The sequence below is a fragment of the Phoca vitulina genome, unplaced genomic scaffold (assembly GCF_004348235.1).
Source record: "Phoca vitulina isolate PV1807 unplaced genomic scaffold, GSC_HSeal_1.0 scaffold40, whole genome shotgun sequence".
In the NCBI taxonomy this organism is placed as follows: domain Eukaryota; kingdom Metazoa; phylum Chordata; class Mammalia; order Carnivora; family Phocidae; genus Phoca; species Phoca vitulina.
The window spans coordinates 20,986,988-21,054,268 of record NW_022589743.1 but is presented as its reverse complement, the minus strand read 5'-3'; the positions used below and the strand labels follow the sequence as shown (position 1 = coordinate 21,054,268).

Here is a 67,281-nt window from a genome sequence, read left to right as displayed (position 1 = left end):
GGTTTTCTGAGACCAGGAATGATGGGGAGTGTGACTCCTCCCTCAGTAATTCTGAACCAGGTGTTGTTATTTTCAACCTTGAAAAATATCAGTGCAGTTTGCATCTTGTAGCCCTCCTGTTCCTAGGATGTTGGCTGCACCGCTTCCCCAAGGGTTCTAATTATAGCTGCCACGCCCCACATACCAGGCTACCAGGTACGGCCACCCTGTGCCCACCACAGGGAGCACCCACTCTGTTTGCTAGCCCTCCAAATGTACTGATGATTGATCTTAAACGGAAAATTAATGACTTGCTGAGTAAGCAGACCCTAACTTGCTCTCCCCAACTTAAATTGCTTCATTCATGCATTTTTGACAGTTGTATCACTACCACTGTCCACAAGGTTATGTTTAATTTTTTAAAATGGTAAGGGGAAAAAAAAGAAAGAAAATGGTAAGGAAAGCACCCTTAACCCATGCCCATCACACTTGTGAGAGCTGCATGAATTGAAAGTGACCCTTCCCAAACCCTTCTAAATCTGAGGGGCCTGAGAATTCAGCATGTGACTACTGAGTGACAGTTTGGTCTGCTCTGGCATCAGAGGGGAGAGGAAGTGAGTGCAAGGGTCCTCATATTCCAGGGGAGATCCCAAGAGGCAGGCAAGAGAGGGGCAGCCAGACCCCAACTGGACCCCCCTACTGTATCTTGGCCCTCTGTGGGGAAGGGACAGAGAACACATACTCTGGCCTCTGCCTAGCTCCTCACCTGTGTCCTCTTCTCTCACCCATTCATCCCACTAGAAAACCTTCTGTGCCCCATTAGCAGCCGCAGAATGAGATCATGTCTGGCCTGTTACGAGGGCCAAAATGAAGAAGGAGGAAGCAGGAGGTGGATTGGGGGTGGCATAAAGGGGGCAAGTAACCCTCAGATCAGTACTCACTTCCATAATCATTGCCCCTCCTCCTACCCCGTTTCCTGAGCATTGTGTTTTCTTCCTTTCTCAGTGGCACAGAAGGAAGCCTAGAAGGGCACCCGGGCCTGTAGGGAGGAGGTCTGTGGGTTTAGGGGGCATTGGCAGCAGGATCCCAGCTCCATCCTCGGAACCAGGGACAAATTCCTGTCCTACCACTCCGTTCTTCCTGTCCCTGTCTCATTCATCACCCCAACAGTCCTGGGAGTGAATCCCGGCTGCACCATCAGTTCACACTGTGTTGTGACTCCGGGCAAGGCATGAAACTTTCCCAAGCCTCATTTTCCTCATTTGTAAAATAGACACGCTGATCCCCAGCAGGGGTGTAGTACAGGGATGCGGTGAGGTGAGGCGGGAAAAGTCGCACCAGAGACCCGGGCCGTGGACCGCCCTTGCTGCCCCACAGCACCCCGCGCTCTCCCCTCAGCCCGTGAGCACCCTCACCGGTTCTCAGCCACCAGGATCTGCTCCAGCAGGCGGGCGGCCTGCACGCGCGTCTCCAGCTCCCGCGCCTGCAGCAGTCGCAGCAGCAGGTCGAGGCCGCCGTCCAGGCGGATGGCGTCGCACAGACCCTGGGCTACCTCTCGGCCCACGGCCGGAAGCAGCCAGGCCTCCTCCACCAGCTGGAAGACCTCGGCCAGGCCGGCGCCCACGGCCCGCGCCCCCCCCGCCTGCTTCAGCGCCGACAGCGCCTGCTGCAGCTCGGGCAGAGCGCGCTCCAGGGCACCCTGCACCTCGGAGCCCGCCCCGGGCGACACCTCGCGGGGCCCGCGGCCGCCCGCGGTCCACCATGGGCCCGCGCCGCCGCCCCCGTCCGGCCCCGGCACCGCTAGCCGCTCACCGCCTGGCCGTGGGCCCGACATGGTGAAGAAGCGGCACAGCTTGTAGGCAGAGAGAAGCAGCGTCAGGACCATGGGCGCGGGACTGCGGGGGACATCCCCGGTCCGGAGGGGCGGAGCGACCCGGCACTTGGGGAAAGGGGGACAGGAGAGGGATCCAGGGAAAAGAAGGTGCAGGAGGGAGGGATGGATAGAAGGCTACCTACCAGGCAAGGGCGCTGGCCAGAAATCTGGGGGAGGGGCGAGGGCAGGATCTGGGACGGAGCTTTTGGGTGAAGGGATCCGGGCCCAGATGCAGGGCGTGGGCGGGAGGAGCGAGAGGGGAGCGAGGGATGGACCCTGACGCCGGCGGGTCTAGGAGGCAGCAAGAACAAAGCGCGGCTCCAGCTAGGAGATGCTCTGCAGCAGCCCCGCCCCTGAGAAGCCGCAGCCCGGGAGCTGACACCCCGCCTCTCGGTCACGTGGGACTCTTCCCCGGCCTCCTGAGTAGCCTCACCCCCAGGCTTAACCCAGCCACAGCCACGCCCACGCCCTGCGGTGGGGTGGGGGTGGCGACTAGGGGGAGAGGGTGCAGAGCGGGAGGACTGCCTCGGTTTCCCCGCAAACCCTGTGACACTGCAACGTGACGGCAACACCGTGGAGCGTGCCCCCTCCCCTAACAGCGGTTCAAGCAATCATGGTACCGATTCGATACAACTCTCGAGACCCTTTATGCCTGTTTCTCAATGAAGCCTTGCGACAGGCCTAAGGGGTAGGGATTAGCGTTCCCATTTAACAGCCAAACTGACTGAAGCTCACAGAAAAGAGACTGCCCAAAGTCACACACCCCTTTCTGATTATGGAACTGAAAAAGTCAGTTGGAAACTCTGACAATCATTTTTTTCCAGGTGGTGGCAGGATTTCAGGAGGCCCAATGGACCCCTGACAGTGGGCACAAAATCAGGCCTTCTGTGCCAGGGGTATTTTCTGGAAAGAGGGATGCTACTTAGACTAAAAGTGTGAGGAATGATGCTATTCTTTACCCATAGGAAGTCTGAAGGTGGAGACGGAGCAGTGCCTACCAAGGAGCAGTGAAATATGGGGAGACTAAGGAATCAAATCCAGTCCAAACGGTTAATATTCACCCAATTTTGCTGTGCTGTGAAGCCCAGCTTGGGGAAATCAATGCACCCAAGAGTTGAACCTAAACACGAAAATCTGTTTTTTTATGATAAAAAAAAAATTCCCCCAGGATGCTTACCAGCATTCCTCCAACCCCCCCCCCCTTTCACTGCCCTAAATACACAGTGGGTGGGTGAGACAGTCAGAGATGTGCCTGATCAAACAGATCACAGATAAATAACCATTTATGGAGAATGAAGCTGGCGCTACTCCAGGCACTCGGCATTGCGTCTGCTTTAGCTTGTGTAACCCCCAACACAACAGGAGGCAAGCATTATTAATCTCACTTAACCAAAAAGAAAGCCAGGGCAGGTAAAACCATTTGCCCAAGGTCACACAGCCTGTGAGTGGCACAGTGGGCCTTCTTTACGTCCTCCAGATCCACTGTGCTGTTTCCCTTCTGTTATGACATGGAGCTTGGCAAGGATCCTATTCACAGTTCTCCCAGGCCCGGAGTTCCAGGAATGTGACCCTTTGCTGCAGCAGCCTCTGGGGCCCAGGGCACTGGGGGCTGGGCCAGAGATTGAGCAAACAGCAGAAAAGGCACAGCTCTTTTTCTCTGGCTCCTGCCTTCCCAGTCCCCACCTCGCCCTCCCTTCCTCAAGCATCGAAGTGGAGACCTCCCTCCAGGAGCACAGAGCCCAGCTCACCTGGCTAGAAGCTAGGGGCCTGCCATGGCCTCCCCAAGGCCCCTGCTGCTGCTAGCCCTGCTGGCCTGCGTTGTTCTGGCTGACCAAGGTGCAAGAGGGGATTGGCGGCTGTTCAGGCCAATGGAGGGTGGGCAAGGGTGGTCCGGGCTTGGCCATGCCAACTAACACCTCCTCCCCACAGAGTCCTGCATGGGCCGCTGTACAGAGGGCTTCAACGCCGACAGGAAGTGTCAGTGTGACGAGCTCTGCTCTTACTACCAGAGCTGCTGCGAGGACTATGTGACCGAGTGCAAGCCCCAAGGTGCGTCCAGAGGGGCTGGCTGGGCCAGGGGTCCCCTCTGCAGCTGGACACTCACCACCACCCACTCTGCCCGCAGTGACTCGTGGGGATGTATTCACTCTGCCAGAAGATGAGTACGGGGCCACTGACTACCCCGAGGGGTCGAGAGGGAGTGTCCTCACACAGCAGGAGAGCACCATGCTGACCCCTGGCCTGCAGACCCAGCGTGAGGAGTCTCCTGCCCAGGTACCTATTCTGGTCACTGAAGAAGAGGCTCCAGGAACTGGGCAGGAGCCCTCAGGGCCGGAGACCCATGCTGAAGACATCCCTGAGTCCCCAGCAAAGGAGGAGCTATGCAGTGGGAAGCCCTTTGACGCCTTCACTGACCTCAAGAATGGCTCCCTCTTTGCCTTCCGAGGTGACTCCAGGGGCACGTCTTGGGGGTAGGGGTCTGCCCCTGGAACATCCCCTCCCTCACACAGCCTCCCGCACTCTAGGGCAGTACTGTTATGAGCTGGATGAAGAGGGAGTGAGGCCTGGGTACCCCAAGCTTATCCAAGATGTCTGGGGCATTGAGGGCCCCATTGATGCTGCCTTCACTCGCATCAACTGTCAGGGGAAGACCTACCTCTTCAAGGTACCGGGCCCAGGGGCTGTGGGTCAGGGTCAAGGGTGTCTAGGCAGGGGTGGAGGGCTGCTGTGCCCAGGACTAGGGTGGGCAGGAAGGCTGGATCCCAGCCTGTGGTCCCTGACTGGGGCTCTTGAGGACAGGGAAGCCCAGGGCTCCAGGTCCCGGGCGACAAGCCTAGAATTGGGACTCCTGCCTTGGGTGGGGGACTCTGCCTGTGCCCAGCCAGCTTCCTCCTCACTCCCTCCTCCTTCTCTACCCCTTAGGGTAATCAGTACTGGCGCTTTGAGGATGGTGTCCTGGACCCAGATTTCCCCCGCAACATCTCTGAAGGCTTCAAGGGCATTCCGGACAACGTGGATGCAGCCTTGGCTCTCCCTGCTCATAGCTACAGTGGCCGGGAGCGGGTCTACTTCTTTAAGGGTACTAAGGGAGTGGGTGCGAGAAAGAGCAGGCAGTGGGGTGGTCTCGGTTTGCCTCCACACTCCTCTAGGGGCAGGGTCAAACTAGGCTTGCCCCCTGCCAGGAGCTCCTATCTTCAGCAGCCTTGGGGCTGGCTTTCCAGCCTTGCTCACACGTTCCCCCCCCCCCCCCCCCCCCCCACCGGCTTCCCCGCTCAGGGAGACAGTACTGGGAGTACGAGTTCCAGCAGCAACCCAGTCAGGAGGAGTGTGAAGGCAGCTCCCTGTCTGCCGTGTTTGAACACTTTGCCCTGCTGCAGAGGGACAGCTGGGAGACCCTCTTCGAGCTTCTCTTCCGGAGCAGACCCTCTGGTATGGAGGGAGGGCAAGTCTCGCTTTCTCCTCCTGGGACCCTCTGGGGAGGGGCAGGGCACAGCAGGCCAGAGGGGGCTGTGATTGCAGAGCTATGGATCAAAAGCTGTTTGCTCAGGCCAGACTTTGTTTCTGTTGACCTTTGGGGGGAGGTCCACCTGGACCCCACACGTTGGACTTTGCCTAGCACAGCCAAGGGCATAGCCAGCAGGAGGAGTGGCCGTGGCTGAGGCAAGTGGGGAGGGCTGTAGTGGAGGCAGGCCAGGAGAAAGAGCACTGAACAGGGAGTCAGAGGGCCCGGGTGCTGTGCTCTGCCATGAGCTTGCGGTGTCCTTGGGCAAGGCACACAGCCCACTGTTGGGCACCAGATGAACTCTACAGGCCCTTAGGGTTCTCATTAACCCATCCCCTGCCACAGGTGGTGCTGGACAGCCCCGGTTCATCAGCCAGGACTGGCTTGGTGTGCCCACGCAGGTGGATGCGGCCATGGCCGGCCGCATCTACATCTCGGGCTCAGCTCCCCGATCCTGGGCCAAGAAGCCCAAGTCTAAGTGGCGTAGCCGTAAGCGCTACCGTTCACGCCGTAACCGTCACCGTCACCGTGGCCGAGGCCGCAGCCAGAACCCCCAGCGGCAATCCCGTTCAACCTGGCTGTCCTGGTTCTCCAGTGAGGAGAGCGGCCTGGGCACCTACAACTATGATGACTACGACATGGACTGGCTTGTGCCTGCCGCCTGCGAGCCCATCCAAAGTGTTTACTTCTTCTCACGAGGTGGGAGCCTCTGCCATCCTTGGAGCTTGTCTAGCTGGGTCTTCCCTGCTGTCCCTGGTCCCCCATGGGCTGAACATGGCCCTTGGGTGCTGACTCCAGAAAGCCAGGGTGGGAGTCCTTAGCTGCATTTTGGATGTTCACTTACCCTTCCAGGAGAGACCCATGTCTTCTTTCTCAGGGCAGGACTGGGCAGGGCCAGGCTGGGTCTCACACACCCTCTCCCGACCTCTCTTCCAGACAAGTACTACCGAGTCAACCTTCGTACACGGCGAGTGGACACTGTGAGCCCTCCTTACCCACGCTCCATCGCCCAGTACTGGCTGGGCTGCTCAGCCCCTGGCCACCAGTAGGAATCTGAGCCCACACAGCTGGGCCCTCCACTGCTCCTTCCTCAACCTCTTCCTCCCAGCCCAATAAAGATCCCTTGACCCTGAGTTTAAGACTACTGTCCTGACTGGGGTGGACAGGCAGGAGACAGGGATCTGCTTGGGGAAAGGAAGGGAGGCTGGGCCGTCACAATGTCTTGGGGGAGGAGAGCCACCTTGTGTCCAGTCCACATTGAGTTCAGGCCCTCTCTGTGAACCCAAAAAGCTCTGGGCTGAGGAGGGCCTCATGAGTGCTAGCCTTCCTCCTGAGCTAAGCAGCCCCTACCAACCTACCAACATTAGCAGGAGCTTGAACCCCACTGATGATGACAGGAGCTACCAAGTGCCCCTCCTAGCCCTGGGCTTGCTTTGCCTCTTGGAGTTGACTAGGGTCTTGGAGGAGAGAGAAGGGGCAGAGGGAGGTAGGCTTCTGGCTTAGCTTTCCTGCCCATCCTGAGCCTGCAATGTGGTTAGCCTAGGGAACTGGTGTGCTCCCCCCAAACCCACCCCTAGGATGAGCCTTTCTTTGAGGCCTCTGTCTCGGGTCTGGGGTGTGCGGTACTGAAAGTTAGAGGAGATGGAAGGGCAAGAACGCAAAAGAAATTCAAACGCACCCACTTCTCTTAGAAAAGTGGCTCCAAAGACTTACAAGGATGAATACTCTGCAAATACAAACATCTTTCTTAGAATGCCTTGATTGTACCTGTGGAACCTCCTCCGGTTCTAGGTTCCTGGACTCCAAGAAGCCCATTTGGGCTTTCAAAGGGTTGGATGCAGACGAGTCTCTAAAGCAGACCTGAGGGCAAGCTGGTAGTGACATCTGCTCCCCAGCCCTGCTGAGGGCGGGGTGGCTGCAGTTCACCTGCTATCCCTGTCATCCTCATCCTGCCCAGCCTTCGGTTGTGGCATAGGACTCCACCCACTCTCCCTTAAAGGTAGCCAGCGCCAGGGCACTGAGGGCTCCAGAAGGGGCAGGTGAAGCACTGGGAGCACTAGAGAGAGGGATTTTTTCGGCTTCCTGGAAGGAGTCCTAGGAAGATTTTCACAAAGTACAGGATTTCAGACACAGACTGCTGGAGTCCGCGGTGCGAGGAGCAGGGCTCGGACCGGCTTCCTTTATGAAGCCCCGGAGGAGCAGGGGCCACAGAAGTTTTGCTCCACCCATACCCACACAAGCCCCAACACTGCCCCTGGCCTCCCCTCCTTCCTCTGGGACGGCTCTGCTCCCCTCAAGCTGGACATGAAACCTCTCCCCTCCTGGAGGCGGGGCCAACCCTCTGAGCAGGATAAAATGCCAGGAGGAGGGGTGCGGTGCGGGCACAACCTTGGCATGGCCCTCTGGCTCCTCATTCTCCGCCAGCTCCATGGCCAGCCCTGTGGATGCATCCTCACCAGGTGATCTGGTGGGGAAAGGGTGGGCAGGGGGAGAATGTGGGGAAGGTGGAAGCGAGGGAGCAGAGAGTCAGCTGGGAGTTTTGAGGCTGGGATGGAGGCTCTCGCAGGGAGTCCTGGCTTGACTCCTACTCTGGCCCGCAGGCCATGCCAGTGGGTTGGGTTCCCCCCGGAGAAAGCGGACCACCTTCAGCAGGGGGCAGCTGTTGGAGCTGGAGCGGGCGTTTGCAGCACGGCCCTACCCCGACATCGGCACCCGTGAGCACCTGGCTCGGGTCACCTGCCTTCCTGAGGCCAAGATACAGGTGAGCAGTGACCCCCTCTCAGGGTGGGGGTACTCTCGCACAGTCCCTTTTTTCTGGGTATCCCGCCTCCAGGTTTTGCTTTCCCTGTAGCTGGGGAAGGGGGAGCTGGAGCCAGAAGAGATTCCTTTTTTCCTTATCAGGTGTGGTTCCAGAACCGCCGGGCCAAGAGAATCAAGAACAGGAAGGCAGGAGGCCTAAGCCCCAGGCCCGAGCACACCCAGAGAGCCCGATCTCTTCCAGACACCCTCCAGCAGGCCCGGGAGCCCCGAACACTAGGCCAGCTTCCGCCCTCCAACAGCACACCTCAGTGTGCCTCAATGAGTCGACATGCCTCCTGCCCAGCTCCCGGCTTGAGTCCAGGGCAGGGCTGGGCAGGGGCTAAAGCTGTAGCCCCATGGGGACCAGCTGGGGCTTCAGGGGTCCACCTTTCTTCAGAGCAAGCCACTCCCCAGACCTCATTGGGCAGCTTATCTGACCTCATCTATGCCTCCGCCATCGTCACCAACCTGGACCACTCCTAATCGAAGCCTAGAACTTGGGAGACCACTCCTCTGGCTCTGCGGCCCACCCTGCCCCTTAGGACTAAACACATCAGAAGTGGATCCCCCACCCCACCTGTTACACAAGGGAGTTCTCTTATCAGAAGGAAGGTTAGCTGAGGCATCCCTCCCTCCCACTGTCCTCCAGGCCGGCCCTGAGTCCCCAGGGCCTGGCTCCTGCTACGCAGCGCCCTGCCCCTCCTGGAGCCTACGCCCATCACCATGGCAGGAGGTACCTTCAGAGAGATGGGGTAAGGGCCGGGTTGTCCACCTCTCTGGAGCCAGGCCTGGCCCCCAATTCTTCTCACCCCAGCTGACAACACCTCCTCCCTCCAAAGAACAGGCAGCCGCCCCTCACTTTCAGGCCATTAGCTAGCTGCTAGGTGAGTTCGGTGAGGAGAGCACGGAAACGAATTCCAGCCTGCTGGGAACCAGGGCCCCCTCTTCTGACCTGCCACCACCTGGACAAATGAATTGGAACCATGGATCTGAAGAGGAAGTGATATTAAAGTAATAAAGTAGAAAGAGGAGCCCAGGGCTTATGTTCATTTAATTTTCACAAAGATCAGATTGGCTGCCCTCTGACCTGAGGCTGTGGAGACAACCTGACAGATTTAGCGGGGGGTGGGGGCGTGCGCGCTGGCAACCTTGGGTTTTCGTATCACCATCATCTGTAATACCAACTAATCTCCAAATAAAACCCAAACTCTATACACTTAATCTGGATTGTTGTGTGCTGCAAATGAATGGGGACAAGCGCCGTTTGCTTTTGAGATGTATCTCCATCACCTAATCCCTAAATAGGGCCAGGTTTCACACAGATCCTGGGTGGGAGGCATTACCCAGGCTTCTACTGGGATTAGAGGGACAGGTAATTGAAGGGCTTAGGGCTCTGGCTGGGAGATGGGAGCCTCTGCCGGCACGTTCTGCTCCTGCTCCCACGGCTTCCAGGCCGCTCCAGCTGCTACCATTTCTGGAGCTGCTCTGCTCCAGGAAAGCATGGAGTTTGCAATCAGTCCGGGCTGGATTCAAATCCTGGCTCTGCTATGTAACCTTACAACTCTCTGAAAGTCTATGAGCCTGCAAAAAATGGGGGGTGATAATACTTGTCTTCTCTCCATTTGGGGAATGAGAAGCAATAATGTTAAGTGAAGGGCTTCATGTGGTGTGATGCGTTATAAAAGCTCTCAATTCACCCGAGGTGCCTTCCATCTCCATACAGCAGGCTAGGAGAAACCGGGAGGACACCAAACTTCTTGATCCTCTGGCCTCCTGCCAAGAACTCCCCTTTTGCCCTGGGAAGCCCTGGGCCCAGACTGCGCTGGAGAAAAGTATGGGGTGGTGAGAGATGGAGGAAGTGGCTGAGAGCAGAGAGAGTGCTCTTCTCTGTGACGAGAACCAGAGGACAGGCCACCTTATTGCTATCTCCAACTCTGCCCCTGCACGCGGAAAAACACTTTGCACGGTGAAGAATCCCTTGGCAGAAACTAGGTCTTCTACCTCTTGATCTCCAGCAGCTAGCACAGTACTTGGCTCATAAAGCAGTTCTCAGTAAGTGTTCAAGGCCACAGAAGCCTGCTGACTTGTGAGGAGGGGCCTGGGATCAAGGTAAGGACCCCATTCTAGTGAAACGGGTGTGTGTGTGGAATGACCCCAATCTCAGTGTGAGAAGACACCCTGTGGCAGAAGCTGTTTGAGGGGGCCTGCTCTTTATCTAATATTTACAAGCCTTCCAACCTTCCAATCCAGGTATCTGGGGGGTGTGAACGCTGAAGGCTATGTGGTCCCACACGCTACCTGGCCCACAGAGTTTAGCAAAGTACGATAGCCACGAATCTCCACAAACATTCAGTGTAGCTTTTAAACTCAGTCTTAAATGGTCTGGGTTGCTAGAAACATTATAAAATGCCATCTTAACTTTTTTCTCACAGTTGACATTTCTTTCAACCAACAACAGAACTTCTAAGATTTCTCAACAAAGTCATCTATGGTGGAACAGAAGGAATGAAACCTTCCCTCTCTCATGTACTGTCTGGGGAAGCTCAGACTGGCTATGTACCAAGTAGAAACTAGCAAGCACTGTGGAACAAATGTCTACTGAACCCATGAGCGTGTAATTTCTTTCCTCCTTTTTAAAAAGATTTATTTGAGAGAGAGAGAGAGAGAGAGTAGGGGGAGGGGCAGAGGGAGAAAGGGAGGGAGACTCAAGCAGACTTCCCACTGAGCTCAGAGCTGATGCAGGGCTCAATCTCATAACCCATGAAATCATGACCTGAACCGAAATCACGAGTCAGACGCTTAACCAACTGAGCCACCCAGGTGCCCCCTGAGTGTGTAATTTCTAAGAACAGAAGAGTACCCTGGGGAAAAAAAAACACCATAGGAATTCATAGTGTGAACAAATGGAAAGGAATATAGGAACCATTAGGAACAGACCCTGAACACATATCAAAACTAAGGAATCTTTGAGCTTGTGTGTTGTCACAAGATTTGAAATAAGAATGCAGTGGATACAATAAATATTTATTGGATAAAAAACTGACAATTTTTAAGTACCTTTACACAGATTCTATCAGTATACCGCTAATCTAAGTTCTTTGAAGTTTAACATTACATGGGGACTTCAGAACAACCTAGCAGTCTTTGGCTCCATTTAACAGAGGAAAGACCACAGCTGGTCATCTGATTTCTCTCAGCCTCAGTTTTGTCTTCGGGAAAAGGGGCCTAAAGTTATTTCCTCTTCCAACCTCCAGGATTGTTATGAAGACCAAAAATAATCACGTAAAACAATTACTCAACTGTGCATGTTTATAAACTATTTTCCGCACTCACCCAAACCTAGATTTTTTTTAAGATCTTATTTATTTGACAGAGAGAGAAAGAGAGAGACGAACACAAGCAGAGGGAGTGGGAGAGGGAGAATCAGGCTTCCTGCTGAGCAGGGAACCCGATGTGGGGCTCGATCCCAGGACCCTGGGATCAAACCCGAGCCGAAGGCAGACGCTTAACGACTGAGCCACCCAGCGCCCCCCCAAACCCAGATATTTTAAGAACCTACATAAAATATCTTCCGTTAGGCTTATGTATGATGATATGTATACGTATTCATAATATATTACGTGTACGTATTCATGCGTATGCTTATTCATATTCACATATACACTTAAATCTGGAAACAGTCCCTATCTACAAAGAACGTCTCCCTTTATTAGCTGAGACAATCCACAGTAGGCATACTCTTCCCACCAACACACACAAAGCACAAGAGATTTTTCAATTAAAAGCAGACATACTGTTTTGCCATCTAAACTGGTTTCATTTTTGGAGGCAAGCAAAGGGTGATGGAAAGGTGGGAAGTTTAAGGAGGGCTGGTGAGTGGTAGAGACAGGTAGAAGCATATAGAAAATCTGAAAATGGCGAGCAGAGGATGAAGACCGAAACTAAGATTCCGGAAAGGCAGCTGCCTAGCTCCCAACTTCACCATCTGTACCAACCTTTCTCTTATTTGATGTCCTGTGATCAGTTCCTCTTCTGACACAAACTGGAGAGAAGGAATCCTTTCTGCTTTTTTGGAGGTTACTGATCTAAATTACAGGTCTGCATCAGGGATGTGTGGAGCAAGGGTGACCATCGATTTATGCACTTGGGGAAGTTCAAGGCAATATGGTCTACTTCTGGGAAGACCTGGATTCTATTTACTCCTGAAGGAGGAAAACCCAGCCTGGGCAGTGCCCAGATGGACTAGAGAAGGCAGATGGGCACTGGGTTCAGGAGAAGGAACTGAAAGACCAGTTCTTTTCAGTTGTTGTCTGACTCTCCTTTACTGCCCCTCTGAAAATTGACAGAGTACGGGGCTTTGGCAGGAAGAGCAGGTGGCCTTGGCTTGGCCCTCTGACTAACCAGAGCTGTGGACAAAGGGCCTGACAGGTTGACTGAGAGTCAGTGATTGGCAACTGGGAGCCTGGAGTCTCCCGAAACCTGCTCCAGACTTTGATGATGACCCATCAGTTAAAGCTCTCCCAACTCGCCTTCCATCGCCCGCACCATGACATACAGCTCGGCCAGGCCCACCACAGAGGCCACGATCAAGGCAGCCAGTACCCGCTGGGGAGAGAGAGAACCAGGCTTAGGGGATGCAGGCCAGCATCCAGCTCTGCAGCCTCTGGCACCTCTAGTAAATATGGGGGGGGGGGGCGTGAGGGGACCCATAAGTTGGGGGGAAAGGAAGAAAATAGGATCTGGATTCTCTTGAGGTTATTATATACTCCCATGACTGCTGGACAGCTCAAATGCTCCTCTTGTTTACTACATAAATTTACTACTTGCTTAACACCTAACTTGTTCAAGGCACCTTCACATACGTCCTCTCTCTCCCACCAACACTCCCACCCGGAGCACCCTGCCCTGCCCAGTGCCTACTTACTGAGGCCATTTCCGTGAAGACGTATTGGCTTCCAAGGTAAGTGCAGACGAAGGCAGCTGCCACCGTGACAATAAAGTTGAAGATGGTGATGACCAGAGCTTTCACTGACCTCACTTTGGGGAAGAACCCAGGGAAGAAACCTTGAAGTCAGCATCCTCCACAAGGCCCTCTTATCTCAGGGCTGCCTCCCCCATCAACTGGGTTTCCTTCAAACAGCAAGCCTGAATAGCTCAGGCTTAAACCCAGAGCACTGGGGTGGGAAGAAGTGCCATGACCAACCCCTCCCAGGGAGAGGCTTTAGCAATGTGATTTCCCAGTACCTCACCTTGCTTTCCTAGGTCACTAAGAGTCCCACCATGCCTTGAATCCTGGGAAAAAGAAAATACAAATGACTCCAAAAGGAAGCAGCTCAGAGGCAGCCCAGAGAGTATCCATTTGTCAGTCTGGGCTCTGCTCTCTTTATTTCCCAACACATTAACTCTGCCTTCTCCATGGATTCTGTTGTCGGGGACCAGCTGGATTTTTTTCTGAACCACAGATCCAGCATTTCAGAGAAAGGACATAGGTTCCCAGTACCTATCTACTCCTCTCTTGCTCCAGGGTGGGAGCATGTTACAGAACAATAGGGAGCCCTGTCAGAAGAAAGGCTCCAAGGCTTATCTCCATCTCTATGACTTTTAAGAATTCAGTCACCATCTGAGCCCAGAGTCTCAGTAAAGGAGTTGGGAATTATATTAGGTTTGTATGCAGCACAGAGCTTCTATGGTCCCTGACTCGTATAAAAACCAAGCTTCCACGATGTTTTTTCCCTCTGTACCTCTTCCCAGCACAGGGCTCTGCTTTCAGGAGTTACTCAGGCCTTGTACTGAAGAGCAGGCCCTTACCTTACAGGTGACATTGTATGTGATCCGTTTATATTCCTCATTGGCCAGCTGTATCTTAATCTTCTCCAAACGGGCCACTAGCTCTGGGTTCTGAGGCAGAAAAATCAAATGAGAAGGGTATTCCCGGCTTGCTAGGAAGCCATGTCACAATCATTGGTTCATTGGTTTCAGGGGACAAAGCACTGCTAAAGGGTGCCAAGAGACCCATGCATTCATTAGTTCTGCCTCCACCGCTTTGGAAACTTTTTTGGAGGGATCTGTTTTCCAAGCTGTCAAGCAGGGAGGACAGTATCTGGCTCCCCCACTCCAGCTCTCAAGGATTTAAAAGACAAATTTTTGAGCCCAAAGGTTGATTCATAAATCTGAATGTATCATGAGTAAGTCCAATTCAGCCAACACCCACTCTCAGAAATATATCCCTTACATACCCGGGGAGGCTTCACAACCTCTGGGAGATAGATTTCACTGCCTTCTAGGAGCTCATGAAGGTATAGTGTGGAACCTGGGAAAAAAAGATTTTTACAAACATAATGATGCATAGGACTAAGGTTGAAGGATTAAGATCAGAAAAGGGTCTGACCCTTCTCTTTTTTCTACCAAAATAAAACATGGCCATCCCTATTTCAATTCATCTCCAAGATCATTTTCAAGTGAGAAGAATTGAGGACAATTCCACAAAAATATCTCCTAGTGCACCCAGCTGACTAAGTGTCAGCTCTCAATTATCTTGCCAATGTCACAGCTAACAAGTAAGCCACTTACATTTGCGTTTAGATTAAGTCACACTGTGGCCACAACAGAAATGCCCTAAATAGGTTTAAGTCACAGTGATGCTAAATACTCAGAGAACAGTGTACTAGATGATCTGTAAGATACTTTTTACTTCCAATAGTTCTGTAGTTGTGCAGTCTACAAAGGGCACCCTACTTCTGGGTAGGCTATGTTCATTCTGACAAAAGACCTTACAAACCAGTTTGTCCTAGTCCTTTCCTTTACAGTTAAGGGAACTGAGACCCAAGGATGAGAAACGACTTCTCCAAGGGGAGTTTGTGGCAGAGCTATGACTAGAACTCAGATGCTACTCCCAGTTCAGGTCTTTCAACACACCCTTCCATCATCCTATGTGAAAAAAAAAAGAAACTATCAGATTTGACTTCCTTTTTTTTTTTTTTTAAGTTTTTTTTAAAAAAGATTTTATTTATTTATTTTTGACAGAGAGATAGAGAGCACAAGTAGGCAGAGAGGGAGGCAGAGGGAGAGGGAGAAGCAGGCTCCCTGCTCAGCCCCACCCTGACGTGGGGCTCGATCCCAGGACCCTGGGATCATGACCTGAGAGGAAGGCAGCCACTTAACCGACTGAGCCACCCAGGCGCCCCAGATTTGACTTGCTTTTGAGATGCAAAGAAATCCAGATTCCCAAACAGGACAAGCTCACTATCCTAAGTTGTTTTCTAATGTGGCTTAAAAGGAAGAAACTGAACTTGTGCGGCATTACTGGGTTAGAACTGGACTTCCTCAAAGGTCAGGCGGCCCTAAGGCGGCCTGGTAGTGAAGAGGAGACTCTCAAGAGAGCAGAAACTGCACAGGTAAATTTTGTCACCCACGAGAAATCCCCATGGAAGCTGTTGGAGTGGGTTGTCCTACGGTTTATGAGGTGACTCTTGGGTTGGCTAGATGACCGTTCCGCGGGTGGAGGAGAGTGATGGATTTTTTTTTCCCCCTCACAACGATGCTAGAGGTGGGAAAAGACTAAAGAGGGAAAAGACTCTGGAAAAAGAGAGGCGAGTCCGGGCTGGAGACTACGGCTCACCCCTCTCTCTCAGGTACTGATGCAGCTCTCGGATCAGGCGGAAGGACACGAGGCGCGCGGAGCCACTGGAAAGATCACCGTCCTTGTGCTTCTTCCCCAGCGCGGCTTCAAGTTCTGCCCGCAGCTTCCGGGGAAGCTGCTCTGGCTCCAGCTCCCCACCGGGGCCCAAAGCGCGAACCAGACGCTCGCCCGCCAGCAAACAAGACGCCATGTCTAGCGGACCTACGGTCAGGTGACCGGGGGCCGGAACTTCCGCCCATCGCGCGCCGGAAGGAGCATGGAGCTCACGGGGCGGGATGAGGCGGGGCAGAGGGCCAAGGGGGCGGGGACGCGGCGCGGGGCAGTGTGGGGCGGGAGCAGAACGCCTCGGGGGGCGGGTTGGGCCCAGTGCCAGCAGCCGAGCGGGCGCTCCGGCGGGATATGGCGGGCTGTGTGGCCCGGCGGGCCCTGGCCGTGGGCAGCCGCTGGTGGTCCCGCTCACTAACCGGGGTCCGGGGGCCGAGGCCGCTCTGTGCGTCGGGTGGAGCTGGGGCCTTCCCACCAGAGGCGACCACGACGACGCGGAGGCACCTCTCGTCCCGGTGAGGGACGGAGCGCGGGGCCCGTACGTGGAGCCCAGGGAGTGTGTTCCGGCCAGGGAGGAGGCCGGGCCGGCCGAGGGTGATTGAGTTCGACCCGGGAGAGGGTTCCGGCCGGGAGCCGACCTGCCCTGCCTGGGATGTGTGCCAGGAACAGAAGGGAGCGCGGCCCGGAGCCCTGGGTTACGCAGGACTGGCTCTGAGGGGGAGCTAGTAACCCTCCCGGAGCGAATCCTCCCTCCCCAAATGGGGATCTCGAGCGCTGTTGTTAGTGGGCAGCCTTTTAATTAAGCCCTAGGGCTCTTGACTTGAACCCCCAGCCCCGGATTGGGACAAAGCCACCCTCAGAAAGATGCTCGAAGTGGGAAACTGGACTCTTGAGAATGAGCCCTGCGTGGGTTCCGGGTTTCAGCGTGACCTTGGGGAGATTGGTTCTTTCTGTGTGACTTGGGGAGGGGGCTTGAGGCCATGGGGAATGGTGTAAGCATTGTCTCTAGCGATGGGACCCGCAGGTCAAATTGGGGTTGGAGGATCAAGTGAGAGGAAGGAAGCATAAGGTTCACATCTCCAAAATGCTAAGAATAGCAGACCTTGGAAGGACCCCTAGAAAGAGCAGCCCTGTCCAGAGAGACCACTGAGAGAACTGACCTTTTGGTGACTGAAATTAGACACTGGTATTGGGGAGAGATGATAAGTATTTGCAGTGCAAGATCCCTGTGAAATGTGACGTGAATCTGAACAAAAACTAGATTGAGAGACTACTAGGTGCAATGCAGGGAGTGCACTAGGACGTTTGGAGAGGATTGCTAAGCAGTTCAAGGGCAGGGTGAAGGCTGCAGTTTCCAGGGGTAGACATAGATGGAGTTATACAGAACAAATATTTCACACACAGTGGCTCTGAGGGGGAACACGGCTAATCAGACACAGGCATTGCTCCCAGGGAACCTAAAGTCTCTAGTGGAGATAAGACATGGGCACAAATAACAGAAATGCAAGGTGGGAAGGGCGGTTAAAATGCTGTGGGAAGTCAGGAGGGTGGGTCAGGGAGGAAATAGAGGCAAGGGGTATAAATAAGCAGGGTGCGAGGGCATGATATGAGGAATGCTGAGAGTGAAGAGAGAAGAAAGTGATCGGGGAGCAGTCAGACCTAACACAGAAACTGAGGTAGGGCCTGTGGCTGGACCTCAAAGGGGGAAAGGCAGAATCTGGAGTGGTGGTGTGTGAGGACACTTACCTGTTTCACCTGCCACACTGCTTTGACCCTTCGCTGCTCTCACTGCCTGGCCCCTCAGTCTCCTAGTAGCTTTTTCTGATGGGATAGGTACCATTACCTTCTCAGCTTTTCAGCTGCTTGTTCTTTTCCTTCCTAATCAGAAACCGACCAGAGGGCAAAGTTTTGGAGACAGTTGGTGTATTTGAGGTGCCAAAACAGAACGGAAAATATGAGACCGGGCAGGTGAGTGCTGGGCTGGGTCATCTGTCATTTTCTTTTCTTTCTTTCTTTTTTAAAGATTTTATCCATTTATTTGACAGAGAGAGATAGTGAGAGCAGGAACACAAGCAGGGGGAGTGGGAGAGGGAGAAGCAGGCTTCCTGCCGAGAAGGGAGCCAGATGCAGGGCTCGATCCCAGGACCCTGGGATCATGACCTGAGCCGAAGGCAGACGCTTAGCAACTGAGCCACCCAGGTGCCCCTCATCTGTCATTTTCAGGGTGCGCCCTGCTTCTGAAAGGGTCAGTTTTGGTCATAGGGCTGAATGTTACGGTTTTCTGCCTTGATGTTTAGTGCCAGACCAGAATCACAAATTTTTTAAGATGGAGTTTCTGTTTTGCTGGATGTGAATCCTTTTCATGTGTCAGTGGGTACCCTTTCCAAGTTAGTGTGGACAGAGATGATTTTTTTTAAAGATTTTGTTTATTTGAGAGAGAGAGAGAGTGAGTGAGCACATGAGCAGGGGGGAGGGGCAGAGGGAGAGGGAGAAGCAGACTCCCTGCTGAGCAGGGAGCCAAATGCGGGACTCCATCCCAGGATCCTGGGATCATGATCCGAGCCAAAGGCAGACGCCTAACCGACTGAGCCACCCAGGCGCCCAGGACAGATAATTTGAACCAAAGTGAGGAGAGGGCCAGGTTGTTGAAGAATCCTGTAATTTAGTGGAAGGTGGGAAGCCAGTGGGGGGAGCTTTCAGAAAAGCACACCTTTGGGGTGCCTGGGTGGCTCAGATGGTTAAGTGTCTGCCTTCGGCTCAGGTCATGATCTCAGGGTCCTGGGATCAAGCCCCGCATCGGGCTCCCTGCTCGGCGGGAAGCTTGCTTCTCCCTCTCCCTCTACTGTTACCCCTGCTTGTGCTCTCTCGCTCTCTCTGTCAAATAAATAAAATAAAATCTTAAAAAAAAAAAAAGAAAAAAGAAAAGCACACCTTTGGGGGTGCCTGGGAGGCTCAGAAGTTTCAGCGGCTGACTCTTGGTTTAGGCTCAGGTCATGATCTCAGGGTCCTGGGATCGAGCCCCGCATCTGGCTCTGTGCTGGGTGTGGAGCCTGCTTAAGATTCTCTTTCTCCCTCTCCCTTTCCTTCTCCCCTTCCTCCCTCTCTAAAGAAAAAAAAAAGAGAGAGAGAAAAAAAAAAGGAAAACAAACCTTTAATACTTTGTCATAGTTGAACTGATTGCAGTGTAACATACTGGGTGTGAGGCTCTTGTTTTTGTATCAACTTTGTGCCAGATCCACTGAGATTTAGGGCCCTTGTAAGTAAGGACTTTTTGTTTATTCAGCTTCCCACTCCCCTTTTCTTGTATGCCTACAGTGGACCGGGTGTTGGGCGTTGGACTTGAACCAGAAAGCAGTGCCTTCGTAGAGTTGGCAGTCTAGAAAGGAATTACGATGGGGTCAGTGGCTATGCACTGTGCTGAGTGGAGGGGAGGTCAGGGAAGTCTTCCTAGCGCTCTAAGCTATGGTCTAAAGGATCAGCAGAAGTCAGCCAGGTGAAGAGGGGGTAAGAGTGTTCCGACGAGATCGGGCGCGCTCAGGGTGGGATGGCTGTGGACGTGTGCTGGTAAGAGTGTTCCGAAGCTGGTGGGGGTGGATCACAGAGTTCAAGAGAAAGATCGGCAGGACCTCCTGCTGGGGTTGCAGCTACCTGTGCTGCTCAGCGGTCTGAGTCCCACCTGGAAGGACTTGCGGACTGCACACTCACTGAGACTCTCTTTCCTCTTAGCTCTTCCTTCATAGTGTTTTTGGCTACCGAGGTGTCGTCCTGTTTCCCTGGCAGGCCAGACTATATGACCGGGATGTGGCTTCTGCAGCTCCAGAAAAGTAAGTACCCCTGTCATTGTGCCTCACAGTACCCTCAGGAGGAGGCCTGACTCATGGCTGACGTAAGTAATTGGGGTCCCAGGGGGGAATTCAACATCCTCCTGGGCCATCGGAACAGTCCCAGAGTACTTTCCGGACACCATGGAGACAAAAGTGCTGAGTGCCAGGGACAGTCTTAAAAGCCAGAGGGTCCCTTTAGGCCTCCCCAGGATGCTTTCCCAAGCTGTTCTCTATTTGCATTATAAGCCCAGAAGGCGTTGAGGGACTAATTTTCTTGATTTTTTGACATTCAGTTAGAATCTTTCTTTCAATTTCTTATCACTAGAGTACATTAAAAAAAAAAGGCCTAGTTCCATTAAGTAATCATAGACCGCCTCAGGGATGTGAGAAGAGTGGGGTACTCGGGGCTTCAGGGATGGAACCAGCAATTTGATTTTCTCAACATGGTCCCCTTCTTCCAAGAAGCAGCCAGAGAGTAAGGCAAATGGAGACTCTGTGCCATGGGTCCTCCATATTTCCTTGTTGGCCTCTGACTGGGGAGGGGCTGGGCCCGGTGTTGCTGAGCAGGTACCCAGGTGATGCCAAAGCCCCTTCAGATCAGGCACTAACTAGTCTGTCTAGGTAAGGAGGTGGTAGGGAGCTAGGGCAGGCACCACTTCTGCTTCTCTTGGGGTGATCTTGGGCTTTTTCTCCTACCCTCTAGAGCAGAGAATCCTGCCGGCCATGGTTCTAAGGAGGTGAAAGGCAAAACTCACACTTACTATCAGGTGCTGATTGATGCCCGAGACTGTCCACATATAGTAAGTAAGCAGGATGGCTGGGCCTGGGGTTTCTTTCCATGGGAAAGGCCTGAACCTGATGGGGACAGAGGGAGGGAGAAGGGTCAAAGAGAGCCCAGCCCTGGGCCCCAAGTTCTCAGGACTGGATAGTGACTAAGAAAATCTCTGACTCACTTCTTGCCTCAGTCTCAGAGATCTCAGACAGAAGCTGTGACTTTCTTGGCTAACCATGATGATAGCCGGGCCCTCTATGCCATCCCAGGTGAGTAGTGAGCATCATCTGGTGTGTCTCAGTGAGAAGATTCTGATGCCTTTCCGATGTCCTTTAATCTGCTAGGAGGGATTGTAGAAGCTGAGAGTGATGGTGCCAGGCTCGTCCCACCTTGAGACAAGGCCAGGCATTGTGTTTCTTCTCAGCCTTGTTCCTCCCTTTTCCTGTGTGAGTTTCACTGTTTCTTTTCCCTCTCTGTGCCAGGCCTGGACTATGTCAGCCATGAAGACATCCTCCCCTACACCTCCACTGACCAGGTTCCCATCCAGCACGAGCTGTTTGAAAGATTTCTTCTGTACGACCAGACAAAAGGTGAGCTCTCTCAAGAAGGGAAGCTGGAATGGGAGAGCCTTTTCTTCAAAGGACAGTATCACAGAAGTAACTTCAAAGCTGTATATCCACAACCTTATTCAACCTCCCATTAGATCTATCAGGCGGATGGCTATTATCTCTTCCTAATAGATACGAAACGTGAGGCTCAGGGATGAGGAAAAGGCTGGTTGCTAGTGAGTGGCAAGGTCAAGGTTACAGTAGGGTCTGAAGACCTGGGCTCCTCACTCCCAGCCCCTTTCTCTTCCCAGGATGTCCCGTAGCTGCTCGGGGCTTATTCTGGGTGGCCTTGTGCCTTCTTCCGGCCTGTGCTTTTGCTTCAGGTCCAGGTGCCTCGTTAACCTGGGTTGGCACTTGGAAGATTTTTCTAGGAGGGGCAGTTGGAGAACACCCGGGACTCTGGCCTGGACTAACTAGTTATCTTTTGCCCCAGCACCCCCTTTTGTGGCCCGGGAGACACTCCGGGCCTGGCAAGAGAAGAATCACCCCTGGCTGGAGCTCTCTGATGTCCACCGGGAAACGACTGAGAACATTCGTGTCACTGTCATCCCCTTCTACATGGGCATGAGGGTATGTACCTGGCCTGGGCACCTTCCCTCGGGATGGGCCCCCAGATTTTCTGTGGTATCCCCAGTGTGACTGGAGTGGGTTCCACATTTAAACCATGTGCCTAGTGGTTCTTCCAAGTGCTGCACGTATTGGGTGGACTCCAAGATCTGGAGCAGCGAGACCCTCAGGTTCTGGGACAGAGTCCTCCAGGCTGACTCTCCCTTCTGTTCTGGTTCAAAGGCTTCCTGTTTATGAAGAATATACACATACTTGTTTAAATCAGTAGAGGCTGATCTTCACACTTTGTATGCATTAGTCAGATGTTTATTGAGCTATTTCTTGCCTGGCTGTGAGCTTCAAATAAACATGAAACCCTGTCCCTGCCTTTCAGGAGCTCATGGTAGTGGGAGAGGTTAGCAGAGAGCACATCAAGTGTTGTCATAGCGTTGGGCTCTGGGAGGGCCGAGGAGGAGGGCGGTGGCCTAAGCCAGGAGTGATTCCGGAGCGGGGCGGGGGGGGGGGGGGGCAGCAGCTGGCTGGAAGACTGGTGAGAAAGGGAAGGGCCCTGTGGCTGACTTCCATTGGCACCCAGCTCCGTTGGTGATCTTGACGGGATGAGGAGGAGGGAGGCTGCCTCCTTTGGGGCTTGTTGGCCGTAGTCCAGTCACCATCCCACAGACACTCGTGACATTGTTCTGTCTCTGCAACCTTCCTGGAATACACCTACTCAGTTGGAGAGCTGTAGATTGGAACAGACTTGGTCCTGCCCTCTGGGACTTAAATTCTTTGTTTTTTCCCCAGGAAGCCCAGAATTCCCATGTCTACTGGGTGAGTGTGTGCCTGGGGGTGGGGGGGGATTTGGAGGGGGGCAGTTTGCCTCTGGCGGGAGGGGCCTGTGCACTGCAGGTGTCCGGCTTTCTTGCCTTTTGCTTTCCTAGAATTCTGGGTGGGCTAGCCCAGGTCTGTTCTTTCTCAGCTGTGAACTCTCTCCACCCCCCACAGTGGCGCTACTGTATCCGCTTAGAGAACCTCGATAGTGACGTGGTGCAGCTCCGGGAGCGACACTGGAGGATATTCAGTTTATCTGGCACCTTGGAGACAGTGCGAGGCCGAGGCGTGGTGGGAAGGGTGAGCATCATCAGGCTAATAATGCCCAGTTTCTGGTCCTTCCCAGCAGGCCTGGGGGCTGAGTGCCTGCTCTCCTCTCCTCTGTGGCTAGGGACAGAGGCTCAGTGTGTGAATGCCTTGGGCTGTTCTGGGTGACACCTCACAACAACCCCGTGAGATAGGTTTCTTACAGCCCGATTCACAGATGAAGAGAGAGGTTGCGAAGTGAGTAACTGGCGCACGGTGCCGTGGCTGACGGTGGCAGGACCTGGATCCGAATCCAAGGGCGTCTGACGTCCGCACTTGTGTAGAGTCCTTGTTGCCAGCGCGGAGCCTTATTAAACATATGAACATGAGTGCCCTTCGGTGGGCTCCTCCCCCGCCCCCGAACCTCTGCTTCTGGTTGTCCTTCCTCTGCCTCTTTTTTTTTTTTAAAAGATTTTATTTATTCATTTGACAGAGAGAGAGCTAGCAAGAGCAGGAACACAAGCAGGGGGAGTGGGAGAGGGAGAAGCAGGCTTCCGGCCGAGCAGGGAGCCCGATGCGGGGCTCGATCCCAGGACCCTGAGATCACGACCTGAGCTGAAGGCAGACGCCCAGCGGCTGAGCCACCCGGGCGCCCCTTCCTCTGCCTCTTTACATACCTGCCGCCTCTGCTGGTCCAGAAGAGATCTGGTTTTGCAAATCCTGCACTACCCCACCCTGTCTCCTGAGAAATAGAGTCACGAGAAATGGCCAGTGGCCACATTTAACGTGTATTTATCCCCATCAGCACGGGCTTGGGAAGCAGGGTGGGATATTGAGTGAGAACAGGCCTTTGGAGTGAGAGAGTCTGGCTTTGAATGCCAGCTACGTGTGGTTTACTCACCACATAACTTTGGGCCAGTTTAATCAAAAACCTCAGTTTCTTCCTGTTAAATGGGAGTCACACCTATTACCCTCATAATTACCAGGAGATTTAAGTCAGCAAAGGTTTGCAGAACACCGCCCTGGTCCTGGCGCTCAGGCACTCCGTGAATGGACTCTGGAAGGGCTATGTACAGAGGAGGTCCTATGCCCGGCATCTTTGCCCAGTGGCCTCGGATGTTGAGTGTGAGGTTCTTTCCCAGAAGCAGAATGCAAGGCCCACGTCAGTGGCTGTGCTCTGGGAGGTGGTACTGGCCCACAGTCACTGTGGGAAGCTGGAGGGGGCACCGTCCTGATGAACTGGCAGCGTGTGGCCCCGGGGTACAGGGAGCTGGCCCGGCCTTACAGATTTTGCCTGAACCCTCCCAGGAACCCGTGTTATCCAAGGAGCAGCCCGCATTCCAGTATAGCAGCCACGTCTCCCTGCAGGCTTCCAGCGGCCACATGTGGTGAGTGGGCTCGCGTGGGACGGGGCGCCTCGACTCCGCACACGCAGCCGCAGCTCAGAAAAGTGAGAGCTCAGAGTTTGCCGTTAATTCTGGGCCAGGTGACATCTAGAGATGGAGCTTTAGCTGCTATTCATTCTTGGGTGGGACTTGTCTGATTTTTTTCTGTTTTCTAGTTCCTGTGATTTCATGGACTGAGGACTTAGGCCCAAGAGGTCTGACGGTTTGGTGCTGCACTGAGTTGCCCATGTAGCTGGTTTTTCCCTGGTGGTTCACTCCTTAACCTGAAAGTATGGTTGGGTAGCTTATGCAGCGTACATCTAAGGGCCAGAATCAGGGCAGCTGTGTTTCTTCTTTTCATGTAGGGCCAGGAAGGGCTCTCAGGTTTCTGGACCAGTGTTATCCTGACATGAGCCAGGCTGGAGAGAGCCCATCCTGCCTCATCCTGCTGTGTTGAGTTCCGGAGCTGAGGGCCTTGGGCTAAGATCCTCAGTAGGGCCTCAGCACTCACTCCCTCTAACCCAGCTTCTCTCTGACGCACAGGGGCACGTTCCGCTTCGAGAGGCCTGATGGTTCCCACTTTGATGTCCGGATCCCTCCCTTCTCCCTAGAAAGCAATAAAGATGAGAAGACACCACCCTCGGGCCTTCACTGGTAGGCCAGCTGAGGCTTGAGTGCCTAGGCTCGGCCCCTGAAGAACAGCTCTCATCCCACAATTGCTGCAGAACTCTCTCTCCACCATGGGCCACAGTGGGTCTCTTTATCGTTTGCGCCATTTGATTGTGGGGTTCTTTTTTGGTGGGTGGGTGTAATCGTTTTCTCCAGAAGACCTGTGTAGGACTCCTCCAAGGCTGGCCTCCCCCGTAAGCCCTGGCTACACTGTGTTCCAGTAAACCTTTCCACCAGGACGTTTGTGTTCAGCTGCCACAGGCCTGGGGTTTCCTGGCCTGTCACACAAGTTGTTTGAAATATGAGGTTTGGTCAATAAACCAGTGCACACCTGGCCCCCCTCGCCATTTCTGCCCCCGGGGTCTCAGGCTCCCTTTTTGACGCAGTGGGGGCCCTTGGTTGCTGTCCTTGCTGCCTTTCCAGCAAACTGCCCCATCTACTAGAGTGTATCTCTTTCTCTCCTGAGGCTGGGGCTTGGCTGGACGTCTCCCAGGGTCACTGTGCCTCTCAGCCAGTGGGGTGGGGACTAGACTGGACTCTTGTTGTCTTCTTTACCCTCTGCCAGATGCTGAGCAGGAGGCCAGCATCAGGCTCGGACTCTCAGCACTGGCCACCATTGACATCGCTGGCCTCCTTGGGCCTGGGAAGGAGTAAGGCAAGCAGTGTGAGTTCCCTGGAATAACAGGCCTGCCAGCCGCGAGCTTCTATTTGTCAGGCCTTTCCAGACCGCAAATGCAGAAACTTAGCCGAGGAGGGGCTGAGCCAAGCTACTTTCTGAGCCGCTCGCAAATCTCCAAGAGCCAGAGATGAAATGTGCTGCATTTTCCCCCGAATCTTAGAGATTCCTGCTTCCCTACTACCATAGTGATTGTTAAAAGAGGTTGTTTTATTCTTGAATATTAAATCTCAGTTCCAGCCCTTATTAGTGTTGTCCTTAATCCTCCACCAGGGGGAGCCTGGGTTGCAGGGCAACTGAGTGCAGTAGGATTTCCGACTCGGGGCGAACACAAGCTGGTGAGCGGGAGGAATACAAGAACTTTGTCCACAGCAGTGAGCTGACCCAGCTCGAATCACCGCAAGTACGGCTCTGCACCACTGCGGTGTAACACAATTTTATTAGAAATTAGTGTCGGTTTCCATCACCCATGCTGAGCAACAAGGGATTGCAGTTAAGGGATAAAGGAGACCTTCTCTCGTGGCAGGACCTGGGCCATCCTTTAGGCAGACGTTGGTCAGATAAGAAATGGAATAAAACCCAGCCCTGGTACCTGTGGTGAACAGCAGGCTTCCAGTTTTCTCAGAAACCGAGAAGGTTTGACCTTCATCCACACTCTTTGCTTGCTTTCCCTTGGGCTGCTTCGAGTTGAAAAATTCACACAGCCAAGAGCTGCTTTCTGAATGGGGCTGAGAAACGCAAAGAAAATTCCCCCAACCCTTATGCCACAAAGTCTGATTAAAGAAGCTGACTTCAGTGATTTCAATGTTAGTATTTTTCTTAAGACCAGGGAGATATTTTTTATCAGTCCAGGATTACTGTGCTTTCTCAGGGAAAAGAATAGTCACCACCGAGAGAGCTGAGGATCTAAATGTCAGAGCAGCAAAGAGGCTGCAGGGCTGGGGAGGTCAAAGGACAGGCATTAAAATACCTCAGTGGGAAGCTGGGGCTTTGAGTATTAGAGGCCTCAGGAGGGCAGCGGAGGAAATAGGCCAGAGGCCTCAGGCAGCATTCCAGTCTCTGTGGGAAAGCCACAAAGCCAAAGGCAGAATCTGACCAAAGAAATGGATTTGTCTTCACCTCTACTCCAGGGAGGGCTGGGTGAGTGTTCCGAGCTGATGACCAGGGTGCCTCACCTGGAAGTCTACATTTTCAAGGCTGTGACAAGCGTCACATGCCTGGTTAGTCACACTTCCCCTGCCCCATCATGTCATTTCAGGTCCTTGTAGGTGTCTACGGACCCGGGCCTGGCATTTGCCCATAGGCTCCATCGCGTCGGCCATAAGCAGGCCACTTAGCTAAGCGACAGTCGTCAGGAGCCAGGAGCCTGATAACTGGCGCTCCTTCCCGAGTGGCTACTGCTCAGCGGCTGTGGGGTTTTCTTAGGCTGGCTGAGCAGCTCCCAGCCTGATGGCATTCCTTTGGAAAAGAATTCGGATAAGCAGCCTCCCAAAGGGCCACGCCAAACAGAAGGTAGTGAAAAAAAGCCCCAAGGAGGAACTTGCATCCTTGCCCAAGAGCTGGGCCTTGGCAGCTCCACGGCCACATCACCCGGCCTTTGAAGGGACTTAGGCTGCTCCCATCACCCTGCGTCCAGACTCAACGCTGGGCAGAACACCACCACCCCCCCCGCCCCAGCCGGGACACAAAACCAACAGTATGGGGCGGGCAGGGGCCATATGGCCAAGCCCATGCCACCTCTGCACAGGGCTGCTGGGAACAGAGCTCGCGTTCACTGTCCTCAGCTGGTGGGCGTCCGAGTGCGGTGCCCACGGGCCCCACAGCCTTCCCGCTGCGGCTCATGCGCCTGGCCCCTGTAACGGCCCTTTGGCTTTCCAGAAAGTAAAACAAAGCATACCTTGGAGCTGAGGGCAAGAGAATCAAAAAGAGCAATCATGTTAGGCCCCAGGACTCCATTACGTGACCTGAAAATGTCCTTTCTCATGGGCATTATTAGGACTACAGTTCCTTCCTGTCCATGCTCTCTGGGCCGGCTGCTTGGCCAGCCCAGCAAAGCCAAAGTTAGTCCGTATTTTGTTTTATTGCTTCTCTAGCCCCTCTCTCAGACGGATTCTGGAGGGAAGAGGGGTTAGGGTCAGAAAAAGTTGATGTGTGTCAGGGCAGAATACAAATCTCCTGAATAAAAGTACAAAGTGCTTTAAAGAAACAGATGTCAAAGGCATCAAGGAAGGCCAAGGGTTCTGCCCTCTACCCAGGGTCTTGGCACCCTAGAGGGGTAGCACAAATACCTATTCCCCTCATTATTAGACTCAAAACTATTCATTTCCTAGATAATTTTTTAAAAACCAAAATCATGAAGCCTGTGCTTAAACACCTAGGGAAAAAGGAGCCCCACCTTCTGTAAGAAACTGGGCCTCCACAGCACCAGAACGAGCTCGTTCCCCATGGACCTCCCCAGAGGCCTAAAGGTAGCCCTTCAGTGGAGCAAAAGGACACTCAGCAAGGGGGCAAGGGGATTGTTCTCGTGGGAGGTGGGCAGGTCAGTCCATTCGCCCCAGGGGCAGACGCAGCTCCTGTCAGGAAGGGTGAGCAAAGGGTCCAGGACCCGGGCATCCGGAAGTGCTCAGGGAGCAGGGCAAACAATGTGGTCCCTCTCCGGCTCAGGCCCTCTGCCTTCCTGTCAGGCCTCTGGGCGCTGGAGCAGAAACCCAGCCAGCAGCAGCGTGGGGCGGCCAGTGGGGCAGGGTTCCACAGGAGGGGAGACAGGGTGGCCTGTGCCCTGACTCCCTGAGGGTCCTGTCAGTCGCGATGGGTGGACTGGTGGCCGAGCTGCCGGTCATCGTAAGTGCTATAGCGTTTGACATGGATACGGCGGACCCGGTCCCGCAGTTCGAAGGTCTCCTCATCTTCACTGGGGGAAGCCTGGCTGCGGCTCCGGCTGGTGGCCTCCAATAAGGAGTTGTCAGGGACTCGGGGAGTCTCATAGAGCAGGACATTCAGGGTCTCCTCATAGATGCGGGCCTCTGGGAATTCCACCTGGGGTCAGGGGGACAAGAGGACTGAATGAGGCTTCATCCAACAGGCAACAACATGGCAGGGCCCTCGCCCCTGTGCTGGCTCTCGAAGTTCCTCCCGAACTCTCTCCCGAGACAGGTGAGCGAGGGGAGGTCTCTCTCTGGAGATGTGGGGAGTTGTACTCTGTGGACATGAGGACGCCAAAGACTAGCATGCTGCCCGTGCCCCACACGGGCCTGGAGCAGCGGGCTGGTGTGTGCGGGGTTAGGGCCTTGGCTTTGTGCTCAGAGCCAGCCTTCAGTACGGGCCCGGCACCTACGGGCCGCGAGGCCTCCGTGTCCGCCCGTGTAAAATCAGGGCTAATACCTACTTCAGAGAGTTGTTGTGAACGTTACGTGGAAGATACAAAGGCACCTGGATTCTAGCCTAACTTGACTTCTGTTCCCTCATCTGTCAAATGGGGAGAATGCTCCAGCCCTGCCTGAGGAGTCCCAAAGTCCACGAAAGAGAAAACGCTCAGGAAGGTGACAGGGGTTGCTGCCACTTCCAAGTGTAAGCAGCCCCCACAGAGACCTGACCCTGAATCCTGACTCTGTTGATACGCGCACACGGGAGTCCGCACCCCCAAAATGCCAGGAGGAAGCAGGGCCACCTCCTGTAAGCTGTCCTTCCCCAACCGTCTGGCAGCCCAGCTGGAGGCAGTTTGGGGGCCTGGAGGCCGAGCAGGTGCCACACAGGCTTGGCTGCTTTGAGCCCCTCACGCACACGACCCTCCGAGTGGGCTACCCTCCTGGCCCAGCAAAGGCCTCTGCTGCCTCTGTTGCACACGCTCCCGGGGGGGCGGGGGGGGAGCTCCTCTCTGGGGAGGACACCAACTGCTCGCAGCCTGGGAGAACGGGGTTTGCCGAGTTCGTGTCAACTGTCACCTGTCAAATCCCTCACACGTACCTAGCGCTGCGTTGCTCCTGAGGAGGCTAAGCTGGTCGGCCGGGAACACCCAACTAGCAGGGCCAGAGTGGAGATCAGACCCTGAACTGCTGCTCCTAGGAACCGCCGCATTTTCCTAACAGTTCCGTTAACTGCATACTATCATGCCCAGGTTTGCAGGTGAGGAAACTGAGGCCCAGCTGGTTTAAATGGCTTGTACAAGGTCAGAAAACTGGTGAGTGGTAGAACCAGAATTCAGACCTGAATTGGGCCAACTCCAAAGACCCGGTCCTTCCCGCCGCACCACGCTGTTCTTGCTGGTCAACAGCCCCCACCGCCCAGGTGACCAGAACGAAGCATTCGCGAGCCAATCCCCGAACTGCCTGAACTGGCTTCGTCCTTGCCCAGCACCATCATGTGGGTCTGGGGGAAACAGAGAGCAAGCTCCCTGTGGTGAAGGGCACAGCGGGGGCTGCGCTGGGGTGTGTCCCGCCCCCACCCACGCAGAGGGAAGCCCCCCACCTTGGTCTGCTTCTTCTCCGTGGCATACACGATGGAGGTGCAGCAGACCTCGGCCAGCTTGCGGCCCTGGCCGTAGAAGGACCAGCAGCAGATCTCATCACCAATGACGTCCTTGATGAAGAGCACGCGGCCGTTGAAGCGCAGGGAGAGCTTGTCGAACAGCTCGATGTTTTTCAGCAGGTGGTCGTCCGAGTTGCTGAAAAACCCATGGAGGCCAGGGGGCCATGAAGGCCACGGGGCCTGGGAATGAGGTGCCAGCACAAGAGACGGTGCTGGCTGGGCGCTTCCCCCCTTCCCCTCCGTGTCACGCAGAACTGAGGAAAAGTCAGGATGCCAGAGGGGACAGCAGGGAAAAGGGTCACAGGGCACCTTCTGGGTTTGGGGGCCTGTGAGGGGAAGGGGGGGAGTTGGTCTGAAGTTGAAGCAGAGAGAACTGAGGGCGGGCGGTCTCCTCTCCTCGGGCCCCAAAGGAAGGAGGCTCGCTGCCCTCGCGGCAGGAGGACCCGTTCCCTTGCCGTAGGGGGGCTGCTGGCAACACGTCCGTCCACGGGGACTCCCCGAGCCTGCGGCCTCGTGCATATACCTAACTGCGGCTGGCCAAGGGGACACTGGGCAAGGGAGAAAGTGGCCCAGCTGTGAAGCAGAGAGGCTGGCTCGGGAGGAGTCCCAGCCACGGCCTTCCCAGGGTCCCTCCTCCACCTCATAAGCTAATGCTGGGAAAACACCTGGCACGGTGCCCGACAGGACACATTAGGGGGGTTCCAGTTCGTTCCCCTCTATATCCCAGCCAGGGCCCTGCGCCGAGTTCCAAACGCCTCTGCCCTCATTCCCCGTCTCTCTCTGTTCTTCCCGCCTGAGATCCAGACCCTTGCCAACCGTGCCACGAGTACAGGGGGCTCCTCTTGGGTCTGCTTCTGCAGCCCTTCCCCGAGCCTTGGCCCCCCAGCCCCCAGCCCCCAGATGCCCACCCTACCTGGTGTAGGAATACTTGTTATTACTTCTGTTGTACAGCAGCTTCACCACGGGCTGGGAGGGAGGAGAGCGTGAGGGCCAGGCTAGGCTCCCGGCCGTCCCTGCCCGCAGCCCTCAGGGTTCCCAGTACCTTGGTGGAGGATTCGATGAGCCTCTCTTCCTCTTTCAGGGAGGTGATGATGGGGATGTTGCACACAGGCTGGTAGGAGTCCTTCTTGTCCTGGGTGGTACACACAGCCGAGAATCTTTTTTGAGATCTCCTGCTTGCGAGGCTAAGCCAGGCGTTCCCCAGGAGCTGTCGGAGCCCCCCTGCCAAGGCCACCTCTGCTTGTTGAGGAGGCATCTGGCTATAGAAACTGCCAGCTGGCAAGCAGAACCCCATTTCCAGAAAACCTAAAATCCAGATAGCAAGGTGTAGAAACTGGAAGCTGGGCTTAGTCCTACTGCCCGAGTCTGTCACCTGACAAACAGACTGGCTGCCAGTGTCCTTGGCCTGGGCAGCACCCGGCATATCTAACAGTGAGGCTCGGACTCACCAACCGTACCGGTCATGCGACCTTCCAGGAACTGGACCTTTATGTCCCTGAAGGGAGGGGCCCACCCCCACCTCCTCGACCTGAGCCCACTTGAGCTCCCTACCTGCAGAGCAGTCTGGCACACGCTCACCAGCCCCTGAATGAGGTAATACTTGGCCTCGGCCATCAGTTCCTTGATTTCTTGCCGGTTCTGTGGGAGGATGATGGTGTCATCGCGGAGGTAATTCAAAATGGTGCCGAAGTGCTTTCCACATCGGTCTATGAGGATCCAGCCTAGGGATTCAGACAGGCCCCCGACAGTTACTCGTTGCCTCCAGGTAGCCCGCAGCACAGGGTAACAGAAGTGGGAACGCCACCTCTAGCTCTTAGGTCTGTGGCTGTTCTTTTCCACCAAGGGTGGCCCAGACTGCGGGGGACAGAGGCCCTCCAGGCTCTGCGGCAGCCCTCAGAGGTCTCAGCTCAGGAGCGCTCAGGCCCACCGCCTGGCGACATGAACACCACCAGGCCCTGCCTGCCTTCTGTGCACTGCCCGGTCAGTACAGCGATGGTTCTCAGGAGAATCTAGTCCTTTTGTTATTTAAAAGGTATGGATCTTGGCCCTGGAAAACCTGTAAGCGCACACCCTTCTACATACAACCTCAAAGAATGCCGGGGCTCTACCACAGACTCCAGGTGAAGGAGTCCTGGACCAGGTAACGGGAAGAGTGAATCTAGAGTCTAGACCTGCCAGGCTCGAGCCCTGCCCCGAAGTCGCTTCTTCAGGAATTCTTTCTTCCCTCCTCAGCTGGCCCAACAAGCCCCAGTGCCTCACCTTCTTTGTCGGTCAGCACCTCCATGCGCCCGCTGAACATGGCCTTGAGCATGGTGTCGTGCCGGGTTAGTGCCCGCACGGTGGTGTAGTACAGGGAGCCCCCCACGTTGAGCTGGACGTATTTGTTGCCCAGGCCTCCTCCCTTGAAGCCGCTCAGCTTGGGCTTGGCCCCCGAGGCTGGGCACAGACAGGTATCCCCGGACATCTCCCGCTGCAGGTAGATCACCACACGGCAGGAGGTCGGCTTGGAAGGCTCCGCCGTGGTGGAAGGATCACGAGCGAGTGGTCAGCGGAGGCCAGAGCCTCATACTCTCAACACTGTGAGCAGGAGATGGGAGAGAAGACGGGAGTTAGCAGAGGAGAGCCCTCAGCTGAGAGGGGACAGGAGGGGACTGTGCAGTCATTCTCTGCTTGACAAGCAAGACTCCCTGGCAGAGGCTAAGGCCCTAGGCAACAGCAAAAGAGGACATTCCTGTTCTTCTTTATGGTAACAGGAACCAGCACAGTCTCCCAGAGCCTGCCCCTCATCTCGCCAGCCCCCCTGAGCCTCGGCTCAGCTCTCAGCAGCAAGGAGGACAAGCAAACCCTGGGAGTTAGTCCGAGTCGGCTTGAGGAGCAGCTGGGGCAGCCGAAGTCTTTACCCTGGGGAACGACAGTCCAATTCCAGTTCTTTGCCTCTCAAGGTTCCCAGGACCCAAGTCTTCCCACCAAACCTACTGGGAATCCTGCCAGCGCAGGAGATTCCCAGGAGCTAGAGGGACAGGATGCACTTCCTTTCTAAAGATTCCAGGCCCAGAAGCAGTCTGCACCAGCGCTGACTTTGAGCACCACCGCGGTCTGGCTTCAGGAAGGAAAGTAAAAGCAGCTTCAGGAGAGCACGGAATGAGCCAGGCTAGAGGGCGCCAGCCAGTGTTCCTGGCAGAGGTTACCCGGGCCGCAGCACAGTTTCCTGACCTTCCTCTTTCTTGGTCCCAGCCCCGTCCCAAGTTCCTGAAATTGTCACCATTTTCCAGGACAGAACAACTACAGGATGGCTATTTTTACTTCTTTTTCCTGAGAGGAGGCCCAGCCTTATCTCTTCCTTTCTTCCCTACCCACAAGACCGGGGAGAAGGGGCTTGAAAAGACCGGATGATAAATCTAAAAACAACTGTGAAGTGATTTGGAAACTAAAACACTGATAGGCATTCATGGGAGGGAGGAGTGAGGGAAGAAAAGGAGAGCAAAGCCAGGTCACCCCCCACGACCTAGATTCTCTATTATATGTCTTGGTTTTCTAAGGAATCACTAAAATCCATTCATTGAAAAAAAAGAGCAAACATTCACTGCACGTTTACTATGTACCAGGTACTAGTCTAGGCAACTTAATATACACATTACTTCATTTAACTCATTCAGCGAGAAAACAAGACTGAGTCCCTACTCCGTTAGGCGGTAGGGACAGAGAGATGGAAAGATACGGACTTTGCCTTCAAGGAGTACCAAGAAGCATCATAACGTTAACAAGAATAAAACTTAGTAAGAGTTAGCGTTTATTGTGCCCTGTTATGTGCTGGGCACTGAGGACACAGAAGGGAACAAGTACGTCAGGGCCTCACGGAGATTACATTCTAGGGGGAGGATACAGACAACAAGCAAGACAATGAATAAATAAGCAAGCAGTTCCAGAGGGTAAGAAATACAATAAATAAGCTAGTGATAAGAGAGTGACTAGGGAGAAGTCCTAAAATGGGTAGGGGCCGGGGAAAGCCTCTTTGGGAAGGTGACATTCCAGCTGAAGTCTGAAAGAGCGTTCCAGATGGATGGAAGAGTAAGTGCAAAGTTTCTCAGCTAGACACAAGTTTTAGGAACAGAAATAAGGCCAAGATGTCTAGTGCATAGAAAGAAGGGGGAAGTTGGCTTGATGTAAAGTCAGGACGCAGGGGCCAGTTCATATTAAAAAGTTTGCATTTTATACTAATTGCGATGGCCATCGATTGGAGGGTTTTAAGTAGGAGAGTGACAGGACCTGAGTTATTCACATTTTGAAAAGATCACTCTGGCTGCCGGGTAGAGAATGGATCGTAAGGGTGCATGAGAACAAGCGGGAAGACCAGAGGAAGCGGCAGTCTAGGCAAGTGGTGAAGGCCTGGACTGCAGTGCTGGCAATGGAGAAAGAAAAAAGGTAAAATCGCCTCATAGTCCTCACAACACGCAAAAGTTTGCGGTTGCACATCACCTCCTATAAGTGAGATCCAGAAGCAGTGCTTACCACAACGCCATGCACATCTGAAAGTATTTAATATGTCAGTTTGTTAGACTGAAACTGTCCCTGAAAAGATTTAGGTAGGCCCCTAAGAAGAATGTCCAAGGAAGGACCAGAGCGGGTGCTTTGTGAAGTACCGAATTTCCTTGGTGGCTTGTCCAGCAGACTCTCATTTGCCCCAAGGATGGAGTATGGATGAGATGAACCCTCACCAGCAGACTGCCCAATCCCTAAGTAACACATGAACAGTATGAAATCACCTCACCCTCCTCCACCCACCCCAAAGGAATAAGTCCATCCCTTAACAGGTTTTAGCAAGTTCCCTACGTACTTTGGGTCTAGCCCCGATTTCCCCAAGGATCAAAGCAAGCACACATGTTCTGCCAAAGTAAAGGAATTCAAAGGCTAGGCGGTGGCCAACAGAGCCTACAAAGCAATTGCTTTGAGCCCCTGGATGACGTCAGCTCAGATGCCGCCCGCTCAGATTCCTCCCAGACCAATGGGCTCCAGGAATCTTGTGGCAGGTGACGCCCCAGAAAGTAATTCCAGTGAGAATGAAGTTTCCACTGATAGCCTCACTGCTGTTCCTTCCGGACTTTGTGTGTGGATATTTGGGGATGCCTGGGGCTGAGGGCGTATCCGAGTCTCCCTCAGCGAGGCTAATGGGAACCGAAGCAGAATAAAGGGCAGGACAACCACCACGGCCATGGAAGAAGGTGGGGTCCTAAAGGAAAAAGGACCCAGAAATCCATCACACTCGGTGGTGGCGGGCTGGTAACCGATCTTGGGTAGAGGAGGAGGATCTAGCAGAAATTCTAGGTGTAAATCTTAAGCTTCGTCCAAAGGGACTGGAAAGATTTAGCGAGACCCAACCTCTCTGTGGTCTGTGGTGAGTCTTCCCCGGCCCGCACCCCTCCTCACCACCGAGAAACTGAGACCGATTCTGACACCCATCCCAGTGGAGGATTTGAGCTCTCCATCTCCCCTACACCGTCCCACGCCTTTTCCCCAGGACTGGGTGGGGCTCTCTGCTCCAGCCCGGGGCCCGTCCATCCTGTCCCCTAGGGCATCCGCACCCTGGCTCTCACCGTCCCCGGGGGGCGCTTCTCTTCTCAGCTGGGTTGCAAGCCGACCCTGTGCCGCCCTGGGCTGTGGCCGCCTGCCCGCCAGCAATCCCGGCTGTGAACTCACATCCTCCGCTCGCGGTCTCCGCCTGGAGCCCCGGCCCAACCCCGCCCGCCCCGCAGCCTGGGACTCTAAAGCGGGCCTTGCCCAGCACCCAATCACGGGGGAGGGAGGGGTCCCTGAGAGAATTCCGCCGTGAGTGCTCAGCTACTTCCGGCAGCCTTTCCGGCGCAAAGGCCTCTGGGTCTTGTAGGCAGCCGTCCCTCCTCTCAGGCCTGTTTCCCAGCAGGCTCTGCGGGTTGGGCGGAGTAAGTACTTCCGCAGTCAGGTAATGACGTTACGGGTAAACAGGTCCTGTAGCCGTGGCAGCGGCTGAGGCCGGCGGGCGAGGCACCGACTGCCGCTGACCCGGGAGAGAAGCGGCCTGCCGGAATCAGCCCGGGCGGCAGCGCGCCGCCGCTACGGGGTTGGCAGGTAGGCAGCGACTCTGGGTCGGGGGACGCGGGCGGACCCGGGGCTAGTGAACCCAACAGGCCGAAAGAAACGTGGGGATTCCGCGCGATTCTTTGCGAGCCGTGTGACACCCAGCTTTGGCCTGGAGCTTTACGCGGTGATGCTCGCAACTGTCTGGTGAGGAAACTGCGGCTCATATAAGTTCAAGGCGTTTACGTAGTGTGCACAGCCAGCTCCACCACCCGGGTCTTTCTAACTGTGTGCGCGGTGCCCCTTCCCCTCATCCCGCGGATGGCGCCTGCTGGCGGGGCCGGGAGTGGATCTGGGAGAGCCAGGGGGTGGACAGAGTGTCGCCGCCGTCATCTTCAGGGAGCTCAGTGCTGTTCTTGTGCCCGGCGCTCCTCAGATGCTCAGACACGCACGTGTGGTGGGAGTTGGGAGGGAATCTGATAGTCGGTTGGGAACCCTCTCCCTGCCCTCTTCTCCGGTCCAATCCATCTCATTCAACTCTGCCCTCCAAACATACAGTTGGCGCTCAGGCCGGGTACATGGGAATCTTGCCTGCCTCTTTCCTTCTCTCATCCCCAAACTCCTACATTCAGTCAGTGCTTTACCAAATGCCATCAACTTAGGTAACATCGCAAATTGGAACACTTTTCTTCAGCTCCAAGCCTTGGTCACTGTAGTAGCCTTCTCTGTTTCCAGTCATTCGTTCCACAAACATTTACTGAGTGCAGGCGCTCAGTGTGTGCAGGCACCCTGCTAGATGCTAGGATTACAGTGATGAACAAGGTAGGTGTAGCCCCACTGTCTCGTTCCCTCCAGTTCATTCTCCATCCTGGGTCAGAGTGATCGTTCTAAAAGGCAGATAAGGCTGTGCTTCTCTGCTGAGAATCTGCTGGCTGCTCACTACCCTTACGATAAAATCCAAGCTCATGACTGCGGCTTTCAGAGCCCTCCCTGAACCAGCTCTGGCCTTCCCATCTAGACTTACCCTGTTCCACACTCCCCCTAGTTCACTGGGTTTTCACCACACTAGCCTTTCAGTTCTTGGAATGCATTACATTTCTTTTAGCTTCAGGATCTTCACACATGCTTTTCTTTCTGCCTGGAATGCCTCCTCCCTGTTTCACTTGGCAAACTTTTGGATATTCTTTAGGTCTCAGCTTGAGTGTCATGTTTTCAGAAGCTTTTGTTGAGGGGCACCTGGGTGGCTCACTCGGTTAAGCATCTGCAGCTGGCTCAGGTCATGATCCCAGGGTCCTGGGATTGAGCCCCATGTCAGGCTCCCTACTCAGTGGGGAGCCCGCTTCTCCCTCTCCCTCTCTCCCTGCTTGTTCTCTCTCTCTCTCTCAAATACATAAATAAAACCTTTAAAAATAATTTTTAAAAAGGAGCTTTTTTTGAGACACCCCCCATATGAATTATGTCCTCTTGCTGCAGCTTCATATAGCACCATGTGCTTTTCCTCATACTGTCCTCACAATATGTGATTATTTGTTTACTGTCCGTCCAGAGATCAGAAATGTTTCTGAATAAATGCATCCTCTCAGGGAAGGGAGTGGAAGTGGAAGCAGATATTTGCTCCCTCAGGTTACTGGAAGCTTCCTAAAGTAGCTGGTCTAACTAATCAGACCAGCTACTGGTAGGTGTTAAATGCTCAGACTCTATGTGTAAATGTAACAGAACAGCAGGAAGACAGATCTTTTTAAAAAGCTCGATTAAAAGGAAGCTCGGGATGATTAAAATGTTTCAAAAGGAAGATGCTAGCTTAGTTCCTTCAGTGGATTCCAGTAGGCCAACGGCTCAGTCCTACACAGACAGCCTATAGACATGCATTAGTTGGCCCACAGTGTTAGATGTAGTTTTTCCTTTAAACTTTTGAATTCAATACTTCCCTTTAAAAATCAGATTTCGGGCACCTGGGTGGCTCAGTTGGTTAAGCGTCTGCCTTTGGCTCAGGTCATGATCCTGGAGTCCCTGGATCGAGTCCCACATCGGGCTCCCTGCTCAGCGGGGAGTCTGCTTCTCCCCCTGACCCTCCCCCCTCTCATGCTCTCTCTCTCTCATTCTCTCTCTCAAATAAATAAATAAAATCTTTAAAAAAAATAAATAAAAATAAAAATCAGATTTCATCTCTAAATCTGGATTTTTGGCTGTCTTGAAAATCAGTTCTGGCAGCCGGGGAACTTAATTCTTTTTTAACCATTGCTCCTCCTATGGTATACCTGCTCTGGGAAGTTACTCCCATAATCACCCCATTTGGGACAGAACTTTTCTAAGGAAGCCGGAAGGGAAACAGCTGGGGGAGGTGGGAGCAGAGGAAAGGGCTGGCGCAGGGCCAGCGGGCGGTAGCCTTTGGAACGCTTGGGGTTTGGGAATTGGTATGGCAGCCAGTGGGTAGCCCTAAGGAGCATTGTGTGTGCTTTTTGTGTGTTCGTGTGTTTGCCAGAACGAGGGTGAGTTTTCAGTGTTTCCTTCCCAGAATTGAGGCATCCTTTGGACCAGGAATGCAGGGTGGCCTGGGAAGGGAAAAGATCTCTCTGCTGGTTCTCTTGCCTACAGAAAGAAACCCAAACTCCTTAGTTGGGCACACAGGGTCTTCCTGATCTGGCCCCAGCCGACCTTTGCAGCTCTTTCCTCGGTCCTTTCATCTTCTAGGTCTTCTGGCCGGTTCAGTGACTTCACACTCTTGTCCGTGCTGTTTTCTCCGCTTGGGAAGCCTTTCCCTAGCCTCCTCACTTGGTATGTTCTTGCTGATGCTTCATTCCTTTTTGTGTTTTCTGCTAGAAAGAGACGGAGTCAACTTTGGTCCTAGTTCAGGCCAACATGCCTGTGACATACATTGTGGGTAATGTCCTTATTGCTGGCTTATTTTTTAACTCTCATTTTTAAGTCATGCAGATTTCCTCTTTTACTTGCTTTTGGTGTTGTGCTAGGACTGTACTGGAAAAGCTTTCTCATGTCCTTTGGGTACATAATCGGGGATAAATATGCTTATGGCTTCTCACAATTTAGTTCAAATGTTACTCCCTCACCCTGTTAACTGCTCTGTTCTCCTGCACCACTTGAGTGATATTTCTGTAAAAGCACTTAACACAGTATACTCTCTCAGTTTCCATGTCTGTCTTCCTCCAGCTAAACTATGTGCTCCTCCAGGGCGGGCACCATGTCGCACTCATCTTTGTACCCCCAGCATCTAGCAGTGTTGGCATGTAGTAGGCACTCAAGAAATGTGTGTTGAATGAACGATGCCCGTGACAAGCAACTGGACTTTATTCTTTCCTGACCCTTGCTCCTATGACACACTTCCTCCCGGCTGCCACTAGCACCCCTTCAGAGCAGAGCTGCTCTTCTCTAGGGAAACCGGAAGGGAAACAGGTGAGGCTCAGAGAGGTGGAGGCAGAGGGAAGGGGAGCCTTTGGAGGAACGTCTGCGGTTTTGGCGCTGGTGTCTGGGGGCAGTAGTGGGGCTGGGCTGGAAGCGGGCATTTCCTTGGGTGGCTGGGAAGTGATCGGGGACTGAGGCTGCTTTCTTCACAGCTATGGCCAAGGACATCCTGGGTGAAGCAGGGCTGCATTTTGATGAGCTGAACAAGCTGCGCGTGTTGGACCCTGAGGTTACCCAGCAGACCATAGAGCTCAAGGAAGAGTGCAAGGATTTTGTGGACAGTGAGTGTCATTTGGGGAGACGTGGTGCCCCGCCTCCACCCCCACCCGCAGCTGTCATCCTGGCCAGAACAGGGCTAGTGGCTCTCTGGATGTTGTGTCTGGGCTTTGTGAATTCCCGCATACCAACCACCTTGTCTCCCTGCTCTCTAATGCTCACGTGTAGTCAGACACAGAGCACCAATCAAGACAAATGGTGAAGTGGAGAGAGGATATCCCATCTTTGATTTTTTTGCTCTCAGAAACCTTGAACTTCATGGGGCAGAACTATGGCTTGAGGGTGGGAAAGAGTTATGTACTCATGATTTGATTTCTTGGAAGTTCAACAGACTCAATGAGGTCATTTTTTAGCTAGCTATCCAGGACGGCTCCTGTCCCAGCAGGTGAGCAAGCCCAGGGGCCGTGAATACAGGGCAGCTCTAGCTAAAGCAGGGATTTCTGAGCCTTCTGCGCACTCCATAGTCTGTAGAAAGCTTGACTGGTGAAGGGCGGCATGGGCTCCACTGCCAGTCTTCTCACCCACCGCCTGTTGTCCTTCCTCCCTGGGTCCTAGTTCACTCCCCAGTAGAATGAGGTCCCACCACACCCAAGGACATTGAAAATAGCAAATGGGAGATTAGGTACTTAAATGCTTTGAGCTCTTTATTAGTTCTGGTCACAGTCGGCAAACCACTGCCCCCCTAACCACCCTTAACTGAAATCCAGTTCCTTATCTGGGGCTAGCCAAGAGGCTCTGTTCAAGTCCTGAGTCAATTCTTTCATGAACATGGCCTTTGTGCTTCCTGTTACTCCTGGGAAAGCAGGACAGAGCCTGCACAGAGGATGGGCCCATCAGGAGCCTCATACCTAAGGTTAATAGTCACTGGCTGGCTCATTTGGGACTCAAGGTCCAAGTATGCCCCAGTCCAGCTCTGGGCACCTGGCCACCCTTCTCTCGGTTTAAACCAAGGGTGGAAGACTTTAGGTCAGCGGGCACCAAATTGTTTTGACACAAATTAGAAGGGGCAGTTAGCCCTGCCCTCTTGCCACAAGGGAACACAGAGGGAGTGGTGATGCCGAGAAAATAAAACCTTTTATTTTCTGTTCTTTCCCTAAAAGAAATTGGCCAGTTTCAGAAAATAGTTGGTGGTTTAATTGAGCTTGTTGACCAACTTGCAAAAGAAGCAGAAAATGAGAAGATGAAGGTAAGATCAGCAGGTCTTCTAAATCTTGGCCTGGGACATGGTTCAGTCGCTCTTTTTCTTGGGGAGGGGGGGTGTGGGATTTTATTTAGAACAGGATTTTGGGGCGCCTGGGTGGCTCAGTCATTAAGCGTCTGCTTTCGGCTCAGGCCACGATCTCAGGGTCCTGGGATCGAGCCCCGCATCGGGCTCCCTGCTCCGCGGGAAGCCTGCTTCTCCCTCTCCCACTCCCCCTGCTTGTGTTCCCTCTCTCGCTGCCAAAAAATAAAATCTTAAAAAACAAAACAAAACAGGATTTTAGTAACAAGTGCAGTTAACCTCTGGTTGAACTCATATGCTAGTACACTTTGTCATTCTTGCCTTTAATCTTCACATCACCGAGATAGGTGGTTTTATGCTCATTTTATAAGTGAAGCAATGCAGGCATGCAGGGTGTCGATGACTTGGCAAAGGACCCAAGGCTAAATGGCACACTAAATGGGCCACTGACCACCTGTGTGCTAGACTCGGGGATACTCGTAGACCTGCCCCTGAGCTCCAGTCCAGGTCTCATTAGGCACTTGGGATCATGCAGTTATTCCTCCCCCTTATTCCTGAGGCTCTCGGGGGCTCGACTCTCTTGCCAGCTGGGCACTGAGACAGCCCCCACGTGGCCCTTCCTTGGCTGAGGACTTAAAGCTGAAGATGGTTTTAATGAAGCCATGACCTTCTTTGGTGATACTATTTTTCTAGGCCATTGGTGCTCGGAACTTGCTCAAATCTATAGCAAAACAGAGAGAAGCCCAACAGCAGCAACTCCAAGCACTAATAGCAGAAAAGAAAATGCAGCTTGAAAGGTAAGAAGATGTAAAGCAAGTTCTTTACTCAACTGCAATTCCATTCTTCCTTCTTGAACGGTCACCTCTTATCCTTCTTCCTCATCATTGTTCTCCCAGGAATAGTGTCTCACTTATCCTGATTTGAAGATTTAAAAAAATAAAATTACATTTGATGAGAAAGAAAATTTCTTAATACAAAACCACCTCTAATATTGAGAGCTTGAAAGCTCAGGTAGCAAGTGTCCAGGCTTGGCTGGTTCTCCTAAAGGAAAACACCTCTCGGGGCTGGAGACTTCTTATGGGTGGCCCTAGGCTGGGCTTTGCCTCTTTGTTCTTTCTTACCCTAACTTCTTCATTGTGAACTCACATCATTTCTTGGCATTATTTAAATCATTTATATTCTTCTCTAGAAGAATTAAATCCATGGTTTATTTCATCCATTCTTAGGGCTTCTAACAATTTTGTTTTTCAGGTATCGGGTTGAATATGAAGCTTTGTGTAAAGTAGAAGCAGAACAAAATGAATTTATTGACCAATTTATTTTTCAGAAATGAACTGAAAATTTCATTTTACAGCAGGAGGGCAAAAAAATAAGACCCAAAAAAAACCTCTGTACTGTTCCTGTGACTTGACTAACGGCCCATGTACGTCCTGAGGGACGGTGTGTAACGAACGCAGCATCTCCAAAGGCGGGAAACAGATCTGGGGAGCTTGCCGCGGATGTCCGTGCGCAGCTGCCGAACACCTGTGGCCACGGTGGTCCGGGCTCTCACCTCTTGGCATTCTTAGCCTGAACTGAGCAGTCTGTAAATGCTGATTGTTTTTTTTTTTTTTGTAAATTCAAAGCTTTGGAAAGGAAGAGCAATAAATTATTGTTTTCAAATGGCTTGATCTATCTCTTTTCCTGGTGCCCTTGAAGTGTACATTTAACATCTTGGGAGAACCCTGGACTCTTGAACCCCTCCCTCGTCCACAAAATAAACCAGGCAGTGGTCAGTAGGGACCTTTATTTGGACCAGACACATGAGTCAGATGATACTCCCAACAATCAGACCAATATGGCTTGTGAGCAAAACAGACCAAAAGAGGGAATCAAACAGGACCAGTTATCATTTTCCATGTGTGTTCACAGGTATGTGTGTGTGTGTGTGTGTGTGTTTGAGTTGACCTCGAGTACAAATTTAGAGAAAGCTAAAGAACCCAGTGAAGAGACCCTGCATTTACACAATGGACAGGTCATGCCCAGCTGCCCTTCCACTTTGAGAACAAGCCAGGATGGATGATAAAACTCTCAGGAAGGGTGAAGTTATCCAACAGGAAGCACACTTCCAGATCAGGTTTGAGACACCAGACCTCAGAGGGAAGGGACTTATGTCAGGTGGTCTGTAAAAGCAGAGAAGACTAAGGTATGGAAAGAATGAATCAGGAGATGATTAAAAAAAAAAAAAGTCTTTTCTGGGATGACCTGTTTAAGACAGAAACAAAACACCTTCCAGCTTAATCCATTTCTGAAAGTCAGGCCAGAGCTGACCCTTGAGTAAAACCAAGTTCAGGCCTCTTGCAGAACCTTTCCCCAACCAAGGGTGGTGGCAAAAAAAAAACCATGATACAGTTTTTAATGAATATTAAAGAGGCATAATTTCAAACTTAAAAATGACCTGAAAAATCCCACTTTTCATTTTGCTGATAAAGGATATGCTGCGGAGAATCAGGAGTCAAGGGTTTAATCACATGGGCACTATGGGTCAGGTGATTCATGAATGTGCCAAGCAGGCCACGTTTCTTGGAAGTTTATCCAGGATCTGGTCTGGTCCTGCTCACAATGGAACTTGGGCACAAGGTGAGGTATTTGGCACCACTTCCCTGTAACCTAGCCCACACCCTTCAGTCCATGCTCAGGTGATTGGTCTGTTTGCGCCAGTGTCCTCAGGAGGGGGCTTCTGATGTGGCTCCTGCCAGAGTCTTGCTCTTTCTGTGTCGCTGGTGTGTTTCACATGCTACTGAAGACATGGGTTCTGGAGCAGTTTTCCTCATACTGGGTCCAACCGGAAAACTGCCCTATGGGCATCTCCCCGCCCCCCCGCCCCGGCCAGTCATTATTTCTCTCATTTTTTCTTTCTCTTCTCCTCATACTTGTAGTAGGGGCTCCGCAACATGAAAAGTAGAAGCATAAGAGGGATGAGAAAGTAGGGGGCATAGACAGATAAGAGGGTAAGTCGTTCGTGGAAAGTCTTAGGTCCTTGTCCTTTGAAACCACTGGCTTTGGAGAAATCATCAAATAGAAACGTGGAGAGAATTGGAATTAGAGTTGTCATGGTGTGAACTGAGTAGATGATTGCAGGGGTGCGGATCCACCTGCGGCCTCCTGAAGGGGGGAAGAGAGAGAGATAAGTGTTTGGTCTGTTCGTGACCCCAGGGGTGCCCACAATCTTCTCCACGCCTGCTCCCTTCAGCTGACTCCGTCTACCCCCCCACTGCAAACGAATGGAGAACTGGAGGTGCTCTAACACTACCTAACGCGTGGAGCTGGGGCTCTAGCACACTGCTGGCCAGAGAACCAAGGCTGGGGGGCGGGATTTAATGGAGAAAAACTCTAGGGCAGTAAAATGGCCATTGCAGTTTACACAAGGCGGGGGGGAGGGGCCCGCCACCAGCATCTGTTAGTAATTATATATAGGTGAGAAGATCAACAGCTTCTGCCAAGACATGGAGTTGGGGGCTGCAGTGGGAAAGAGGCTGTATGAGCTTAGTTACCATGTACATTAGTGTGGGCCCCGTCTTTATAAAAGCGTTAGTCGCAGGGGAACACCGTAAGAAAAAATGAGAAGTGAAGCCCTTCCGGGGTGAGCTGGATGCTACTGCTCAAAAGCCAGTCTGGTGCTATCCAAATCAGAAAAATAAAAGCCAATGATAAAAGGAAAATTCTGCAGGGGTAAAAACAAGAAAAAGGAACAAGTTCAATCTGTAAGCAGCCTCCGGGGTAGGGAGATTTCCAGCTAAGCACAGGCCTGAGCCACATTAACGTCCCTTTACCAGCTCCCTCCTGCCATTCCCACCCCACCCCAGGTCACCCTCGCACAAGCTACGGGGACCGCTCCCCTTCTCTGAGACACTTTCCCAAAAGATTTCTGGGACCTAATTTCAGAGCAAAAGTGGTTGTTACCTCACCAGTTACCTACCTCTTAAGAAGGCGTACGTCGCTATGGGAAAGAAAGGCAGCTGGAACACAAGCTCGCAAAACAGGAAGGACTTAAACCATGTTGGGGGGGCCTGCAGCAGAGGGTCTTTGAACTCCTTAGTATACCACTTCAGCAGGTTTGTCAGCTGAGGAAAGAGAAAGGGCACGACGCATGCAGCCGCCTGGCAGGCCAGGCCAGCAGCTCCGTCCCACGGCAGCCCAGACGGTCACTTCAGAAAAGCTCCCTCGCTCCTCCGACAGGCTTCTCTCAGCTCTTCCAGGCCCTCTGGGCTACCCAGCATCTGTTCCCGACTCCGTGACAACACACAGCCCGTTGTGTTGCCCACTGTCAAGAGCAACGATATCTAGTACTTAGTACGCTCTCAGTTTGAGGAATGAACATACAAAGGCACCAAATCTGCCAGCAATCTCCTTCCTGGTAAAGGACAGCCGTGAAGAGCGTCCTACCATTTGGCTGGAACAAGAGCAGCCGCACACCAGGCTCCGAGGGCCAGACCGCCTCAAATACAGAAATGAACCGAGTTTGTCTTTTGGGGGCGGGGGGGGGGGGGGGGGGATGGAAGGGAGATACATTTAACTTTACTATAAAGATGCAATTTGGGGAGCCTGGGTGGCTCAGTCGGTTAAGCGTCTGCCTTCGGCTCAGGTCATGATCCCAGGGTCCTGGGATCGAGCCCCGCATCGGGCTCCCTGCTCGGCGGGAAGCCTGCTTCTCCCTCTCCCACTCCCCCTACTTGTGTTCCCTCTCTCCTGTCTCTCTCTCTCTCTCTGTCAGATAAATAAATAAAATCTTAAAAAAAAAAAAAAAAAAAAAAGATGCAATTTAATGCCTAAATCTCAAGCTCCTCATCATTCTTAACTACTCTAGTTCTGCAGAGTTTTCTTGCAGGAGACCAGTAGGCTATTTGTAGAACAAACTGCCCAAACCACAAACTACAGAGCTTCTAGGCTATGTCGCGGCCTGAGGGTTAGCAGTCTCGGTTCCAGCTTGGGGCCCACCCTCCTAATTACACTGTTAAATCAAAAGATGCCGATCTGTGAACACGTGGCTGCCGGGGCAGAGGAAGGAAGCAGGAAGGTTTGAGGTTGCCCATTTTGTGCCCTTTGTAAGAACCCGAAGCGCAGGGCTCCCCACACCACATGGACTACCGAGGGTCTGTTGCATCTTACATCCTGTCTTGACACACCTGTCTCCAAAGCCAAATAGGTGTCTTGATATTATGATAAATAAAGGCAACTTCCAGTGTGAGAATTTTGCCTGCAATGGAAAATCCAAAGACCTTTTTCCTGTTAATTTTTAATCAAAAGATTAAGGCTCACTATTGTGAAATTGAGGCCTCACTGCTGAACGTAAGCTTTAAGCAAATATCCAGAAACAAACATTCTGTTAGCATGATCTTAATTGCAGGAAGGCTCTGGCTCGATAAACCAGTTTATTGACCAAGTGATATCAAATTTGTACTTGATTCGAAATCGAAATCCACGGCAATACCCTTAGCTTCCTTCTAGGCACTTTTCAGGGTGGTAATGGGGTAGAAAATACTCATAAAGGTTAAGTCCCTGCACCTCTCCTGGGCTCTGTTTCCTCATCTGTAAAACAAGCAACTTGGGACCAAATGTTTAAGGTCCTTTTTTGCTTTCCAGATTTTCTTAAAAAAAAAAAAAAAAAATACTGGAGGGAATGACCTGCTTTGAAGATTTGCCGTAGAATTTACAAGGCATTCTGGTTTGTTTGAATTTCATTTTCTATTCAATCTGTATTCCAACCTCTCAGATCCACCTATTTCGTAAATCCAGACAGTTCTACACAGCACGGGTCATTTCTGAGGGCTGCAGGATGAGATTAGCAAAACTCAAAATAATCTAATCAGCCAGCTCTTGAAGTAATCAATTAGGATCCAAGCACCTGCCCACAGTCCCATAATAGCCACGTGATGCCAAAACAAGGCCTGGACTAAGGGCAGATGGAAGGCAAATCACAGGTCCCTGGCGAGGGAAGAGCATGGGACGTGGGGGGGCGCAATCCCTGGCTCTGGGCAAAGCGCTTAATCTCACTCAACTTGTTTCCCAATTGTAGTACTTACCTCACTATTGGTGAGATAAAATGACTTAAGGTACATGGTCTTTAGAACAATGGCAAGCACACAGTAAATGTTACCATTACTTAAGTGAATGTAATTAACACATACTCAGAGAAATTCAAGTTCAATCCCATTAAAATCTCACCATGCAACTGGTCGTTAGTAAGAATTATTCTTACTAGGTAAGACCCAAAAAAAGGTTTATACCTGACTCATATTTGACTCAACCTATCACTGCTATCCACTAAACTATTCACCTGGCCTTTGCACAGGGATTTCTAAACGAGGAGTTGCTACTGAATAAACCTGTACTTCCCTACCTTAGAATGAGGGCACAGGGGCGCCTGGGTGGCTCAGTTGGCTAAACGTCCAAATCTTGATTTCTGCTCGGGTCATGATCTCTGGGTCATCAGATCAAGCCTGTGTTGGGCTCCTCGCTGGGAGTGGAGCCTGCTTAAGATTCTCTCTCTCTGCCTTTGCCCCTCTCCAATCAGGCTCGCTCTCTCTTAAAAAAAAGAATGAGAGCACAGACTGATTATCTTTCCTTATTTTTTTTTTAAGATTTTACTTATTTGACAGAGAGAGAGAGAGAGCACAAGCAGGAGGAGCCGCTTCCCGCTAAGGGGCTCGACCTCCAGGACTCTGGGATCATGGGCCGAGCTGAAGGCGGAAGCTTAACCGACTGAGCCACCCAGGTGCTCCCCATCTTTCCTTATTTTAGCAGAAGCAAGGCTACGCAGCTGCAAATGATACTACAAAATGCTTCCCCATCCTCTCCATGTTCTAAGTCAAACTAAATCCTTATGGTCTCATAGTAAGTTTTGCCTAGTGTTGATCGGTTCAAACCAAGGAATATATTTAATTGGCAATTTTTAGCCCAACCATTATGGGAGCTCCGCAAACTTTTTAGTTCTAGGGGAAAATTCCTTCTATTTAGGGAAGAACAACACAACAGATGTTAAGATTCGGCATTTTTTCAAAGAGAATCTGAGAATAACTCAAGGATTTTATTATTATTTCCCCATAAAGAAGCAACAAAACCATCAATCTCTACTCCCTCCAATACTGACCACTGACCAGAGGTGGGGGGTGGGGGCCTTACACACACCCAGGGAAGAACTGTCTTCAAAAGGACCAAAGTGTCTGCCCCATAAGGGTCTGGGGCAAAGAAAACCCCAAGCAAAACGTCGAGTTGACCGGTAAGGAGGGGCCGGGGCACCGGCAGGACCTAAGGACGGCGGGAGGGAAAGGGGGGCAGAACCAGAACCCTGGGCGGGCGGGGGGGGGGGCTCGGGCGGAGGAGGGGAGGTCTCGGGGACGCCAGGGTACAACAACCGCAGGGCGCGCAGGAGCCCCAAACTCGACGACCGGCGGTCACGACCAACCGTCGCCCTCACCTCGACCGGGTAGAATTCGCGCGGCAGCACCACCTGCAGGTCCAGGAGCAGAGTGATGGGGACGTGGGAGAGGAAGTAGAGGCCCAGTAGCCACTCCAGGCCGCGCCGAGCGCCCAGAGCCCCCATCATCCGTTGGTTACGCCGGGCAGGAGCCGAGGCCGCGCTCGCCGGGACCGCCGACGTGGGAAGAGGGCCCGCCGCCGCACAGCGTCCCAGGACTCCGCGCCCCGGCCGCCCGCTCCGCCCCCTCCGCCGCCTAGAGGGCTACGCCGGCCACTCCCATTGGCTGGCTGCGAAGCCGCGGCGGGAACGGCGCTCGCCGCAGAGCGCGCCCATTGGCTCGTCCGTGTATAGCGTGTCGAGGCGGTGCCCCGCAGACCATTTCTATTGGCCGCCGGGGGCGCCGCATGGGACAGGGGCGGGGCTCCTCGCCCGCCGCGTGGGACGGCTGGCGGGCGCGCGACCTGCGGACTGAGCGGGCGTGCGGGGGCCTGGCGCCCGCCGGGCCTCTGGCAGCCGACTCCGTGGCGCGCTCTGGTCCCTTTCGCTCGGTACTCCGTTCATTCACCGCAAACCTAAAGCGCTGACTGAGCGGCTCCTGTGGGCCGGGCCACGGGCGCTTCTGGAGGTGAGCTCGCAGTGCCGCGGAGGTGCCGCAGACCAGGGCCGGCCGCACAGTGCGTTGTGATCCGCTCGGTGGCTCGGCATTCACGGGCCGTGGGCACAGCGGCAAGATCCCTGTCCCGCAGGCATTGAGGGGTCCCGGGGCCTTCCGAACGTTGCCTAGGAGGCAGCCAGCCTCAATTAAGCAAGAAGCACAGGGATATAGTAAGACGATGGACAGGTCTTGGTGATTGGCTGTGAAGAAAGAGGGAGGATTTATTCATTCTGCAAATACTGATCTTTAACTCTCTGCTGGGCCCAGCCATTCACTAAGCAGTGGGACACAGGAGAAGTGAGTTGAAGAGAAAGTAATCTGTTTCTGGCTGCGTTGACAATCAGCGGTCTCTGCAGCCTCTGAGTGGAGAAGTCTAGGAGGCAGTTGGATGAACCTGTCTAGAGATGTAGATTTGTGTGGCAATAGCGTGTGATGGGAGTTGAAGTGTTGAGAGCAGAGGGCCCGTAAGAGGTCTTAGAGGAGCTCCAGCCTCAGGGGTGGTGTGAGGAGCGGGCTGAGACACAGGTGCACAACAGGAGTGTGATGTCACAGAAGCATGGGTGTGTATGTGTGTGTGTGTGTGGGGGGGGGGCTCAGTCCTGTCGGAGCAACCCTGAATGGCCCCCGTGGTGGCCCTGTGAGAGCATCTGTGGTGTGGTGGAGGCAGGGCCAGATGACAGCAGGGCAGGGAGTGTAGACCTCCGGTTAGGAGGAGAGGAGAGAGCCGGGGGAGTAGCTTGAGGGAGATGTGCCCCATACAGGGCTTACTTACTCATTTCTCAGAGGAGAGAGACTAGAACACTTTCTTGTTTAGATGCTTTTTTAAGTTTCTGGGTCGGGGGAGAGGTTGTCCCTATAGGAGGAAGGGAGCAGGAAATGTGGCTCAAGGCCCCCAAGGGCTGGAGAGAATGGAAGGATTAAGGTTAGGTCAGAGGAGCTCTGTGCTCCCCAGGGTCGGCCCCTTGGGACTGGGCCAGAGAAACTGGTGGCAGTGTAGAGGGCCCAGCTGAGGTGGGTGGCCATGGATCTGGAGGCCCGATCTCCTAGGCTGTGTGCTTTTCTCCACGGTGGGGTCTGCTCAGCAAAAAAGGCTGTTGACTTATGCAGGGTTGGGGTTCAGAAAGACTGGTGATTTTGAGGCGTTGGATGAGAGAGCGATTGCAAAGAGGGAGCATGCGCTTCAAGCTGGATAGGGAGGAGGCCGCGTGGGACCAGAGGGGCTGGCAGCCTGGGAGAGCGTGGGAAAGGGAATGGGTGTGAGGCCAAGGAGGCAGGGTCGGCATGGTGGGCGTCACTGGATGAATGGGCCGGAAGGCGGGGAGATTAGGACAAGGGGGCACAATGTCACAAGGTCAGAATTCCTGGTGTCGGAAGAGATTCTGTGCAGGGGAAGGTGTGGCTGAAATGGAGAGGAGGGGGAAGGTGTTTGGAGATGGGGTCAAGGGACAGAGAGCCAGGGCGTGCGATGGATGGACGGTGAAAACCACATAGGATGACGGTGGTGGCAGTTGGGTGGAGAGAAGGCTGTCAGCCTGTTGCCAAGAGGAGTGACCAGGAGAAGGTGGGCACGGGCTGGGGCGTGGCTTAAACCTCAGAGAGTGGAGAGGAAATGGTGAGCTTGTGGCCTTGGGGAGCAGGGAGGCCGGTGACCCCACCTCCTAACCCGCAGGTCAGGTGTGTGAACAAATGAACGGCCTCCACTGGAGAGGGCCGTGGGGAAGCCGAGACCTGGGAGGGCAGGGAGCCAGGTGTCTGTTCCTGCAGCAGGTGAAGGCTGAGGGTGTGGAGGGCTTTGGGCTCTGGAGAGGAGGGGGCTGTTCACTAGGGAGGACGGCGGGACAGAGCCTGTGGCAGGAGAGCATAGCAGGGGAGGGAGGTGAAGCTTCCTTCTGGTGTGGTGTGCAAGGGATGAAGGGCACTCGTGGCTGAACGCGGTCAGAGCACAGAGTTCTGGCAGCCCAGAGCCTGTCGGGGGCAGGTGGAGCCCCCCCACATCCCCTCCATGCACACCCCACTCCGGAGGGGCAGGTGGAGCCCCCCTACACACACACACACACACACACACACACACACACACACACTCCCACACCCACTCCGGAGGGGCCTGGCAGCAGGGTGCTCGGCCCGGGCCCCAGCAGTGGCTTTCAGCTGCACCGCGTGCTGATTAGAACTGCTTGCTGGGGGGCCGGGGAGGGCGTGTGGGGCCCCGAAGCTGGGGTTTGCCCAGGGAATGTGTAAGTGTACGGCTGCTAATGTGACTGATCCTCGGCAAACCTCGCACCCGGCCAAGTTGGTTATCTGTAGATAAAGACTTGCAAGGCCAAGCACTTTCCCTGCAAGGCTTTTCTATCCAAAAAAAAAAAAAAAAAGTGTGCAGCTGCTGCCTTAATGTTTGAAATTCCTTTAGCGGGGGAACTGCAGCTCTTCACTGGAGGTCAGATAAGTGGTAGAAGGCAAATGGCCCTGGGGAGGAGGGAGGAGGGAGGATGGCTCATCAATCCGCAGAGTCCCCCACCCAAAGCAAGGGTGAAGTGAAAGACTGACTTTTAAAAGGGGGGGGGGGGGTTCTCCAAGCAGTTTCCCTGTCTTTCTGAGTGAGATGAGGCAATGTTTAGCACCTTTTGAAAATGATTTGTACTGTGATGAGATGGACGCCGTTAGCCCAGTAGTGCTGGAAGTGGAACCCCAGCTGAGAGGTGCTCAGAGGAGGGACCCGCCGCTTTCCTGTTTGGCAGCAACTGTAGAGTTCTTTCCTCTGCTTTTGTTTCACTTTTCCTCTCCTTAAAATGCACCCACACTTCTCGCAGCTCCCACCCCCCCTTCCCTGCGTATCTGAAGGCCCAAAGGCCTCCTCCCCTGCTGGTCTCTGTTTGGTGGTGTTGCTGCCGTCTCTGAGCCTTGGCGGCATTCTCTGGGACACGTCTGTTCCTCTCACTCTGAGCCACACTGATCTGACTCTGTGTCCCCACACACCTTTCCTGCTGGACTGTGGGTTCCGTATCTGCCATTTCACTAACACAAAGCCAGAGTCATTGTTGAGTGAACTGTGTACGAAAGCCTCCTGGCTCGTGGACACTGCCACCTGCTAATGGAAAATGCTAAGACCCAGGAAGCCACTGTGGCTCTAGGATCTGCGGATGGCTTCACACCTCGAAGCCAAAACCTTACACGTTCATTAACAAAAGCTAAGATTCTGGTGGTGCTGGGGGTGTAGCAAGGGGGCTGTGGGAGGGGAAGATTCAGAATGATCTCTCTTGAGATCTGTGGGTTTTGTGGAGTTTTGAGTGATTACCTCCTTTTCATGTCCAAGACCCCGTGAACGTAGATGGAGGGGCAGAGTGGGTGCAAGTTAGTTCTCAAAGACTTTGTTTAAAATTTGGATATTTTGTTGTTCATGGATCTTTTGCATTAATTTTTATTTTTATATTTTATTTTTTTTTTAAAGATTTTATTTATATATTTGAGAGAGAATGAGAGACAGAGCATGAGAGGGGGGAGGGTCAGAGGGAGAAGCAGACTCCCTGCTGAGCAGGGAGCCCGATGCGGGACTCGATCCTGGAACTCCAGGATCATGACCTGAGCCGAAGGCAGTCGCTTAACCAACTGAGCCACCCAGGCGCCCCAATTTTTATTTTTATATTTTAAAGGATTTATTTGAGAGAGAGCAAAAGCGATCACAGAGGCAGAGGGAGAAGCAGACTCCCCGCTGAGCACAGAGCCAGATGCGGGACTCGATCCCAGGACCCTGCGATCATGACCTGAGCCGAAGGCAGATGCTTAACCGACTGAGCCACCCAGGCGCCCCTTAATTTTGATTTTTTAAAAAAAATACTGCATTAAGATATTATCTATCCTGATTACTGAGTTTTTGGTACCACCTAAGTTTTGTGCCTTGGGGAATATCTCCCTCACCTCACGCTTGTCCCAGCTCTGGTTGTCAGGTAGGAGTGGAGCTAAGTTTGATTTGGGGAGGAAGGGTCAGATTACTGGGTCTGGAAAGCTAAGAGTCCGTTAGGTTTGATGTCAGGGCAGTAGACAGTGGGAGATCTTGAGCAAGGCAGATTGGGATGACAATCATGTTGCAGGAAGATGCGTCTGGCCCTAATGCGCAAGGTGGGCTGACTGATGTGTGGGAGAGGGCTGGAAGCAAGACCCTGGAATTTGTATAACTAGAGCGTGTTTCTAGAAGCTTAACAGTTAAAAAAGGAAAGAGCGGGAGGTATTAGGGTCAGGCTTTTTTTTTCAAGATTAGATGGGTTTCAAATACATCTGGTGGGGGAAGTCAAGGGGCCCATGTAATGGGAGCGTTAACATTGCTCGCTCATCAAGTGCCTACTATATACTGCAGCCGGGGCGGGCCAACTTGTACTGTACTGTAACATGTACTGCAAATGGCCAGGCCATAAATATTTTAGGCTTTGTCGGCCACGCCATTTATTATGTGAAAGCAACTACAGAAAATATGTATATGAGCAAATGTGGCCATGTTCCAATAAAACTTTATTTACAAAAACAGGCACTGGGCCTGATTTGACCCGTGGTGGTTGTAGTTGACTGATTCCTGCTCTAAGGCATTGTTATCTCCATGGTCAAGGCCAGGTGGCCATAGGTTCTAGTTAGTAAGTAGAAAGAAAGCATGGAGGGAGTATATCCATCATACTAAGGCCTAGGCCTGGAAGTGGTACACATCCCTTCCAATGACATTCCAGTGGAGAGAATTTAGATGTGCCCACATGTTGCCACCAGGGGCTTGGGAATGTAGTCTGATCTTGTGCCAGGGAAAGAGAGATTTCAGTGGTCCATGAACAGTGTTTGCCACAGCTTCCTTTAGGGGCAGTTTCAGAACATTCATGGAAAGATCATTGATAGATGGCACTGGATGAGTTTGTTGAGGAATGTGGTCTCAAAGTACCTTTCCAGGGGTGCCTGGGTGGCTCAGTCGTTAAGCATCTGCCTTCGGCTCAGGTCATAATCCCAGGGTCCTGGGATCGAGTCCCGCATGGGGCTCCCTGCTCCGCAGGAAGCCTGCTTCTCCCTCTCGCACTCCCCCTGCTTGTGTTCCCTCTCTGGCTGTCTCTCTCTGTCAAAAAATAAATAAAATCTTAAAAAAAAAAATCAAAGTACCTTTCCATAGATTACTTATTAATTACAAAGGGAAAGGGTACTTTTTTTTTTTTTTAACTATCTTTTTAATTAACATATAGTGTATTATTTGTTTTAGGAGTACAGGTCTGTGATTCATCAGTCTTACACAATTCCCAGCGCTCACCATAGCACATACCCTCCCCAGTGTCCATCACCCAGCCACCCTATCCCTCCCACCCCCCACCACTCCAGCAACCCTCAGTTTGTTTCCTGAGATTAAGAGTCTCTTATGGTTTGTCTCCCTCTCTGGTTTCATCTTGTTTCATTTTTCCCTCCCTTCCCCTGTGACCTCTGTCTTGTTTCTCAAATTCCTCATATCATTGAGATCATATGATACTTGTGCTCTCTGATTGACTTATTTTGCTCAGCATAATACCCTCTAGTTCCATCCACGTCGTTGTAAATGCAAGATTTCATTTTTTTGATGGCTGCATAATATTCCATTGTATAGATATACCACATCTTCTTTATCCATTCATCTGTCCATGTACACCTAGGCTCTTTCCATAGTTTGGCTATTGTGGACATTGCTGCTATAAACATTGGGGTGCATGTGCCCTTTCGAATCACTACATTTGTATCTTTGGGGTAAATACCCCGTAGTGCAATTGCTGGGTTGTAGGGTAGCTCTATTTTCAACTTTTTGAGGAACCTCCCTACTGTTTTCCAGAGTGGCTGCAGCAGCTTGCATTCCCACCAACAGTGTAGGAGGGTTCCCCTTTCTCTGCATCCTCGCCAACATCTGTCATTTCCTAACTTGTTAATTTTAGCCATTCTGACTGGTGTGAGGTGGTATCTCATTGAGGTTTTGATTCGTATTTCCCTGATGCTGAGTGATGTTGAGCACTTTTTCATGTGTCTGTTGGCCATTTGGATGTCTTCTTTGCAGAAATGTCTGTTCCTGTCTTCTGCCCATTTCTTGATTAGATTATTTGTCCTTTGGGTATTGAGTTTGATAAGTTCTTTATAGATTTTGGATACTAGCCCTTTATCTGATATGTCATTTGCAAATATCTTCTCCCATTCTGTCGGTTGTTCTTTGGTTTTGTTGACTGTTTCTTTTGCTGTGCAAAAGCTTTTTATCTTGTTGAAGTCCCAATAGTTCATTTTTGCCCTTGCTTCCCTTGCCTTTGGCAATGTTTCTAGGAAGAAGTTGCTGCGGCTGAGGTCGAAGAGGTTGCTGCCTGTGTTCTTCTCAAGGATTTTGATGGATTCCTGTCTCACATTGAGGTTTTTTATCCATTTGAGTCTGTTTTTGTGTATGGTATAAGGAAATGGTCCGGTTTCATTCTTCTGCATGTGGCTGTCCAATTTTCCCAACACCGTTTGTTGAAGAGATTGTCTTTTTTCCATTGGACATTCTTTCCTGCTTTATCGAAGATTAGTTGACCATAGAGTTGAGGGTCCATTTCTGGGCTCTCTATTCTGTTCCATTGATCTATGTGTCTGTTTTTGTGCCAGTACCATACTGTCTTGATGATGACAGCTTTGTAATAGAGCTTGAAGTCCGGAATTGTGAGGCCACCAGCTTTGCTTTTCTGTTTCAACATTCCTCTGGCTATTCAGGGTCTTTTTTGGTTCCATACAAATTTTAGGATTATTTGTTCCATTTCTTTGAAAAAAGTTGATGGTATTTTGATAGGGATTGCATTAAATGTGTAGATTGCTCTAGGTAGCATTGACATCTTCACAATATTTGTTCTTCCAATCCATGAGCATGGAACGTTTTTCCATTTCTTTGTGTATTCCTCAATTTCTTTCATGAGTATTTTATAGTTTTCTGAGTACAGATTCTTTGCCTCTTTGGTTAGATTTACTCCTAGGTATCTTATGGTTTTGAGTGCAATTATAAATGGGATCGACTCCTTAATTTCTCTTTCTTCTGTCTTGTTGTTGGTGTATAGGAATGCCACTGATGTCTGTGCGTTGATTTTATATCCTGCCACTTTACTAAATTCCTGTATGAGTTCTAGCAGTTTTGGGGTGGAGTCTTTTGGGTTTTCCACATAAAGTATCATATCATCTGCAAAGAGTGAGAGTTTGACTTCTTCTTTGCCGATTTGGATGCCTTTTATTTCTTTTTGTTTTCTGATTGCTGTGGCTAGGACTTCTAGTACTATGTTGAATAGCAGTGGTGATGGTGGACATCCCTGCCGTGTTCCTGACCTTAGGGGAAAAGCTTTCAGTTGGGAAAGGGTACTTTTACAATGGAGAGATCTGGCAACCACAACCTGATCAAAGGATCAAACTTAGTATCACCCAAAATGGGACAAACGTTGTGCCTCCTGATTTGATGGAATGGGAAGTATACTGCATCACCTCTGTAATAATAGTCTTTCCAGGATTCTGTAACCTGAATCTAATCATGAGGAAACAATCAGAAAAATCCAAATCTTTGTAGGACATTCTACAAGACAGTTGGTTTTGCACTTTCATAAATGCCAAATGCCATGAAAAAGAAAAGGCAGAAAGCCTCTCCTATTACAGGATCCTAAAGAGACATGACAACCAAATGCAAGACATGATCCTGGGCTAGATCCTGAATTGGTGGTGGTGGTGGGGGGAACCCAGTTATAAATAAAATTTTGAGGGGAATTAAAGAAATTGGGTATGTCCTGGATATTAGGTAAAATACCAATTGTTAAATTTCTTAGGTCTGATAGAACTACAGTTATTTAGGATAATGTCCTTGCTTTGGGGGGATACATTAGGGGTGAAGTTTCATAGTGTTTCAGCAAAAATTTTAAAAAGTACATATATTTATATACATAAATGAAGACATATTTGTGTATAGACTAATAAAGCAAATGTGGCAAATGTTTCATACTGGTGAATCTAGGTGAAGGGTATTTGGTTTTCATTATACAGTTGACCCTTGAACAATCTGGAGTTAGGGGTGCTGACCCCCCCACCAGGCAGTTGAAAATCTGTATAACTTTTGAATCCCCAAAACTTAATAAGCTGCTGTTGACTGAAAGTCTTACTGATAACATAGTCGATTAACACATATTTTATCTATGTATTATATACTATATTCTTACAATAAAGTAAGCTAGAGAAAAGAAAGTGTTAAGAAAATCCTAAGAGAAAATACGTTAATAATATTGTACTGTAATCTACATATAAATGGACCTCCACAACTCAAACCTATGTTGTTCAAGGGTCAATGGTACTGTTTCTTTCTACTTTTTAATAGGTTTGACATCTTGAAATAAAAAGTTCTTGGCAAGACAGAGATAGCGATGCCTGACTGCTCCCCAAAATGAAAAAAATAAAACAAAAAACAGGGCACTTGGGTGGCTCAGTTGGTTAAGTGTCTGCCTTCAGGTCAGGTCATGATCCCAGGGTGCTGGGATGGAGCCCCGCATCGGGCTCCCTGCTCTGCGGGGAGTCTGCTTCTCCCTCTGCTCCTCACCTCGCTTGTGCTCTGTGTCTCTCTCTCAAATAAATAAATAAAATCTTAAAACAAACAAACAAACAAAAGATTTCCTTGGGGTACGTGGGTGGCTCAGTGTTAGGTGTATGACTCTTGATCTCAGCTCAGGTCTTGATCTCAGGGTCGTGAATTCAAGCCCCGTGCTGGGCTCCATGCTGGGTGTGGAGCCTACTTAAAAAAAAAAAAAAAAGTTTCCTTATTAAATGGCATCATCATTTCTTTTTTTTTTTTAAGATTTTATTTATTTATTTGACAGAGACACAGCGAGAGAAGGAACACAAGCAGGGGGAGTGGGAGAAGGAGAAGCAGGTTTCCCACCAGGGAGCCCGATGCGGGGCTCGATCCCAGCACCCTGGGATCATGACCTGAGCCGAAGGCAGACGCTTAACGACTGAGTCACCCAGGCGCCCCATCATTTTTTTTTTTTTTAAACATAACTGGAAACTTTTCATTATTCTGTTTTACCCTCAGGAAAAAAAAAACAATAGCTTTATATAAAATTTTGGGGATTGCAGTGTTTTCCCAGAGAACATTAAACTTTATTAGAAAATCCTAAGGGGAATACATAAAAAAATTATTAGAACTAATCAATGAGTTCAGCCAGGTTCTGGGATAAGTATCAATATACAGAAATCAATTGTATCTTTATAGATTAGTAATAAATAATCTGAAGATGAAATTAAGAAAATTTCATCAAAAATTAAGAAATTTCTGTCAGAGGGGTGTCTGGGTGGCTCAGCCGTTAAGCGTCTGCCTTCGTCTCAGGTCATGATCCCAGGGTCCTGGGATCGAGCCCCGCATTGGGCTCCCTGCTCTGCGGGAAGCCTGCTTCTCCCTCTCCCACTCCCCCTGCCTGTGTTCCTGCTCTAGCTGTCTCTCTGTCAAATAGATAAATAAAATCTTAAAAAAACAAAAAGAAATTTCCATCAGAAATAAATTTAACAAAGGAAAGGAAGCATAAGACTTGTAAACGTAAAGTTACAAAACCTTGAAAGAACTGAAAGAAAAGCTAAATAAATGGATAGACATCCTATGTTCATGGATTGGAAGATTTAATATGGTTAACATGGCATATTCCCCAAACTGATCTACAGATTCTGTGCAATCCTTATCAAAATCCCAGCTGGCCTCTGCAGAAATTAACAAGCTGGTCCTAAAATTCATATGGAAATGCAAGGGACTCAGAAGAGCCAAAATACTCTTGAAAATGAACACAGTTGGAGGACACACACTTCCTGATTTCAAAACTACCTGTAAAGGTACAAAAATCAAGGCACTGTAGTAATTGGTATAAAGACAGATATGTAGATCTGTAGAATAGAATTGAGAGTCCAGAAGTGAACCCTTAAATTTACAATTAATTTATTTTATATCCTTAAAATGATTTTATTACTTAGAAAAGAGACAAATTAATGATTAAACATCTTTCTATTTCTGGGACAGCACAGCTTTATATATATATATATATATATAGTGTATATTGTAAAACATATACAAAATTTACCATTTTAAACGTTTTAACTGTACAGTTCAATGGCGTTAAGTACTTTCACATTGTTGTGCAGCGAGCACCATTATCCATCTCCAGAACTTTTTCATCATCTCAAACTGAGGTTCCATACCTATGAAACATTAACTCTCCATTCCCCACTCACTCCCTCTCTCCTCCCTCACCCTGGTACCCACTATACTACCTTCTATGAATTTGACTATTCTAGGTACCTCATATAAGTAGAATTATACAGTGTTTTTTCTTTTGTGTCTGGCTTATTTTATATAGCATAATGTGTTCAAGGCTCATCCATGTATCATGTATCAGCATTTCCTTCCCTTTAAAGCCTGAATAATATTCTATGGTGTGTGTGTATATATATATATTGTATATGTATACATATGTGTATACACACACACATACACACACACATACCACATTTTGTTTATCCATTCATCCATGGATGGACATTTGGGCTGTTTGCACTTTTTGGCTATTGTGAATTAGTGCTATGAACATTGGTGTTCATATATCTGTTTAAGTCCCTGCTTTCAATTCTTTTGTGTATATACCCAGAAATGGGATTACTGGATCAAAAAATAATTCTAATTTTAGGAACCACCACCACACTTTTCCATAGCGGCTGCGCCATTTTACACTCCCATCAGCCATGCACAAGGGTTCCAACTTCTCACATTCTTGCCAACATTTGTACAATATTTTTTGATAATTTTTTAATCTTTTGCCTATTTTTGTCAGAACTTGGTAGCTGCAGATTCCAGCTAATTCTAATTATGGAAAAAATGACTACCATATGAACTGATTGGAAAGTCCTTATTGGCAAACCAAGCAGTCAAAATAGATTTAATTTCTGTTAGAAAAAGTCTGGCTTCATTTTATACATGTTTCCATAAAAAACCCTCTCACTTCTGAATTTTAAGACAGAGCTGTGTGGTATGAATTTGTTGCCTGAGTGAAGTAAAATTCTGCCAGTCTCAATATTTCTTACTAATGCTCTCTTTGCTTTACTTTCGAGAAGTTATCTCTCAGGATTGATGTATTATTTGACAGCAGTGAGATGAAAGAGGTGAGGGCTTTTTAAACAAAAACTGTTTCATATTGTCCCTTTTACTTAGCAACCAGGCTTTTTACACAAAGGGTCATTGCACCACAGTAATAATTATGGTGTAAGAAGTATGTCTTTCTTTTGTGAAGCAGGAGAATGGTGATTGTGAAGGGGGAAGTGGAGAACACCCTGTAGAATGATGGCAGGAACATCTTGAAGCTGACTCTTAAAAATAGATGTGCCTTGGGACACCTGGGTGGCTCAGTCGGTTAAGCGTCTGCCTTCGGCTCAGGTCATGATCGCAGGGTCCTGGGATGGAGTCCCCTATCGGGCTCCTTGCTCAGCGGGGAGTCTGCTTCTTTCTCTGCCTGCTGTTCCCCCTGCTTGTGCTCTCTGTCTCTGACAAATAAATAAAATCTTAAAAAAAAAGAGATATGCCTCTGTACATCCCAGAGTTTTCATTTATCTCCACAGGTATGTGTATTCCAGTTTAGAGAATCCCTATCTGATTTTATTCCCCTCCCAACTAGACGTTATTATTATTGCTCTATGCGATCTGCATTTGCTTAGTTTTCCCCACATGTTCACCAATTTCTTTATTCACCATTCTTGGAGATCTGCTTATTCTTTTTCTTCTTCTTTTAGTACATTCTTTGGTAATGATCTATTCATAGTAAACTGAATTTTTGTTCTGAAAATATCTTTAAGTCCTCGCACTAAATGACAGTTTATAATTTTAGGTTAACATTTATTTCTTCTCAAAACTTTGACTATATCATTCTTTTGTCTTCCAGCTTAAGTTGTTGCTGTTGAGAAGTCAAGTTTTCAATGTTATTCATTTTAGGCAATTTTTCTTTGTCACATTTAAGACCGCTTCATCATCCTGCAGTCCCACTAGAACGCGTTGTCTATCCTGCTTATGATTTGTGTGCTTCCTAAATCCAGTGATTCCCTACTATGATGAAATCTAGAACATTTTCAATTATTATTTAGTTTTGCCTCCCTTCTGTTCTTTGGAACTCCCATTTTATACAGATTCAATCTTTTTCACTCTATTCCCCAAGTCTCTTAATGTCTTTTATTATTTCCTGTGCATATTTGTGTGTTTCTGCTGTATACTAGGTAATGTATTCTTGGTAATCTTTCACAAATTTTAGTTTGTTGTCTTTGGCAGTGTTCAATTGATCTGTTTAACTTATCCATTCTATTTTTACTTTCAATGACTTTTTTTTCATTTGATTACATTTATTATTTTTCAAATTTGCCTGGTTATAGTTCAATGACTTTTATTTCTTGTTTGGCTTTTTTTTTTTTTTTTTAAGAGAGGGAGAGAGCGGGGAGGTAGAGGGAGAGGATTTTTTTTTTTTAAAGATTTTATTTATTTATTTGACAGAGAGAGACACAGCAAGAGAGGGAACACAAGCAGGGGGAGTGGGAGAGGGAGAAGCAGGCTTCCCGCCGAGCAGGGAGCCCGATGCGGGGCTCGATCCCAGAACCCTGGGATCATGACCTGAGCCGAAGGCAGACGCTTAACGACTGAGCCACCCAGGCACCCGAAGGAGAGGATCTTAAGCAGGCTCTACACCCAGCGCAGAGTTCGATGTGGGGCTCAATCTCACAACCCTGAGACCATTACCTGAACTGAAATCGAGAGTCGGATGCTTAACTGACTGAGCCACCCAGGCGCCCCTGCCTTTTTTTTTTTTTTTTAAAGTACAACATTATACCTTCATTTCTCTTAATATTTTAAAGCATAATCATTTTGTATTCTGCATCTTGTACTTCCAGTATCTTTACTACTTAGTTTTTAATAGCCACTCATGTATAGTGGCTTACTTCCTTGTTTTGTTACTTTGGGTTGTGAGCTCAAATTTGGGTGGGTTTTATCTACTGGAACCCTTTTGAGGTTTCAGTTAAGTATGCATCCCCAAAAGAGCACCTATGCTTGCTTTTGCCAGGCACGCCAGGGCACTATTAACTGAGAGCCACTTTAATATTCTGATTTGCATTCCCGAGGCTTCCATGGTAGCATAAATCTGAACTCTAAATGATGTGTATGGGTAAACTTGTGGTTTAGTATTCTTGTGGAAGTCTACTTTCCTACCAAGAGCTAAGGTTGTAACAGACACATTTCCTTGTGGCAGGCGGGACTTTGTTTTTTTTCCTTTCACTGAGGGAATAGCTCTTTGAATAGTTCAGCTATATGTGGGAATCTGATTTTTAATTCCATATCTTGCTCAAGGTTGTATCTCCTGTCTCCCATGTAGTTACTAGCCAAGATTCTAATGTGTTTCTTTGAATTTGTTTCTTCCTCTGAAAGAAGGGGCTAATAATAGTACCCACATTATGGGGTTGTTATACAGTTAGTATTTGTATGGTACTTAAAGGAGGGCCTGGCATATTATAATCAGTTGATAAATATTAGCTTTAGTGTTAGCTGCTATATTTTTTACCAGTTGGCAAATGGCCTTAGGGAAGCAGTGGCCCCAGTACTTTGGTTTTGGTCCTTAAAGATTTCCCTCTTTCTGTAAGCTTGCCTATTTACTGTTATATTTCATCAAGAATTCCTAGGTGTTTAATAGAGCTTGTTTTTTAGAATATCAGATCATCTATATTGCTGGAAATAAAAGTATTTTTGCTGTACTTAAACAGACACATGAACACAACTGGTTGCAAAACTCAGCTTCACCTGATTCTTGATAGTTAGCTGAGAATATGGGTATTAAAGATGTGGTCATTCTATTGGCCTTTATTTGCCGTATGCATGATGATGTATGTGAAGACATGTTAATTTTTAAGGCCCTTGTTGGTAAAATAACTGAAGAACTCTTGAATGATACGAGTTTTGGCAAACACGATGGAATGAAAAAAGGTAGAGAAAAAGGAGTAGACAGGGCCAGCATCTGAACTTGTCAAGTTAAGAGTTTATACAACTAAATGCCTCAGTGTGTTTAGTGAGATGGAAAATGGTTAGTTAAGAAAAAAAATGTGGCTTGAATACTTGTCTTTTAAGAAAATCTGTAATAAAATAAAAAATGATTTAAAGGACATGTACTACTATATATATGAGCAATGGCTTACCTGGGGGGAAAATTGGGTTAGTTGGTTCTACCCTGAATTATTTGTCCTCATGGAAAACAATGTCATGACAAAGGATAAAAACATGGACAAGGGGCAATTAATTCAAGTTATTCATTGTTTACCTTCATAATAAAATAGTGGCTCAAATTAAAAGCATTAGCTCTGTGTGTGTTCATGTGGAACAATCTCCACATATATCACATGGAAAAAGGCAAGATGCAAGAGAGTGTGCAGATTATGCTATCATTCCTATAAAAATACATAAGCTTGATTATGCAGAGTACCTCTGGAATGATCCACGGACACTGGAAATGGTGGTTTGACTTTAGGGAGAATGATTCCCTTTTTACTGTCGTTTTGTACGTTGTACCATGTGAATGTAATACTAAGACACACACACAACCAATATCGTTTTTAAAAGGAACCCACAATATTGTCTGTACAAGATTTTTCTTCTCAGGGTGCCTGGGGGGCTCAGTTGTTAAGGGTTCGGCTCAGGTCATGATCCCAGGTCCTGGGATCGAGCCCCGCATCGCGCTCCCTGCTCTGCAGGAAGCCTGCTTCTCCCTCTCCCACTCCCCCTGCTTGTGTTCCCTCTCTCACTGTGTCTCTCTCTGTCAAATAAATAAAATCTTTAAAAAAAAAAAAAAAGATTTTTCTCCTCAAGGATAAGCATTCTCAAAGACTCTAAAGCTGTTCATTCTTTTTTTTAAATTTTATTTTATTATGTTATGTTAATCACCATACATTACATCATTAGTTTTTGATGTAGTGTTCCATGATTCATTGTTTGCGTATAATACCCAGTGCTCCATTCAATACATGCCCTCTTTAAAGCTGTTCATTCTTAAAAACCATGATATAGTTGCTGCAATTAAGACCTGGATGAAGATAAGTTGGCTGTGAGGATGATGAGCTCTAAAAAATCAGTGTTATTATCAAAATAAAATTTAAAATAAATCCATCTTTCTTTAGATTATCTTTGATGAGTATTTCCCCGACACATGAGGAAACTGACCACTGGATCACAGACCTCTGAAGTCTGCTACCTAACATAGATGCTGACCTCATAGCAAGAAGGTCTACTTGTTAAAAGCTCTACCAACAGCAATTTACCACTTTTTTCCAAAATTCTGGGCATTGTTCATTTACTGATAAAGTCACTTAAAAATGTAGGGAGAACAATTATACACCAACAAACCAGACAACCTAAAAAAAAATTTGGATAAATTCCTAGAAACAGGGACACCTGGGTGGCTCAGTTAAGCGTCTGCCTTGGGCTCAGGTCATGATCCCAGGGTCCTGGGATCAAGTCCTGCATCGGGCTCCTTGTTCAGCGGGGAGCCTGCTTCTCCCTCTGCCTGCCACTCCCCCTGCTTGAACTCTCTCTCTGACAAATAAATAAAATCTTAAAAATAAAATTCCTAGAGGGTTGCTGGAGGGGAGGGAGGTGGAGAGATGGGGTAACTGGGTGATGGACATTAAGGAGGGCATGTGATGTAATGTGCACTGGATATTATGTAAGACTGATGAATCACTAACCTCTACCTCTGAAACCAATAATACATTATATGTTAATTAAAATTCCTAGAAACATACAATCTGCCAAGATTGTATCATGAACAAATAGAAAATGTGAATAGATGGATTAATAGTAAGGAGGATGGAGCAGTAACGAAAAATCTCCCAACAAACAAAAGTCCAGGACCAGGCAGCTTCACTGGAGAATTCTGCCACACACTCAAAAATTTAATACTGATCTTTCTCAAAGTCCTCAAAAAAACTGAAGAGGAGGGAAAGATTTTAAACACATGTTACAAGGCCAGCATTACCCTTACACCAAAACCAGACAAGGACACCACAAAAAAAGAAAATTACAGACCAATATCCTTGATGAACATAGATAAAAAAATCTTCAACAAAATATTAGCAATCCAAGTCCAAAAATACATTAAAAGGATCATGTACCATGATCAAGTGGGATGAAAGGATGGTTCAACACCTGCAAATCAATGTGATATCCCACATTAACAAAAGAAAAATCGTATGATCTCAATAGATGCAGAAAAAGCATTTGACAAAATTCAACATCTATTTATCATAAAAACTCTCAACAGAGTGGGTATAGAGGGAATGTACCTCATAAGAAAGTGTTACATATGAGGATCATATAGCTAACATCATATTCAATGGTGAAAACTGGAAACTTTTCCTCTATGATCAAGAACAAGACAAGGATGCCACTTTTATTCAACATAGTATTGGAAGTCCTAGCCATGGCAATTAGGTAAGAAAAAGAAAAAGTTATCCAAATTGGAAAGGAAGAAGTAAAACTGCCACTATCTATAGATGACATGAATATATATACATACATATGTATAGGTATGTATGTATAAAGAGATATATATATGTATGTATAAAGAATCTACCAAAAATACAATTAGAATAACAATTATTTGGTTGTAGGATACAAAATCAATATACAGATAGCTGTGGCATTTTTTTTTTAAAGGTTTTATTTGACAAGAGAGACAGCACAAGCAGGGGAAGTGGGAGAGGGAGAAGCAACCTGAGCCAAAGGCAGATGCTTAACCGACAGCCACCCAGGTGCCCCTATCTGTGGCATTTTTTTTTTTTAAAGTTTTGTTCTCTTCTTTTATTTTTTTTTGTTATGTTAATCACCATACATTCCATCATTCGTTTTGGATGTAGTGTTCCATGATTCATTGTTTGTGCATAACACCCAGTGCTCCATGCAGAACGTGCCCTCTTTAATACCCATCACCAGGCTAACCCATCCTCCCACCCCCCTATCTGTGGCATTTTTATACACCAATAACCAGACGTCAGAAAGAGAAATTAAGAAAACAATACCAGGGTATCTGGCTGGCTCAGTGGGTACAGCATGCAACTCGATCTCGGGGTTGTTAAGTTCGAGCCCTGCACTGGGTGTAGAGATTAGTTAAAAAAATAAAAACTTAAAAAAAGAATGACAATACCATTTACAATTGCATCAAAAAGAATAAATTACCTAGGAATAAATTAAACCAAGGAAGTGAAAGACTTGTATAATGAAAACTGTAAGATGCTGATGAAAGAAACTGAAGAGGACACAAACAGATGGAAAGATACTCTGTGTCCGTAGATGGGAAAAATCAATTTTGTTAAAATGTCCATAATACCCAAAGCAATCTACAGATTCAATGCAATACCTATCAAAATTCCAATGGCATACTTCACAGAACTAAAATAATTCTAAAATGTGTATGGAACCACAAAAGATCCTGAATAGCCAAAGGAATCTTGAGAAAGAACAATAAAGTTGGAGGTATCAGGCTCCCTGATTTAAAACTATACTACAAAGCTATAGTAATCAAAACAGTATGGTATTTGTACAGAAACAGACACTGAGATCAATGGAACATAATCAAGAGCCCAGAAATAAACTCACACATACATGGACAATTAATCTATGATAAAGGAGCCAAGAACATATAATAACAAAAGGATAGTCTCTTCAATACAGTGCTGGGAAAACTGTACCAGCCACATGCAAAAGAATGAAACTAGACTACTATCTTACACCAGATAAAAAAATTAACTCAAAACTGATTAAAGACTTGAATCTAAGACCTGAAACCATAAAATTCCGAGAAGAAAACACAAGTGGTAAACTCTTTGACATTGGTTTTAGCAGCATCTTTGTGCATCAGACACCAAAGGCAAGGGAAACTAAAGCAAAAATAAATTAAAACGCTTCTGCACAGCAACAGGAACCATCATCAAAACAAAAACGCAATCTACTGAATAGAAGATACTTACAAACCAGTTATGTGATAAGGGGTTAACAGCTGAAATATACAAGGACTCATACAACTCAACAGAAAAACAATGCAATTAAAAAATTGGCAGAGGATCTGAAAGGCACATGAAAAGTTGTTCAACGTCAGTAATTATTAGGGAAATGCAAATCAAAACCACAATGAGGTATCATCTCACATCTATTAGAATGGCTATTATTAAAAAAAAAACAAACAACAGAAATAAGTGTTGGAATGGA

General features: G+C 50.1%; 8 protein-coding genes across 10 annotated transcripts in view; 4 read left to right on the top strand and 4 right to left on the bottom strand.

Moving 5' to 3' along the window:
* The window catches only part of SARM1 (sterile alpha and TIR motif containing 1), an 18,067-nt gene extending 15,876 nt beyond the window's left edge, over positions 1–2,191 (bottom strand). The window contains exon 1 of the mRNA XM_032428739.1: positions 1,395–2,191. Within this exon, the coding sequence (XP_032284630.1) occupies positions 1,395–1,864 (470 nt within the window). The 5' untranslated portion in view covers positions 1,865–2,191. The remainder of the gene's footprint in view (positions 1–1,394) is intronic.
* A 1,255-nt stretch (positions 2,192–3,446) lies between these two features.
* On the top strand, positions 3,447–6,487 carry VTN (vitronectin). Its single transcript, XM_032428833.1, has 8 exons — positions 3,447–3,688; positions 3,782–3,901; positions 3,978–4,298; positions 4,378–4,517; positions 4,775–4,931; positions 5,129–5,281; positions 5,700–6,053; positions 6,291–6,487. The coding sequence occupies exons 1-8, from the start codon at positions 3,625–3,627 to the stop codon at positions 6,401–6,403; spliced, it is 1,422 nt and encodes a 473-aa protein (XP_032284724.1). The 5' UTR covers positions 3,447–3,624; the 3' UTR covers positions 6,404–6,487.
* A 1,187-nt stretch (positions 6,488–7,674) lies between these two features.
* Positions 7,675–8,697, top strand: SEBOX (SEBOX homeobox; the record flags this gene model as incomplete). Its single annotated transcript, XM_032429255.1, has 3 exons — positions 7,675–7,813; positions 7,955–8,115; positions 8,256–8,697. Coding segments are annotated over 3 exons (681 nt in total), but the record flags the coding sequence as incomplete, so codon positions are not given.
* Positions 8,698–11,624: 2,927 nt separating this feature from the next.
* Positions 11,625–16,021, bottom strand: TMEM199 (transmembrane protein 199). Its single transcript, XM_032429220.1, has 6 exons — positions 15,772–16,021; positions 14,390–14,463; positions 13,962–14,051; positions 13,403–13,445; positions 13,078–13,190; positions 11,625–12,758 (listed from the first exon to the last, which is right to left on the bottom strand). The coding sequence occupies exons 1-6, from the start codon at positions 15,980–15,982 to the stop codon at positions 12,663–12,665; spliced, it is 627 nt and encodes a 208-aa protein (XP_032285111.1). The 5' UTR covers positions 15,983–16,021; the 3' UTR covers positions 11,625–12,662.
* Positions 16,022–16,119: 98 nt separating this feature from the next.
* Positions 16,120–25,053, top strand: POLDIP2 (DNA polymerase delta interacting protein 2). 2 transcript variants are annotated; one of them, XM_032428668.1, is made up of 11 exons: positions 16,120–16,352; positions 17,724–17,805; positions 19,564–19,661; positions 20,365–20,461; positions 20,627–20,702; positions 20,916–21,023; positions 21,475–21,611; positions 22,392–22,418; positions 22,593–22,718; positions 23,973–24,052; positions 24,593–25,053. In XM_032428668.1, the coding sequence occupies exons 1-11, from the start codon at positions 16,192–16,194 to the stop codon at positions 24,705–24,707; spliced, it is 1,107 nt and encodes a 368-aa protein (XP_032284559.1). In that variant the 5' UTR covers positions 16,120–16,191; the 3' UTR covers positions 24,708–25,053. The 2 variants fall into 2 exon arrangements, with proteins under 2 accessions (XP_032284559.1, XP_032284560.1); XM_032428669.1 differs by lacking the exon at positions 23,973–24,052 and having other exon boundaries at positions 24,593–24,706.
* A 761-nt stretch (positions 25,054–25,814) lies between these two features.
* Positions 25,815–35,724, bottom strand: TNFAIP1 (TNF alpha induced protein 1). 2 transcript variants are annotated; one of them, XM_032428672.1, is made up of 7 exons: positions 35,498–35,724; positions 32,178–32,495; positions 31,470–31,639; positions 30,961–31,050; positions 30,832–30,884; positions 29,859–30,054; positions 25,815–28,430 (listed from the first exon to the last, which is right to left on the bottom strand). In XM_032428672.1, the coding sequence occupies exons 2-7, from the start codon at positions 32,380–32,382 to the stop codon at positions 28,194–28,196; spliced, it is 951 nt and encodes a 316-aa protein (XP_032284563.1). In that variant the 5' UTR covers positions 32,383–32,495; positions 35,498–35,724; the 3' UTR covers positions 25,815–28,193. The 2 variants fall into 2 exon arrangements, with proteins under 2 accessions (XP_032284563.1, XP_032284562.1); XM_032428671.1 differs by having other exon boundaries at positions 35,510–35,724.
* A 109-nt stretch (positions 35,725–35,833) lies between these two features.
* Positions 35,834–42,756, top strand: IFT20 (intraflagellar transport 20). Its single transcript, XM_032428674.1, is given in 8 exon segments — positions 35,834–36,020; positions 38,661–38,744; positions 39,138–39,353; positions 39,356–39,380; positions 39,542–39,670; positions 40,766–40,851; positions 41,581–41,684; positions 42,139–42,756. Coding segments are annotated over 6 exon segments (480 nt in total). The 5' UTR covers positions 35,834–36,020; positions 38,661–38,744; positions 39,138–39,299; the 3' UTR covers positions 42,221–42,756.
* A 511-nt stretch (positions 42,757–43,267) lies between these two features.
* Positions 43,268–48,584, bottom strand: TMEM97 (transmembrane protein 97). Its single transcript, XM_032428673.1, has 3 exons — positions 48,344–48,584; positions 44,846–44,990; positions 43,268–44,031 (listed from the first exon to the last, which is right to left on the bottom strand). Exons 1-3 carry the CDS (start codon positions 48,470–48,472, stop codon positions 43,772–43,774), a joined length of 534 nt encoding a protein of 177 aa, XP_032284564.1. The 5' UTR covers positions 48,473–48,584; the 3' UTR covers positions 43,268–43,771.
* Positions 48,585–67,281: the final 18,697 nt, after the last annotated feature.

Coding starts and splice junctions, on each gene's coding strand:
- VTN (XM_032428833.1), top strand. CDS start 3,625: ATGGCCTCCCCAAGGCCCCTGCTGCTGCTAGCCCTGCTGGCCTGCGTT. Junction 4,299..4,377: donor CTCCCTCTTTGCCTTCCGAG/GTGACTCCAGGG, acceptor CCCGCACTCTAG/GGCAGTACTGTTATGAGCTG. Junction 6,054..6,290: donor TGTTTACTTCTTCTCACGAG/GTGGGAGCCTCT, acceptor CCTCTCTTCCAG/ACAAGTACTACCGAGTCAAC.
- TMEM199 (XM_032429220.1), bottom strand. CDS start 15,982: ATGGCGTCTTGTTTGCTGGCGGGCGAGCGTCTGGTTCGCGCTTTGGGC. Junction 14,052..14,389: donor AGGTTGTGAAGCCTCCCCGG/GTATGTAAGGGA, acceptor TTTCTGCCTCAG/AACCCAGAGCTAGTGGCCCG. Junction 13,191..13,402: donor TAGTGACCTAGGAAAGCAAG/GTGAGGTACTGG, acceptor TCTTCCCCAAAG/TGAGGTCAGTGAAAGCTCTG.
- POLDIP2 (XM_032428668.1), top strand. CDS start 16,192: ATGGCGGGCTGTGTGGCCCGGCGGGCCCTGGCCGTGGGCAGCCGCTGG. Junction 19,662..20,364: donor GCTTCTGCAGCTCCAGAAAA/GTAAGTACCCCT, acceptor CCTACCCTCTAG/AGCAGAGAATCCTGCCGGCC. Junction 20,462..20,626: donor CCCGAGACTGTCCACATATA/GTAAGTAAGCAG, acceptor TTCTTGCCTCAG/TCTCAGAGATCTCAGACAGA.
- TNFAIP1 (XM_032428672.1), bottom strand. CDS start 32,382: ATGTCCGGGGATACCTGTCTGTGCCCAGCCTCGGGGGCCAAGCCCAAG. Junction 31,640..32,177: donor GGTGCTGACCGACAAAGAAG/GTGAGGCACTGG, acceptor CTGAATCCCTAG/GCTGGATCCTCATAGACCGA. Junction 30,885..30,960: donor TCATCGAATCCTCCACCAAG/GTACTGGGAACC, acceptor CCTCCCTCCCAG/CCCGTGGTGAAGCTGCTGTA.
- TMEM97 (XM_032428673.1), bottom strand. CDS start 48,472: ATGATGGGGGCTCTGGGCGCTCGGCGCGGCCTGGAGTGGCTACTGGGC. Junction 44,991..48,343: donor GCGAATTCTACCCGGTCGAG/GTGAGGGCGACG, acceptor CTCTTTCCTCAG/CTGACAAACCTGCTGAAGTG. Junction 44,032..44,845: donor GACGTACGCCTTCTTAAGAG/GTAGGTAACTGG, acceptor TCCCCCCTTCAG/GAGGCCGCAGGTGGATCCGC.